Source organism: Bos indicus x Bos taurus, chromosome 7 (assembly GCF_003369695.1).
Source record: "Bos indicus x Bos taurus breed Angus x Brahman F1 hybrid chromosome 7, Bos_hybrid_MaternalHap_v2.0, whole genome shotgun sequence".
NCBI lineage: Eukaryota > Metazoa > Chordata > Mammalia > Artiodactyla > Bovidae > Bos > Bos indicus x Bos taurus.
Genome location: NC_040082.1, coordinates 99,668,466 through 99,740,554, shown reverse-complemented (window position 1 = coordinate 99,740,554; position 72,089 = coordinate 99,668,466). Strand labels below are relative to the sequence as shown.

Here is a 72,089-nt window from a genome sequence, read left to right as displayed (position 1 = left end):
TTTGGAGTTTTCTGAGAACTCTATATTTTAGCATTCTACAAAAAACCACCTCAATGCTTGACAAAGTTGGAGAGTTCTTGCAGCCTAGAGTTTGTAGAAAAGGATGCTTCATAAAATGTAAAAAATCAAAATTGTTTATTTATACTTTCAAATTACTTAGACTCTTAGCTTTTAACTAAAATCATTCTTTTAATTTGCTTTAAATATTCAAGCATCCATTCATTAAAAAATGTCAAAATAAATGTAGATATATATCTATGAATAGAAAAGGATAAAATGCATGTATGTGTAGCATAGCTTCTATAAAGATGAGAAAAGATTTTCAATATACATAGTTGAGTGTTAAAAAAAGCAACTTGAAATACAATGGACGTAGTATTATTGAGTTAATTCTTATAAAGAGTAAAATATTCTATTTTTACAGGTGCAAAGCAAAGAGCCTAAGTTTGGAGGAGTGATTAGAGGCATGATAACTTCTGTAATGTCCGAGATGTTTCAGCAAGATATATTTTACTAATGTGATTAACAGGTTATATGTTAAAAAGCAGAGACATTACTTTGCCAATAAATGTCTGTCTAGTCAAAGCTATGGTTTTTCCAGTAGTCATGTAGGAATGTGAGAATTGGGCCAAAAAGAAGGCTAAGTGCCAAAGAACCGATGCTTTCAAACTGTGGTTCTGGAGAAGACTCTTGAGAGTCCCTTGGACAGCAAGGAGATCAAACCAGTCAATCCTAAAGGAAATCAACCCTGAATATTCACTGAAAGATCTGATGCTGAAGCTTAAGCTTCAATACTTTTGCCACCTGATGTGAAGAGCGAAATCATTGAAAAAGACCCTGATACTGGGATAGATTGAAAGCAAGTGGAGAAGAGTGCAGCAGAGGATAAGGTGCTTAGATAGCATCACTGACTCAATGGACATGAATCTGAACAAACTCCAGGAGACAGTGAAGGACAGGGAAGCCTGGCATGAAGCAGTCCATGGGGTTGCAAAGAGTCAGACACAACTTAGCAACTGAATGACAACATCATTAAACTCAATGTCTTGAGTTTAAGATAGAATACACATCCTAGTCATAAAAAATAAGAATTCTGCTGAGGGCACTGTGATATGGACAGTGTTCAAGAAGCAATTTGACACAATTTCTCAGTTCTAGTAAGTTATTTAAAGTTGCAACATAAGCACTTAGTGCCTGTGTGAAGTAAAACTGTTAGTCATTCATCATATCCAATTCTTTGGGACCTCATGTATGTAGCCCACCAGGCTCCTCTGTCCAAGGGATTCTCCAGGCAAGAATACTGGAGTGGGTAGCCATTCCCTTCTCCAGGGATCTTCCCAACCCAAGAATCAAACCCATGTCTCCTTAATTTCAGGCAGATTTCTTACTGTCTGAGCACAAAGGCAGTGCCAGTGCTTGTGTACTTCACAATAAATACAGTATAAAAAATAAGAGACAACTTCTGAGTATTTGGATAAATAATTCAAGTGTTCTCAGTGACTACTGGTGTTTTAAAAGAAAGAGCAAAGAGAAATGCAAAAAAGAAGAAGAAGAAGAAGAATAGAGTACTAAAATTTATAAGAAAAAGCAGTAGACTGGGAACACAGACATCTCTGGGGTACCAGGTCTTATCTGTCTGGATGTAAGGAGCCACAATTCTTACCTCAGTGTGGGAGTCATGATGCTCTGGGTGGAGGGGAAACCATAAGATAATGTTACCAGAAGGAGGGTGTGGGGTTCGGCTGATCACCACTCAAAAGCCAATAAACAGTCCAGGATGGTAGAAAGGAAATTTTGCTTTATTTCAGATGCTGGCAACTGTGTCGGGGGAGGGTGGCAGAAACCTGTCCAAAGGCTGACACCCCTTCCTCAACAGCAGGAGGAAAGGCTTTTATAGACAGATTGTGGGGGTGGGGTGCTACATGCAGTCATCTCTAACAGTCATCTTCAGATTGGTTATCAGTGGTCTGACCAGCATCATCATGAATGTTTTTTTTTTTTAATTTTATTTTATTTTTAAACTTTACAATATTGTATTAGTTTTGCCAAATATCAAAATGAATCTGCCACAGGTATACCTGTGTTCCCCATCCTGAACCCTCCTCCCTCCTCCCTCCCCATACCCTTCCTCTGGGTTGTCCCAGTGCACCAGCCCCAAGCATCCAGTATCGTGCATCGAACCTGGACTGGCAACTCGTTTCATACATGATATTATACATGTTTCAGTGCCATTCTCCCAAATCTCCCCACCCTCTCCCTCTCCCACAGAGTCCATAATACTGATCTATACATCAGTGTCTCTTCTGCTGTCTCGTACACAGGGTTATTGTTACCATCTTTCTAAATTCCATATATATCATGAATGTTTTAGGTACAGTTCATCTTCAGCTCCAGGGTCCAATTGTTCCCATTTCTTTGTGGTAAATTCTCAGAATTGTGGCAGCTCAAGTCTTGGGTACAGTCTGGTCATCATGTAGTTAACTTCTCCATCTAGGGTTTTTGTATCTATAAGACAGCTCACAGGATATGGATCAGAATATCATCTATAGCCCTTGAGAAAGAACTAAAGGCCTTTGACTATGCTTAATGACTACATAATTATAATTTCATCTCTTTTGACTGCTTTCCATTGTTTTAGAATTTCTTGTTTCTCTGATTATTCTTTGACTAAAGTTTTCCACAGGCAAAAGAAAAGCAGAGGACATGGGGGTTGGGGGAGGTGGGGTGCGGGAAGGACCATATAACCCTGCTCCATTTCAATAAGACTGTCCATAGGATCACCCTCTCCCTGCTTCTTAAGAGGAATACTCTGCTGAGCCATTCAACTTTCCCCGCCTCCCAGTACTGAAGCCCTGTATTCTACAGTTGATCATGATCCTTATTTTTTGCATATCTTGGTAATGGCTCAAGGATTTCACAACCAGGTATGGGGTCTTGGCCCTCCTCCACTTTAAGTATCATGTCCATATACAAATCAAATAATAAATCTGCACCAACTTCAAATGTGCAATTCTCCTTTAAAACTAAAATATTTACTAACAAGGCAGAGTTAAATCAGAGTTCAATTATAATAAGAAAGTACATAGTGCTAGGAATAAAACCAGAAGGCATATATACTTAAAAGGAATATTTTAATGTGAAAAATACTAGTCACATAATCCTACATATAGTTTGAAACAAATTTTCAAAAATATATAGATACATAAATCCATGTAGATTAATATTTAGAACGATTAATGGGTTATTGCAAAGTTTAAATCATAAATGAGAAAGAAAATGCATGTCCACTTGTGTTTTGGACAGGACAGCTGTGGGTAAGGGAAATTTTTTTGAATTTTGCTGTATCAGTACATATATAACTTCTTTGAAGAGACTATTCATATATTGTGATACAACAAAAATTATAATTGCTATCAAAGAAAAAGAAACACATGTATGAATAAATTTCCACTTCTCAGTTTAATGTGTTCACGTCTAACTAACATGGTATTTCTTCTTTGGACTATGGGGGCAATTTACAATTTTTCTCTTGGTGTGCTTGTATTTTCCATACCAGTTGCTGCTTGCAATCTCTGTTCCTGGAATGTATTATTTTCCACAAGACATACATTCTTTGGATGTAGGATAAGGAGAAAGAGTAAATCAAACCCAATTGCCCCTAATATGCTACCTTCACCTCACTGCTTGAAAATTTCTAGCTGCTTCCTGAAGCAGACAGTACAAAGCACTTTTCTCAACAAGCAAACCCCATGGAAACAGGCCTTCACCACTCCTCCAAAAAAAAACCTACAAAACAATATCTCCCAGGAGTGATCCCAGATTCACCTCCTACCACACTCATAACTTTTCCTAGCTGGGGAATTCATTCTGTACTGAATACAGGTTAAGCAATGGCTCAGCCCTTTGCTGTGTGTTTCTCCTTGAATTATTTCATATCATATATCTTAGCTTCCTCAGCTCAATTCCCTCTCATTATCATCCCCCAGTCGTCTCTGCTGCCACTCCAGATTTTCCTATCTAACCCCTTCAGAACATGAACCTCTTTGCTCGATCAATCTTTCATATTCTTTCATCAAGACTCCTCAACCACAGACTGTCAATTTGGGTGATCAGTTTAGACCCACAACAGTCTCCTTCATTATGTGACACTCAGTTTGCCTTCAGGCTCTACAGTCGTCCAATTTTCACATCCACCAAGAGTAGATGGATTCTCAGCATCTCCAGTGTTCAAGTCTTAGATTCTTGAGTCATGCTCCTGGATTTCCACATATACAAAGTTTCAATTCCCCTTATTCTCGTGTTTCAATTGACAGGAATGGAATGTGGTTTCCAGTTTACCCTAGTCACAAACTTCTGGTTTCCAGATATCTGAGAATACCAACTTCCGGCAATCAGCAGAAAAGAGGTGACATCTTAGCAAAGGTCCTTTTTTATCTATCAGACAATAGGAAGTCTCTGCTCTAAACACTTCTAAAGTAGGGAGCTCAAGGAGAAGACATTCATTGCAGCACTGTAAGAAGAAAACACAAGCTACTCAAATGAACCATTAATAAACTATAGCAAAATGAAAAATCAAATCAATTTTAAGGAACTCTGGTCCACAGACCCAAAGACCGAATTACTTCTACCTATGTTGGCAAGGAAAAATTGCCTTGTACACTATAAAGAGTGGTCAAGTTTTGGGGTGATTTTCAGTAAGTGCTTCATATTTTCAAAAGTGTATATTTATTAACATTTGAATATTTAAGAAATCTTATATAACTGTCAAGATTAAAATATAGATTCTATGTATACCAGAAAAAACACAGTTTTATGATAGTTCAGTTCAGTTCAGTCGCTCAGTCGTGTCCGACTCTGTGACCTCATGAATTGCAGCATGCCAGGCCTCCTTGTCCATCACCAACTCCCGGAGGTCACTGAGACTCACGTCCATCGAGTCAGTGATGCCATCCAGCCATCTCATCCTCTGTCATCCCCTTCTTCTCCTGCCCCCAATCCCTCCCAGCATCAGAGTCTTTTCCAATGAGTCAACTCTTCACATGAGGTGGCCAAAGTATTGGAGTTTCAGCTTTAGTATCAGTCCTTCCAAAGGACACCCTGGGCTGATCTCCTTCAGAATGGACTGGTTGGATCTCCTTGCAGTCCAAGGGACTCTCAAGAGTCTTCTCCAACACCACAGTTCAAAAGCATCAATTCTTCGGCGCTCAGCCTTCTTCACAGTCCAACTCTCACATCCATATATGACCACTGGAAAAACCATAGCCTTGACTAGACTGACCTTTGTTGACAAAGTAATGTCTCTGCTTTTGAATATGCAGAGGTTGGTCATAACCTTCCTTCCAAGAAGTAAGCGTCTTTTAATTTCATGGATGCAGTCACCATCTGCAGTGATTTTGGAGCTCCCCAAAATAAAGTCTGACACTGTTTCCACTGTTTCCCCATCTATTTCCCATGAAGTGATGGGACCGGATGCCATGATCTTAGTTTTCTGAATGTTGAGCTTTAAGCCAACTTTTTCACTCTGCACTTTCAATTTCCTCAAGAGGCTTTTGAGTTCCTCTTCACTTTCTGCCATAAGGGTGGGGCCACCTGCATATCTGAAGTTATTGATATTTCTCCCTCCAATCTTGATTCCAGCTTGTGCTTCCTCCAGCCTAGTCTTTCTCATGATGTACTCTGCATATAAGTTAAATAAGCAGAGTGATAATATACAGCCTTGACGTACTCCTTTTCCTATTTGGAACCAGTCTGTTGTTCCATGTCCAGTTCTAACTGTTGCTTCCTGATCTGCATACAAGTTTCTCAAGAGGCAGGTCAGGTGGTCTGGTATGCCCATCTCTTGAAGAATTTTCCACAGTTTATTGTGATCCACACAGTCAAAGGCTTTGGCATATTCAATAAAGCAGAAGTAGATGTTTTCCTGGAACTCCCTTCCTTTTTCCATGATCCAGCAGATGTCGGCAACTTGATCTGTGGTTCCTCTGCCTTTTCTAAAACCAGCTTGAACATCAGGAAGTTCACGGTTCACGTATTGCTGAAGCCTGGCTTGGAGAATTTTGAGCATTACTTTACTAGCGTGTGAGATGAGTGCAATTGTGCAGTAGTTTGAGCATTCTTTGGCACTGCTTTTCTTTGGCATTGGAATGAAAACTGACCTTTTCCAGTCCTGTGGCCACTGCTGAGTTTTCCAAATTTGCCAGAATATTGAGTGCAGCACTTTCACAGCATCATCTTTCAGGATTTTAAATAACTCAACTGGAATTCCATCACCTCAACTAGCTTTGTTCATAGTGATGCTTTCTAAGGCCACTTGACTTCACATTCCAGGATGTCTGGCTCTAGGTGAGTGATCACACCATCGTGATTATCGTGGTCATGAAGCTCTTTTTTGTACAGTTCTGTGTATTTTTGCCACCTCTTCTTAATATCTTCTGCTTTGTGATAGTAGATAATAACTATTAAAGGGAGACTAGATCAGGGTAGGAATGGATCATATATGTCTTGTGTTTTGGGTTTATTTTTTCAACCAAAATTTATTCATGTTGTCCTTGCTATCAAAAATATTTTTTTCAATTTAAATAATGCAAGAATATAGCTACTGAAAAGCATCATTTAATGCATGACATACCTCAACTCTGTGTGTGCTCTGCCAAATTTCTTATGCATACAGAATATCTGATACCTTTTTCTTAAATTGCAATTTATAACTCAATAACCATTGAATTTTTACCAGTAAGGAAGCAAGACTTATTAGGGTGCAACCTCATGGACCATTGTTAAATGTTCAACTCAAAATATTTGAACACTGATACTTGAGTTGTCTCACAAATCTTTATCCCATCTCCAAACTCACACAAGTGCAATGAAAAAAGAAAGATACAAGTGCTTGAAATAAATACACAAAAGAGTCTTTATTTGCAGAGGGCAAGTTGTCTATCAAAGAAACTTCACATAGTTTATTGAAAAATATTGAGTTCTACATATATAGCAAGATCAACTTGCAAAGTGCAATGTTTTTTCTATCTAAAGAAAAAACAATTTTAAAATACTATAGGAAAATTGTTTGAAATTTAAGAATAATACTAGAAATAATCCTCCAACAATGCATGAAGTTCTTAAGCAGAAAACTGGAAAGTATAATTGAAAGAAATCATAAGGTACATAGGGTGTTATATTGGAGGGGTTGGGAAATCTCAGTTTTATAAGGAATCTATTACCTCCAAATTAATCTACTGAGCCAGTTCAATCAAAATCAAAGTCCCAAGACATTTTTTATGGAACTTACTAATGTTTATATAGTATAAAAAATGTTTATATAGTATAAAAAATATGAAAGAGGAAATAGCACAGTTGTAAAGAATGACATTTATCAATTGTTATTTCTTACCCTTTGCTTTGTCTTGGTCAAGCTTGAAACAAGTGTTTCTCTTTTTCCTACAGGTCTCTGAACTAAGTTTATCCACAAGTCTGAGTAAGAACCAAAATAAAGTAGAACATGCCTTCATTTTTAACTTCTCCTGGGAAATGGCTGATCACATTAAAATCAATTTCCTGTCACAAACTGAGGATAATTTCCCCTTACTTGTCCAACTTCCCCTTCCAAAAATTAAGTTTATCTCTGCCTGCTTTCTCCTTTACACTATAAAATAAAAACTTTTTTCAGTATGATTTTGAGATCCTCACAGATTTCTGAGATCAGAGCATTCTCCCTATTACAATAGACTTTCTGATGAAACTCTATTCTTATCCAACCAGATTCACACATTTAACAGGAAATACAGAAATTTGCTTCATAGCACTTATAAAAACAAAACTAAAGCATTTTAACTGTGTTACTGGTCTGGAAATGGGAAAATGGATTCATGAAACAAATAACAAATACACCATGTATAGAAATTTAATGTTCAGTAGACACGATATTTCAAATCAATGTATGAAAGATGGCATGTGACGTCCGGAAAGTCACAATAACTCCTGCAATAAATCATATCAAGATAGCAGGTTATTTATTCAGAAAAAATTATTGAATGAACAAATTCCAAGTATACTAACAATCTACCAAATAAACATTGGAAGATGAAGAACAATGCCCTAGGCAAGGCTAAAGCAAAATCCACATAGTAAATAATTGAAAACTAGACCAAAATAAAAGTTTGTAATGACATAGCTGTCAATTTCATCTTACTTCAATTGGAATGAGGATGATGTTTACCCTGTTTACTATCAACATGAGCACAGACATGTAGCATCATCAAGTGAGCCTGATGTTCACAGATAACTCCTATCCACAGAGGTCAGAAAATGTGCAGTGAACAGGGCGTGAAAGTCATCTTGGACCCATTGCACAGCATTCAACTTTTTGATGGGTGCATCCTTAGTATCTGGCTTTCCTGCCAACATAGTTACTGATTCCCATCACTGGAGGCAGCTGTGAGCTAGACAGGTCCATCAGCAATCAAATCCCAGTTTAGGAGTGACTTGACTGTATCTGGTTAATAATGCTTTTGTTCTGCATGTTCCTGGGGCTCCTACTATGGGTAGAAGACCAGCTTAATTCAGAAAGAATACAACTGTGACTTATACACATATTTTCATTTTAAAAATCTGCATTTGAAAGGAGTAACCTCACCTTAATTTCTTTGTTAAAACCCTATCTGGTGTTACTGAGCTTGCTTTTCTTCATTCTTTTATCCCAGTGAAAATGGATGATCTTGCTCTAGTCTCCTAAGTAAGATGATTCAGCATTCCCTTTACTGAGAATATTCTTAGGGGCTTAAAATTATTGACACTGTTGCTTCCAGCATAGCTGCCTCTCAAATTAAAGTGAATATCTTCTCTCTTTTGTTTACCCTTCTCCAGGAATAAAATAGGTAACAGGTTTTTGAGGGGTGGGGGGGGAGGTGGGGGTGGGGGAAATATGGTAACAAAAGACACCACAATCAGAGTTTAAAGGTGTGATACCATTAAAAATTTTGCATTTTGTTTTTTCAAAACAAAGATATATACACACATCATGCACACGTATATATTCTTAACAATTTTAGTAAATACAATGAATAAAATAGTTTGCAAAAGATCAGATCAGATCACATCAGTCGCTCAGTCGTGTCTGACTCTTTGCAACCCCATGAATCGCAGCATGCCAGGCCTCCCTGTCCATCACCAACTCCCGGAGTTCACCCAGACTCACGTCCATCGAGTCAGTGATGCCATCCAGCCATCTCATCCTCTGTCGTCCCCTTCTCCTCTTGCCCCCAATCCCTCCCAGCATCAGAGTCTTTTCCAATGAGTCAACTCTTCGCATGAGGCGGCCAAAGTACTGGAGTTTCAGCTTTAGCATCATTCCCTCCAAAGAAATCCCAGGGCTGATCTCCTTCAGAATGGACTAGTTGGATCTCCTTGCAGTCCAAGGGACTCTCAAGAGTCTTCTCCAACACCAGAGTTCAAAAGCATCAGTTCTTCGGTGCTCAGCCTTCTTCACAGTCCAACTCTCACATCCATACATGACCACTGGAAAAACCATAGCCTTGACTAGATGAACCTTTGTTGGCAAAGTAATGCCTCTGCTTTTGAATATGCTATCTAGGTTGGTCATAACTTTCCTTCCAAGGAGTAAGCGTCTTTTAATTTCATGGCTGCAGTCACCATCTGCAGTGATTTTGGAGTCCTCCAAAATAAAATCTGACACTATTTCCACTGTTTCCCCATCCATTTCCCATGAAGTGATGGGACCGGATGCCATGATCCTAGTTTTCTGAATGTTGAGCTTTAAGCCAACTTTTTCACTCTTCACTTTCACTTTCATCAAGAGGTTTTTGAGTTCCTCTTCACTTTCTGCCATAAGAGTGGTGTCATCTGCATATCTGAGGTTATTGATATTTCTCCCGGCAGAGTACCATGAAAATACAAAAATACATGAAAATTTCAACTACACTGATAATTAAAGAAATACAAATTTTTCTGAGATTAAAGTAAATTGTTTATCCATCAAATTGGGGAAGTTGAAAGCATTTGATAGTGTATAATTACAAGATTCTTAAGTCTCTTAATGTTTAAGTGCAAACCTTACAGAATCTTATAAATGTAAAGTTGAAAGTTCCTTTACAAGTTATCTAGACTGATTGTTTACAAATTATATACTGTCATTCTACTGAGGGGGGGGGCGGGGAACCTGTGCCTCCTCCAGAGACAGTGACTCATAAGCTTGAAGTTTTGACCTTTTTGTATCCACTGGAGAAGGGAAAGGCTACCTACTCCAGTATTCTGGCCTGGAGAATTCCACAAACTGCATAGTCCATGGGGTCACAAAGAGTGGGACACGACTGAGCGACTTTCACATAGTATTTGTACTGCAATACTCATTGAAGGTGGTTTTTGAATCTTTTTGGTTTCAGCTCAGCTCAGTTCAGTTCACTCACTCAGTCATGTCCGACTCTCTGCGACCTCATGAACTGCAGCACGCCAGGCCTAGCTGTCCATCACCAACTTCCAGAGTCCACCCAAACTCATTTCCATTGAGTCAGTGATGCCATCAGATCAGTTTATTTTTCTCCCTTAGTTCTCATCTCATCATAGCAAAGATTTGAAATGACAGAATAGTCACAGTTCAAGAAGGCAGGGTTTCTCACCTCTTGTATCGTCATAGCATGGATTTGAGATAATAGCCTAGTTATAGCTCAAGTAGGCAGGATTTATTAAGAAGACAGCAGATAGTGCACCCTCAAGGTTATCGTCTCATCAACAGACTAGTTACAGCTCAAGTAGGCTAGTTAGAGCTCAAGAAGGCTAGTTAGAGCTCAGGAAGGCAGCAGGCAGTAGACAGTACACCCTCAAGATGGGAGATAAGGCTGACCCCACAGGAGAGATTTGATCTCTCTTGTCTTATACTTTCTGTCTCATCCTCCTGGAGTCTGATTGTTTCACCTTTATGCAAAATAGAGCTTGTACCCACCACCAATCAAGAAAGGGAATGCAAAAAGGCATATGCTCAAGACCAATAAGGTAATGGAACGTGTTCTGGGCATGGTTTCTTACCAGAGGCTCTCACTCAAGTCTTTAGCTTTCTCTTTTGCAGGTTTTTTCTTTGTTTGCCCTCTGCATGGCTTTTGCTAGCCACCATCTTGGACTCCCCTTTCCATTCTAACGACCTAATATATAATGAATTAACTTCCTGACATTTTTAAGTTCCTATATCTTAGTCTTCTATTAATTTCATTCTAAGTTAGGTAATGGAGAAGGCAATAGCAACCCATTCCAGTACTCTTGCCTGGAAAATTCCATGGACAGAGGAGCCTGGTAGGCTGCAGTTCATGGGGTCACGCGAAGAGTCAGACATGACTGAACAACTTCCCTTTCACTTTTCACTTTCATGCACTGGAGAAGAGAATGGCAACCCACTCCAGTGTTCTTGCCTGGAGAATCGCAGGAATGGAGGAGCCTAGTAGGCTGCTGTCCATGGGGTCGCACAGAGTCAGACATGACTGAAGCAACTTAGCAACAAATGAGATAAATAATTGACTAATTCATATGTCACTTAAACCAACTGACAACAAAAATTTTTATATTAAAAATGAAAAAAGTATGGCAGCAAGAGTGTTAATTGAATATAGGAAGTTGACCCTATCCTATAGCACCAATGGCACTTTGAGTGCCATTAAATAGAAGAGTTGTAGAATTTATCATAATGTAAAATATATATACTCTACAACCCAAGATTAGAACCACATAATGCCTCTTGTAAGGAAAATATCAAATGTTCTCCTGATGGTACTTTTGAGGTATTCACTGCAGCATTATTGTATGGGCAAAAAAATAGAGAATGGAAAAATTAATTTCTTCATGTTGTAAAATCTGGATACATGCAACAGCAGCAGAAAAGAAAAATGTGGATTTACATGGAATGACATGAAAGAACTCCCCAAGAACTTCTGCTGCTGCTGCTAAGTTGCTTCAGTCGTGTCCGACTCTGTGCGACCCCACAGACGGGAGCCCGCCAGGCTCCCCTGTCCCTGGGATTCTCCAGGCAAGAACACTGGAGTGGGTTGCCATTTCCTTCTCCAATGCATGAAAGTGAAAAGTGAAAGTGAAGTTGCTCAGTCGTGTCAGACTCTTAGCGACCCCATGGACTGCAGCCTACCAGGCTCCTCCATCCATGGGATTTTCCAGGCAAGAGTACTGGAGTGGAGTGCCATTGACTTCTCCACCCCAAGAACTACTGCTGACTAAAGAAACTTTAAAGACAAAGTTCATAGCATGAAAAACCCTGCTTAAAACACAATGACATCCAAAATATGTATCAGTTCAGTTCAGTTCAGTCACTCAGTCGTGTCCGACTCTTTGCAACCTCATGAATCACAGCACGCCAGGCCTCCCTGTCCATCACCAACTCCCAGGGTTCATTCAGACTCATGTCCATCGAGTCAGTGATGCCATCCAGCCATCTCATCCTCTGTCGTCCTCTTCTCCTCCTGCCCCCAATCCCTCCCAGCATCAGAGTCTTTTCCAACGAGTCAACTCTTTGCATGAGGTGGCCAAAGTACTGGAGTTTCAGCTTTAGCATCATTCCTTCCAAAGAAATCCCAGGGCTGATCTCCTTCAGAATGGACTGGTTGGATCTCCTTGCAGTCCAAGGGACTCTCAAGAGTCTTCTCCAACACCACAGTTCAAAAGCATCAATTCTTCGGTGCTCAGACTTCTTCACAGTCCAATTCTCACATCCATACATGACCACTGGAAAAACCATAGCCTTGACTAGATGGACCTTTGTTGGCAAAGTAATGTCTCTGCTTTTCAATATGCTATCTAGTTTGGTCATAACTTTCCTTCCAAGGAGTAAGCATCTTTTAATTTCATGGCTGCAGTCACCATCTGCAGTGATTTTGGAGCCCTCCAAAATAAAGTCGGCCACTGTTTCCACTGTTTCCCCATCTATCTGTCATGAAGTGATGGGACCAGATGCCATGATCTTCGTTTTCTGAATGTTGAGCTTTAAGCCAACTTTTTCACTCTCCTCTTTCAATTTTATCAAAAGGCTTTTTAGTTCCTCTTCACTTTCTGCCATAAGGGTGGTGTCATCTGCATATCTGAGGTTATTGATATTTCTCCCAGCAATCTTGATTCCAGCTTGTGCTACTTCCAGTCCGGCGTTTCTCATGATGTACTCTGCATATAAGTTAAATAAGCAGGGTGACAATATACAGCCTTGATGGACTCCTTTTCCTATTTGGAATGAGTCTGTTGTTCCATGTCCAGTTCTAATTGTTGCTTCCTAACCTTCATACAGGTTTCTCAAGAGGCAGATCAGGTGGTCTGGTATTCCCATCTCTTTCAGAATTTTCCACAGTTTATTGTGATCCACATAGTCAAAGGCTTTGGCATAGTCAATAAAGCAGAAATAGATGTTTTTCTGGAGCTCTCTTGCTTTTTCCATGATCCAGCAGATGTTGGCAATTTGATCTTTGGTTCCTCTGCCTTTTCTAAAACCACCTTGAACATCTGGAAGTTCACGATTCACGTATTGCTAAAGCCTGGCTTGGAGAATTTTGAGCATTACTTTATTAGCATGTGTATAAACATCTTATATATCAGACAAACATAAGACTCTAAAAGATTTAGAGAAGCGAGATCGGACAAAAAACAAGTTTGTAAATATAGAGAACAGAGGACAGAGAGGGGGAGTGGGTGAAGGGGATCAAAAGGTACAAGCATCCAGTTATAAAATAAGTCATGTAGATAAAACGTGCAACAAAGCAACAATAGCTAATAATATTGTATTACAAAGTTTCTAACAAAGTAAAGCTTTTTTTTTTCAATATTCCATTCAGAATTTAATGATTTTTCAAAATCAGTCTTATCCATTGACAGTAATCACAGTGAGAGGCATTCTCTCTCTCTCTCTCTCTCTCTCTCTCTCTCTCTCTCTCTCTCTCTCTCTCTCTCTCTCTCTCTCTCTCCATACTCACCAGATTAAGCAATCAGGAAATTTATTGACTTACATATTGGGAAGTTCTGAGGTCAAACAAACTTCAGCATTGGGTGATTCAGCTGATCAACAATGTCATCAAGGTCCATTTTTCTGCTCTGCCTTTCTGACTGGACTGGTGCCCCTTTTCAGGCTGCTGGATGGAGCCATTCCAGCATTGCATCCAGAAATTGCAATGCTCAGAAAGAAAAGGGATATCAGGGGTTTTTTTCTTAGGAAGGAGGAATCTTACTAGAAGCCCCACAGCTTTTGGTCCTCATTGCAAGAATGGAGTCACCAATCCATTCTGAAACCAATCTCTGACTGGGGGTGGGGCACCATAGCTGTTTATGGTCAAATAGAATGTACCTTAGAAATGGGGCGGGGGCGGTGGTCATCGTTGTTCATAACTGGAGCTCTTGGACCTTGATGATTAAGAAAATAAATGTGAGGGGCATCAAAGAACACCTGCCTATGAGTTAACTTGCCTAATTCAGTTGAATTTTTTAATTGAGTTAATTTTGAATTGGCCAAAAAGTTGAAATTTCCTATCACAAGCAAAAACAATTTGTAACTGTGTGTTGTGATGGATGTTAATGACTTATTTTGGTAATCATTTGGCAATATATACAAATATCAAATAATCCCATTTCACATTTGGAACTATTATCGTGTTATGTGCCCATTACAACACAATTTTTAAATGTCCACTAATCAATAATAAATATATAATTCTGCTCACTCTGACCTAAAGGCCTCACAGGGGTAAAAAGTCCAATATGATTATTCATGTTGGGGAGGTTTTCTTATACATAGTATCACATCTTCGGAGAGTGAAAAAGTTTGCTTAAAGCTCAACATTCAGAAAACGAAGATCATGGCATCCGGTCCCATCACTTCATGGCAGATAGATGGGGAAACAGTGGTTGACTATTTTTCTGGGCTCCAAAATCACTGCAGATGGTGATTGCAGCCATGAAACTAAAAGACGCTTACTCCTTGGAAGGAAAGTTATGACCAACCTAGATAGCATATTCAAAAGCAGAAACATTACTTTGCCAACAAAGGTCTGTCTGGTCAAGGCTATGGTTTTTCCAGTGGTCATGTACGGATGTGAGAGTTGGACTGTGAAGAAAGCTGAGCACCGAAGAATTGATGCTTTTGAATTGTGGTGTTGGAGAAGACTCTTGAGAGTCCCTTGGACTGCAAGGAGATCTAATGAGTCAAGCCTAAAGGAGATCAGTCCTGGGTGTTCACTGGAAGGACTGATGTTGAAGCTGAAACTCCAGTACTTTGGCCACCTCATGCAAAGAGTTGACTCATTGGAAAAGACCCTGATGCTGGGAAAGATTGAGGGCAGGAAGAGAAGGGGACAACAGAGGATGAGATGGTTGGATGGCATCACCAACTCAATGGAAATGAGTTTGGGCGGACTCAACATTGGTGATGGACAGCGAGGCCTGGAGTGCTGCAGTTCATGAGGTCACAGAGAGTCAGACATGACTGAGTGAACTGAACTGAGCTGATACCAAAAAGATTAAAAAACCACCTTCAATGAGTATTTCAGTACAAATACTATGTGAAAGTCACTCAGTCGTGTCCCACTCTTTATGACCCCATGGACTATGAAGTTCATGGAATTCTCCAGGCCAGAATACTGGAGTAGGTAGCCTTTCCCTTCTCCAGTGGATCTTCCTGACCCAGGAATCGAATCAGGGTCTCCTACATTGCAGGCAGATTCTTTACCAGTTGAGCCATAAGGGAAGCCCAAACACTAATTCAGTATAAATACCATGCACATAGTTTAAAAACAGAACTGCAGTTTCTAAGAAGCTAATCATAGGGCAGATTAAAAGGGAAGAAAGAATCCAGATCAGCATTTTCCTCAGTTAACTTAATCAAAGTGCAAGTAACACTTAAAATAAGAAGTCTTTTCAACACGCACAGACCAAGATCAGATGTCTTCCGTGGCTGGACTTGCTGGTCTCTACATCATGAAAAACGGCTATCTAAGGTTGCTTCCAGGTGTGTAGAATTGTAACACGGGGTATAGACTAATAGAGCTGTTTGGGGACTCTATCCAGTCTGCAAATATTCTCTTCTTTCTTCCATCCTTGATATTTAACTTGCTTTCCTACTATCTCTATAAGGGATAGACAAGTAGAAATTTTAAGGATATTAGCACACTGATAGTAAGTTTCAAAGGAGAAAACTGGTCAAACTTACTTCTAGGCAAATTGGAGACTTAAAGATATCTCATTTTGCCACCTGTATTAGTCCAGGTTTTCCTGAGAAAGAGAATTCACTGGAATGTTTAGAGAGAAGGAAAGAGAAAGGGGTTTATTGAAGGAACTGGTTCATGGGACTGCAGAGGTTGGAAAGTTCAAAATCTACAGGACAGGGAGGCAGGCTGGAAACCCTGGGAAGACCTAATGCTTCTTCTCAAGTCCAAATGCAATCTGGAAGAATTCTCTCTTCCTCAGTGAGGTCAGTCTTTTTACTATAAGGTTTTCAACTGTTTGAAAAAGGATCACCTATATAATGGAGAGTAATCTGCTTTACTCAAAGTCTATGGATTTAAATGTGTGTGTGCGTGCATGTTTAATCTCAAAGTCGTCTCAGATTCTTTGGGACCCAATGGACTGTAATCCACCAGGCTTCTCTGTACATGGGATTTCCCAAACAAAAATACTGAAGCAAGTTGCTAATTTCTTCTCCAGGTGATCTTCCCAGCCCAGGGGCTGAACCCGCATCTCCTGCTAGGCAGGCAGATTCTTTACCACTGAGTGACCTGGGAAGCCCTGCTTTAAATGTTAATCTCATTTTTAAAAAGCAAAACAAAACTCCACAGCAGCATCTAGACTAGTGTTTGACAAAATATCTGGGTACTACGGCTGAGACAAGCCTGGTAAACTTTTTTTTTTTTTTTTTTTCCAGAAGAGCATAAAACCAACCTATGTGAAAATTCTAATGGCATAAGAAAAACACCATTACTTAATCTATAGGCTTTATGCAGGATGGAATGATTTGAGGGAAACCACTCTAGTATTCTTGCCTGGAAAATCCCATGGACAGAGGAGCCTAGTGGGCTGCAGCCTATGGGGAGGCAAAGAATTGGACACAACTGAGCAACCAACACTTTCAATAGTGAATTGGTGAAAAAACAGTATCAGAAAGGTCAGCTTAATTCTGATGAATCTTTATTTTCTTCACTGTTTAGAATAATACCTGTTACCTAGTAAGTCAAATGCTCCTTATATGTTGTCCTCATTGCTTGTAAATTGTTTTCTGGTTTTTATGAGAATGGCCATATTTCTTATCTTCTGATATGTGGAACATGACTTTCTTAATTCTGGGCACATTTGGGGAAAATTCTGTGCAGACTCACAGATCGTAAAAAATTTTCATTAAGGTTCACTGGCTCCCATGGATAAGATAACAGACTCTAATATGTGCTCCACATATTGCCTATAAGAGTAAATTTTATCTTTGCACCCATAGTTATTTTCTTTTTTATTCGTTTTTTTTTTTTTTTTTTTTAACTTTCATTTTGTATTGGAGTGTAGCCAATTAGGGGCTTTCTAGGTAGCACAGAAGGTAAAGAACCCGCCTACCAATGCAGGAGACATAATGAGATGTGGGTTTGATTGGAGAAGAGAATGGCAATCCACTCCAGTATCTTTGTCTGGAGAATTTCATGGACAAAGGAGCCTGGCGGGCTGCAGTCCATGGGATTGCAAAGAGTAAGACACGTCTGAATGATTAACACACACACACACATATGTCCAATTAATAATGTTGTGATAGCTTCAGGTGAACAGTGAAGGGACTTGACCATACATGTACATGTATCCATTCTCCCCCGAAATTCCTCCCATCCTGGTTGCCACATAATATTGAGCAGAGTTCCCTGTGCTATGCAGTAGGTCCTTGTTAGTTATCCATTTTAAATATAGCAGTGTGTACATGTCCATCCCCAACTCCCTAAATATCCCTTCCTCCATTCTTCCCACCCCACCCCTCACCCCCCAGCAACCATAAGTTCATTCTCTATGAGACTCTTTCTGTTTTGTAAGTTAATTTGTATTATTTCTGTTTAGATTCCACATATAAGGGTTATTTTCATAACAGAAAACTTGATCAGTAACTCATTTTCTCAGACCAAACTGGGAGATCAAGAAAAAAGGCTGTGATCTTGACACACTATAGCAGGACCAGGAGTTCACTTGGAATGAACCATAGAAGTCATTGGACTTCCCTGGTGGCCCAGATGGTAAAGAATCTGCTGAAATGCAGGAGACCCAGATTTGATCCCTGGGTGGGAAAGGTGCCCTGGAGAAAGGAATGGCTACCTACTCTAGTATTCTTGCCTGGAGAATTCCATGGACAGAGGAGTCACCTTGTGGGCTACAGTCCTTGGGGTCACAAAGAGTCAGACATGACTGAGCCACTAACTTTTTCAGTTTCATAGAAGTTATTGGTGCTATATGTGGAGAGGCCATTTAACAAGGTTATAGTGACTCTACCTTAGTTCTTCTACCTTAGAAGTTTCATTAGTTCTTACTTCTCACATGCTCTAAACTCCCTGTCTCCTGATTCCAGGGCTCCATGCCCTGCTGACATAATTGTGAGCTAGGGCTCCAACTCAGGGCTGTTCCATTTCTACTACCCATACCCATCTTTGTCATGTAAGTTAAACGTGAAGAGAGATCCTGAAAGAGAAACCTTCAGAGCAGATTTCTGCCACTCAGAGAACAAATAACCTAGGTACAACAATCTAAAGAACTTTCTCCTCCACAATTTAACACTTCCACTGGAAGAGGCTGGAATTTCAAAGATGTGTTACTAACATCAGCTGTTGGTCTATATATATTGCCTGTCCTTTACCTGTAGCACCTGATTTTTCCATGAGGACTGTGTCCGTTGCTGACTGACTCCTCAGGGAGACCCAAGACTCAGGTGAAAGGCTGAGTTCTTGATCCTGAGTACAGTACAGGAGAATATGACATGCCACTGGAAAGCTGAAGGATACAGGGCCCAGAAACACATCCCCAGGTGGCAATGGCTATGGGGACAGGAGATGAAATTGAGTGTGACTCTACTCTGTCATCTTTCTGTTTTTCTGCCCCCAGGATTCTTGATTCTGCTGTTTTTGCCATTGGAATCCACATCCTTGAACAAGAAACGTAAGTTTGTTCAGCCAGCCCCATTAGTGACATAAGCTGTGGAGCATATGCTGAGGTCTGTGTCCTCTTACCAACAAAGGATTAAGAAAGTAGGCTTATGCTGAATGTAAGGTCCAGACACAGTTTTATGAATGTAAGAGAAGCTATTCCTCCACACTCCAACATGCTCAGAAGTTTTTGTCTCTTCCTATTCCAAGAAAGGGCTTCCCAGCTGACTCAGTGGTAAAGAATGTGCCTGCCAATGCAAGAGACACAGGTTTAATTCCTGGATCATGAAGATCCCCTGGAGGAGGAAAATGGCAACTCACTCCAGCATTCTTGCCTGGAGAATCCCCTGGAGTCTGGTGGGCTAAAGTCCATGGGGTCACAAATAGTCAGACATGACTTAGTAACTAAACAAAAATAACTTCCAATGGAAGCCATCCCATCCATTCCTTCCCTTCCTCTATTATTAGATCACCAGTCTGAAGCAGGCTTTGTTCATTCCTTGACAATTCCTTGACCTCCATCCCCACTGCTTCTTCCCTCACAGCCTGTGCTTGGTGGTGCCCTCCAAACCCTCCATGTGTCAACACTGATGCCTGCCGCTGCATTCCAGGATTCAGTTCTGCATCTGAGGACAGCTTCACCAGCCCCTTGAAGAGTTGCCATGGTACAGAGCCTTGGGGTGGTGGAAATGCTCAGGCAGATTTGGGGAGAGGCTGTGGTACATCTAGAGCATTCAGCTCTGAGGGCAGCACAGAAGCACTTTGTTGAGAATAAGAAAGGAGACACTTTAAGAAAGCATGAAGGAAGTGAGCAGTCCCAGAGGAGCTGCAAATTTAATTGATACCAACAATGGAAAAAAGTCCTTTCCTCCACATCATCACTAACACTTGTTCTTTCTTGTCTTTTTGATAATAGTTATTCTAACAAGTGTGAGGTGATATCTGGTTTTTATTTCCATTTCATTGATTGGTGATATTGAACACCTTTCCATGTACCTGTTGGCCATTTGGTAGTCTTCTTTGGAAAAATGTCTATTCAGGTCATCTACCCATTTTTTACTCAATCACTTTATTTGGTTCTTTTTTTTTTTTTTTTTTTTGCTATTGAGTCATATGAGTTCTTTATATATTTTGGATATTAACCCCTTATGTATGTATGATTTGTAAATTATTACCTGATATTGTAGATTTTCTTTTCATTTTTTGGATAGATTCATTTGCTGTACAGTCTTCCCTGATAGCTCAGTTGATAAAGAATCTGCCTGCAATGCAAGAGACCCCGGTTCAATTCCTGGGTCGGAAAGATCCTCTGGAGAAGGGATAGGCTACCCACTCCAAAATTCTTGGACTTCCCTTGTGACTCAGCTGGTAAAGAATCTGCCTGCAATGTGGGAGACCTGGGTTCGATCCTTGGGTTGGGAAGATCCCCTGGAGAAGGGAACAGCTACCCACTCAAGTATTCTGGCCTGGAGAATTCCATGGGTTGTATAGTCCATGAGGTGGGACACGACTGAGTAATTTCACTTCATTTTGCTGTACAGAGCTGTGTAGTTTGATGGAGTCCCACCTTTCTAGTTTGCTTTTGTTGCTTTGCTTTTGCTGTCAAATCCAAAAAAAAAAAAAAAAAGTTATTACCATGACCAATGTCAAGGAGCTTATACAGTATGGTTATTTCTATGAATTTTATGATTTCAAGGTAGCCTGATTTTTGTAATTAGCAAATTCAGCCTCAAAGAGATTGAGTGATGTCCAAAGTTATATAACTAATAAGGTAGTAGAAACAGACTATGTCTAAAGCCAAGGAGTTTTTATTCTTTAAAAAAATAGAACGACAAAAGGAAATTATTAAACATAAAGTTAAGATGAAAACTTTTGTTATGGACATTTTACTGCAATTTTTTTTAATGAGGGAAAAGAAAATTATATGATTTTTCATCAAGAAATATTCTTCATCTGCTCAAAATAGTCTGAGTTATTGGTAATAAAATAAATTATTCCTAGCATATTTGAAACAATGAGTGAAAAAAAAGAAAAAAACCTACAATATTCTAGAATGCTAGAATTCTGGGTGATCCCCCCCCCCTTTTTTTTTAACTTTTTCCCTATTTTCTAAGTATTGATGTATTATTTAAAATTTGGGAGAAAGTAAATTTTATCAAAGAAAGGAAAAGATGTTGCAATTACTGCACAGCCCTTACTTGACCCTGGAAGTATCCAAAAGATTCCTTTGTGAACTTGCATGTGTGTGTCTCAGGGAGATATGCAGACTCTTGAACATGGAGAGGAAATCTGGCTGCTGCTATAACTGGATTCCAGCTCCTTCCTTGGACTACACTTGTCAGGCTGAGGAGTCTCCCATCCTCATGTCTTCTCCTTCCAGCACTCATTCCCATATGCCCCCACTCACTCCTCCCTATCCCTCAGCCTTTAATATGGGTCTCCATCTGAGAGGAGGAAATCTCAGTGATCAGATGGGGGCCAAACAACAATTCCTCAGGTGTGCATCCCTCCCCCTTCATTCATATCCTTATGTTAATACTACCCACAACCTGGATCTGGGGCCTTAGAAGGGAATGTCAAAAGTCTGGATAAAAAACTCTGACCTGGGAAAGACCAGTTGTCTACCCTGACTGATCATGGCCGTGTGAGTCCTTCCAGGCTTTAAACGTCTTTGACCCCCTGACTGGAAGGAGATCATATATGTACAAGAGCCAAACATTCTATTCCTGCATTTTTACTAAGTTGCTGTTGTTTTTAGCATTGGTGCCCAGCACTTGCTCTATGGTTCCCTGACCTATTCCAAGGGGACCTGGCTCATGGGCACCTTTCCTCCTAAGTTTAGGAACAGGGAGAGGTAAAATGCCAGAGAACACCTGCAGTGACTCAGCTGTGAGCTTCTTCCTCTTTCCCATGCATAACAGGTTCTGATAAAATGTGATTTCTACAGAAGTGGAGAGAACAAGTCTCCCCCAGAGACATCCTGGGGAATCTCAAGAAGTCTTAACATGAGAGCTGGGGGAGTGCTTGATGAAGATTGTGGGGTGTACTAGGACTGCTATGACTAAAATGGAGGTTGAGGGGATCAATGGGTAAGAGCCTGATCACCTACCCCTAACCTCAGCTGTAAATGATGGGTATCATTCTGGACAATTCCCCAGCCATGACTGCCTCCATTTCCTCAGCATCTTGGGAAGTCTTCAGTGTCACTGTCACTCACAGTTAGAAATGACTGGAGCTCAAATGCATGTCCCTGATAATGCAAACAGCAACCAAGAGGATGGTCTGGAACCAAGTAATTTTTTCTGTCTACCCCAAAAGGCCTGCAGAGGGGAGGCAGACCTCCTTCCAGTCCCCATATGACACAGCAGAGTGTTTGAATCAAGGTACATGCAGATAGTCAGAGAGCAGGGATGAGCAGAACAGTAAGCCAGCTTTCTGGAACAACTGATGCTAGTTCAGCCTAACCCTACAAGAGCTAATGAGGAGCTGAGTCAGTTCAGTCTTGTGTCAAGATCAGGACGGAGGTGAGTGCCATGTGAATTCACAATGGAATTCATATCTTTGAGAGGTGACATTTTGTCCTGTTGTGTTCCAGACATCAACAAGTGTGGACCATCATGGAATGTGTCCTATGGAATATATGCAGACTGCCAGAACTTTAACAACACACAGCTTCATTGCAGAGGAAAGAGAACTCTTTCTGAAGAAGAATTTGAGAATGAGTGTACTACGAAAATGTTTGGTAAGAAGGAACCCATTTCTTTCATTTCCTCATTCATTAAGTTTGGCCACTTACTCTAGGCCACAGAGGTCTGTTCTCAGCACCTACTGGTATCCCCTCTCTCTCCAAACCCCAAGGGTCAGAACCCCACATAGAGTGTCATTTCTGCAATATTGGATGCCCCCTTGACACTTGGCATCTTATTTTCTCAAATAAACAGAAGAGTGGTATTCAAGGCATTTCAGGAGTTGTTGTCCAGTGCAATGAGTCCCAGGGAATTATCTGTATTCTTCATCATTAATTGCCAAGATGAGACCTTTCTCACCTGGATCCCATACAGATTTGAGCAAGCTAGGGGTCTTTTCAGACTCTTCTAGAATGATGGACCTGAGAACTCTGTCTAGAAATGTTGGAAGGGGGATATTCAAGGGTGGTCCCATCTTCCCCAGCCAGCCCTGTCCCTGGGTAACCTTACCCAGTTCCTTGGCCACTCAGCCTTTGTCTATTTCACTATGCAAGTATCCACCATGCCCCTGACCAATAATTTCTATTAACAAGCCTATGGGAAACTCAAATGACTGGGACCGGGAGGATGTTATGTCAGAATGGGTAGATGGCATGAACCACACCACATATACTCAAAGTGGCTCCCATCTGGCATAGATGGAAAGAGAGAGTGTCACTGGGCTTCATTGTCCTGGCCCAACTGTCTACTTAGGAGGTCAACAAAGGCCCTACATTGACTCAGACCACTTGAGCCTTGCACAGAAGGAGCCCACAAGTTTGCATCCCTAGCTAGATGCCCAGGACAAAGAAGACAGAAACACCAGCCACTTCTCATCCATCAGCACCTGCTTCCTTCTTCAGGCACCCAGCCCTCCCACAAAGCTGGCCTCACTCAGATGATGAGTCTTACCATTTCATTTCAGTTTGGAAAACGCCTTCCAAGGGTACAGGAAATGGATCCTCACAACACCAAGTCTGCATGGATGGAAGTAGACCTCCATTGTATCCCCAGTCTGGTCCCCAGTGTTCAGGAGCCTCTGGCCTGTTCTGGCATCATCTTTACACACCTCACCCTTTCCTGAAAGCTTATTGATGGTCCTGGCTCAGCGATGGGTCTTGGACCAACTTCATGGAGCTAGAATCTGAGCTAGCACAGATGGGAACGCACTATTCTTTCTACAAACATGTAGCACATGAGGTCCCACAGGGGCTGTCTATCAGTGACTGATCCCTCAAGAGGCCTGAGAAATGGAGGGGAAGTGTTGATTTCTTGATTCCAAGTAAAGTACAGGAGCCTCAGGAATGTTGCTCAGAGTGATGGGCTATAGAGCCAGAGCCATCCAGTAAGAAGGCAAAGGCCATGGGTATAGTGGTTGCAATTAGAGCTCAACTCTCTCCTCTTTGTCATCTCTGTCTTTCTGCCACAGAACTGAAGCTACTACTGCTGGAGACAATGAACACTACAGTCCAGAACCTTAAAAGTGAGTCTCTGCACCCAGCTCCATTGGTGACATAAGCTTGAGAGTGTATGCCATGGTCTGGGTCCTCTCACCAATAAAATTGGGAAAGGAGGTTTATTCTGCAAGAGTATCCTCTAAGGATACTAACAGCTGTTACTCTTCCCCATTACGTCCAGAGTTTTCTGAGGCTTTTCACTTCTAGTGGCAGCCATTCAACTCTTTCCTCCCCTCCTCTACTATTGGGTCTCTAGCATGCAGCTGACTTCCTGAGTTTCTTGGGTCTTCTGACCATGATCTTCATTCACACAGCTTCTATCATAACTCGTTGTGCTCAGTGGTGCCCTCCAAACTCCAAATGTGTTGATGCCAACACCTGTCGCTGCATTCCAGGATTCACATCTTCAACTGGGAAAGTCATCACCAGCCGCTCAGAGACTTGTGATGGTACAGAGGCTTGGGAGTGGCATTAACTTGTGGGTGGCATATGCTTGGGGGTGGTATATAGAGATTGTGGGAGGACACAATGGGACCTCCAGAGCCCTCAGCCATTGGAGCAGCTCAAAAGTATTTTAACAAGCGTAACATAAAAGTGACAGCACAGGAAAGTATGAGGGGACTGGGTAATCTTGTTTTCATGATCAGTTGGAAGAGGGCTGAGAGCCAACACAGCAGAGCTGGGCTACGACATAGGCTCTTTGACAGTTAGGAAGTTGTCTTCCTCTCTGTGGATTATTTGCTAGTTTGTAAACCAGAGGTAGTCGTACCTACCCCATATGGATGAACTTAGATTTAATATTTACCTTAGTTAAGAAAAGCTAAAGTTTCAGTTCAGTTCAATTCAGTTGCTCAGTCATGTCCAACTCTTTGTGAACCCATGAACCACAGCATGCCAGGCCTCCTTGTCCATCACCAACTGCCAGAGTCCACCCAAATCTATGTCCATTGAGTCAGTGATGCCACCCAACCATCTCATCCTCTGCTGTCCCCTTCTCCTCCTGCCCTCAATCTTTCCCAGCATCAGGGTCTTTTCCAATGAGTCAGCTCTTCCCATCAGGTGGCCAAAGTATCAGAGTTTCAGCTTCAACATCAGTCCTTCCAATGAACACCCAGGACTGATTTCCTTTAGGATGGACTGGTTGGATCTCCTTGCAGTCCAAGGGACTCTCAAGAGTCTTCTCCAAAACCACAGTTCAAAAGCATCAATTCTTTGGTGCTCAGCTTTCTTTATAGTCCAACTTTCACATCCATACATGACCACTGGAAAAACCATAGTCTTGACTAGATGGACCTTAGTGCAGAGAAAATTGTCAACACATGAGAGCTATTATCGTCATTCATAGTGTTACACTATTATTATTATTATTATGGCAAAAAGAAAGGGGGGAATAAATGAACCAACAGAAGGAAAGAAACTCCCAGGAGGAAGCTCAGGCTCTCTCACTATCTCAAGCTCACCAGGAACTCCTCCTCACTGACCATTGTGGTTTCCCACATCAATCCTCACAGCAGACCCAGGATGCTAGCACACTTAGATTTTTTCCCCACCTTCTCCCAGTTTGCCCAACTGTCATATTTTATTCTAGGAGTTTTACATTTTCAAGGCAGAATCTTTTTTTCAATAATCATATTTGGGCCCAAAGAGCTTAAGTTATATATCCAAAGTCACACATTTAGTAGGGTCATAGAACCAAGATCCAGATCTAAAATTTAAAGGCTTTATTTTCAACAATATAGGATCATAAGGGAAATTGTATTGCTTGAAAAGTTAATAAGATGGTAAATTTTATGTTTTATCAATTTTACCACAATACTAAAAAGTAGGGGAGAATTATATAGTTTTTACAAGAAATAATCCTTGTCTACTGATAAAAGTTTTTGATGGACATTTATTGCTACTAAAGAAAAATATTCTTAATATGTGCAATATGATGAGAAAAAAATTTTGAAGAAATTTCCAGGGATCTGTGTAATGGACGTAAGAGTGATTTTCTTTCTTTCTTCTTTTTTTTTCATGTTTTAAATTATCTTTGTTTTCCAAGTATCCATGTGTTACTTAACATTTTTTATAAAAGTAGATTTTATCAGATTTTGTCATCAAAAAAGGTCTTTGACTGATGTTCAGTCTTTCTGTCACTCTAGAGGTATTCCCAGAGTTTCTTTGATGCATTTGTATGTGTATCTCATGGAGATTTGTAAACTGCTGAACATGGAGAAGAGATATGGCTGCTAGTCCCAGCTCATTCCTAGGAGCACAGTTGTCAGGTTGAGGAATTCCAGATCCTCATATCCTCCCCTCCTCACACCCCATTTCCACTATCCTGCACTCAATTCCATCTCATCTCATCAACCTTTAAGACAGGTCTCCAGCAACTGCCACTATCTAAGAAGACAGGAAGAAGTCTCAATGCCCAGTTAGAGGTTGAACTTGAATCCCTCAGTTGTGCATCCCTCCTATATCTTGTTCTGTCTTACTGCAGACCCTCCACCTGGGTCTGGGGCCTTAGAAGGGAAACCCTTAGGTCCAGAGATGAGGACTCTGATCTGGGGGGACCAGACAGCTGCCCTGACTCATCATGATGTCATGAGTCCTGTGAAGCCATAAAGTCTTTGGTTCCCTAACTGGAATATACAGGATCAAGCATTCTGTTCCTTCTTTTTGATTCATTCTTACATTCATGGTTCTTCTTAAACTGTTACTCTGAGGAACCAAATATTCAGGGATTAATGTCTGGGATGGTACCTGGCCTGACCTGACCCCAGATCCCACTCACAACATACACACACACAAATGCTCTCACCCCTAATGATCCACTGTACTGTTCCCTGCAGAGATCTCCATCCACACCTGGACCGCACCCTCAAGTATCAACAGCTCGGTGAGTGGCCCAGCAGACAACATGCAACAGGAAATCCCTCCATATAGCCCACCTATTTCCCCCAAGTTCTAACCTCCTCATATTCTTCCCCCCCAAGATGCTCTCCTGCTTCTTCGAAAGAGTCCAGAATCTTAGGGAAAATGTGAAGTCAGTCCCTGTCCAGGACACTATCCAGGTAAGGGTAGGACCCAGGGAGGCAGGTGGAGGCTTCCCACAGGTCCTGTGGGAAAATCTGATCCAGGAGGAGATATCTCAACATAATGGCACACTGCTCCGAGGCCCTGCCTCTCCCAGGGTGGGTGGGAAGTATGGACATGTGTAGTCACTCCCACAGGCACCTTTTAAAAACCTTTAATCTTGCAGCTCCTGAAAATTAGGTTTGCATCATCCTTGGCATTCATGTACAAGATTGACCTCTGAATGGCTGGATTCCAGATGCAAAGACCACCCAAAGAATCCTACCTGGCACTGCCTTTATCCCTCAAACAGTTTCCAATCTCTGTTTTCTGTGAGTGAGTGGGTAATGGCTTCATACAACCTCTCAAGTGTGTCATCTACTGGCTCTGTGTCCTTATCTCCACAGAACCTCATACAGGGGGTGGATGAAATGCTGGAGGCCCCCCGGGACCTAGAAACCTTGCCCAACTCAGAACAGCACCTTGTGGCCTCTAACCTGCTCACTGGCCTGGAAACTGTCTTGAGAGGACTGAGCAAGTCCCTGAACAATGAGTCACTGCACTTCAGTTCACCTTCAGGCACAGGTAATTACCTGGAACAGCCTCCAGGCTCCTGCTCTGCTCATTGCTGGTTCATTCCTTTCCCAACCTCACTAGAGCCCAGTGACCAGGGTTGTATTTCAAGTTGACCTCATAAACAAAAATAAATTTTAAAAAATAAATAAATTATTGTGCTAAGCAAAACAATAAGACAGAGGAAGACAAATACCCTGGTTTCTCTAATGGCTCAGATGGTAGAGTCAGCCTGCAATGCAGGAGACCTGAGCTTGATCGCTGAGTCAGGAAGATCCCCTGAAGAAGGGAATGGCAACCCACTCCAGTACTATTGTCTGGAGAATCCCATGGACAGAGGAGCCTTGCAGTCTACAGTCCATGGGTTGCAGAGTCAGACACAACTGAGCCACTAACACTTTCAAAAAACTATACAAACACCAAGGTCATCAACATAGAGAACAAATTGGTGATTGCCAGAGATGAGGATAGCAGTACAGGAAATGGTGCAAAGAAGTCAAAAGGTACAAGCTTCCAGTTAAAAATAAGTTACGGGAATGTACAACATGGTAACTATAGTTAATAGTACTGTACTGTGTATTTTAAATTGCTATGAAAGTACATCTTAAAAGGACTTACCACAGAAAAATTTGGAACTCTGTATGATGACAGATTTTAGCTAGTTTTTGTGGTGATTGTTTTGCAATATATTCAAGTATGGAGTCACTATACCTGTCAATTATACCTCAGTAAGAAAAACATAAATGAATAAAATTATATACAATATACACTTTCATTGTAAATAAATTATGAGCATAAAAATAATGATAATGAAAAGTTTAAGACAAAATAGAAATGGTTACAAAAGGGAAAATTTTTAATTTGGAATAACATAACTTTCTCATGTTATTTGTCATGTAGGTATAATTTGTTTCAATTGAGTATTTGTTTTGTTTAGCACAATTATTTATTTATTTTTTAAAAATTTATTTTTATTTATAGTAGTTTCAGGAGTACAGCATAGTAATTTGGTATTTTTACAGAATACACTCCATTACAAGTTCTTACAGGACAATGGCTATATTCCTTATCCTAAACAATATATCCCTGTTGCTTATCTATTTTAAACATAGCTGCTGCTGCTGATGCTAAGTCACTTCAGTCGTGTCCAACTCTGTGCAACCCCATAGACGGAAGCCCACCAGGCTCCCCCGTCCCCGGGATTCTACAGCCAAGAACACTGGAGTGGGTTGCCATAGCAGTTTGCACTTATTAATCCAATAACCCTAACTTGCCCTTCCACCCTACCATCTCCCTTTTGGTAACCACTAGTTTCCTTTCAATATCAATGAATCTGTTTCTGTTTTGCATATATTGGTTAATATTATTTTTATATTTCACATAGAAATGATATACAGTATTTGTCTTTCTCTATCTGGCTTATTTCACTAAGCATAATACTCTCTAGGTCCATCTACAGTGTTGCAAATGGCAGAATTTCATTCTTTGCTGTGGTAGATTAATATTCTATTCTACATAATCACCACATCTTTTTATCCCATTCCTCCACTGATGGACACTAAAGTTCACAATTTTAATCAAAGTGTAAAATCTAGTAGCATTTAGTACATCATAAGGTTGTAATCTGAGAAGGCAATGGCACCCCACTCCAGTACTCTTGCCTGGAGAGTCCCATGGATGGAGGAGCCTGGTGGGCTGCAGTCCATGGGGTCACTAAGAGTCAGACACGACCGAGCGACTTCACTTTCACTTTTCACTTTCATGCATTGGAGAAGGAAGTGGCAACCCACTCCAGTGTTCTTGCCTGGAGAATCCCAGGGACGGGGGAGCCTGGTGTGCTCCGTCTATGGGGTCCCACAGAGTCGGACACGACTGAAGCGACTTAGCAGCAGCAGCAAGGTTGTAATCATAACCTCTATTTACAAAACAACTTCAACTCTCCAAAAGTAAAAACTGTAGCCACTAAGCAAACACTCCTCAATCTTCTGTTCCCCTGGTACCTGCCAACCACTGATTTGTTTTCTGTCTCTATGAATTTGCCATGCTGGAAATTTTGTATAAGTAGAATTAAAGATATAGACCTGAATGTCTAGCTTCTTTCACCTAGCATAATGTTTTAAGGTTCATCCATGTTGTAGCATGTATCAGTATTTCATTCTTTTTTTTTTTTTTAATTTTATTTTATTTTTTTTAATTTTTTAAAATTTTTTAATTTTTTTTTTTAATTTCAGGTATACACGTGCTCCCCATCCTGAACCCTCCTCCCTCTCCCCTCCCCATACCATCCCCCTGAGCCATCCCAGCACACCAGCCCCAAGCATCCAGCATCGTGCACTGAACCTGGACTGGCATCTCGTTTCATACATGACATTTCACATGTTTCAATGCCATTCTCCCAAATCTTCCCACCCTCTCCCTCTCCCACAGAGTCCATAAGACTGTTCTATACATCAGTGTCTCTTTTGCTGTCTCGTATACAGGGTTATCATTACCATCTTTCTAAATTCCATATATATGCGTTAGTATACTGATTTATGTTTTTCCTTCTGGCTTACTTCACTCTGTATAATAGGCTCCAGTTTCATCCACCTCATCAGAACTGATTCAAATGTATTCTTTTTAATGGCTGAGTAATACTCCATTGTGTATATGTACCACTGCTTTCTTATCCATTCATCTGCTGATGGACATCTAGGTTGCTTCCATGTCCTGGCTATTATAAACAGTGCTGTGATGAACATTGGGGTACACGTGTCTCTTTCTCTTCTGGTTTCCTCAGTGTGTATGCCCAGCAGTGGGATTGCTGGATCATAAGGCAGTTCTATTTCCAGTTTTTTAAGGAATCTCCACACTGTTCTCCATAGTGGCTGTACTAGTTTACATTCCCACCAACAGTGTAAGAGGGTTCCCTTTTCTCCACACCCTCTCCAGCATTTATTCATTCTTTTATGGCTGAATAATAATGTATTGTACATGGATGTACCTCCTTTTGTTTATCCATTCATCCATTGATGGACTTTGGCTGACTGCCACCTTTTGACTGTTGTGACCAAAGCTACTATGAATGTGGTGTTTCTTTTCTGTGCACCTCACAGCATATGGGAAGTAGGATCTTAATTCCTTGACCAGAGACCAAAGCTGTGTCTCTTGCATTGGAAGCATGGAGTCTTGGAACTACTGTACCACCAGGGAAGTCCCTGTAGCATAAGTTTTGGTTTGAATAACTGTTGAATAAAGTTCTTTGGGGCACACAATAGGGTGTAAAATTGTTTGGTGATGTGGTAGTTCTATTTTCAGCTTTTTGAGGAACCACCAAACTAGTTTTCCACAGTGGCTATTTCTTCATTTTACATTATCAACAGCAATGTATGAGGGTTCCAATTTCCTCATCCTCAGCAACACATTACTTCCATTTTGCTTTCTTTTTCTTGTAGCCATTCTAGTGTGTGTCAGGTGATATCTCATCATGGTTCTATCTGCATTTCCCTAGTGACTAAGATGTTGAACCTCTTTTCATGTCATTGTTGAATTTGTCTATATTTTATTGGAGAAACATCTACTCGGGTATTTTTCTTTCTTTTCAATTTCAATTTTTTACATTTGGTTGTTAAGCTATAAGAGATCTTCATAGATCTTAATTTAGATCCTATCAGATATGTCTTTGCAAATATATTCTCCCATTCTGTAGATTAACTTTTCACTTTTTTGTGGTCTTTTCACTTTAATGAATAGATATTTCCATTTTGATGAAGTCCATATAATCTATTGGCACTTTTGTTGCTCCTGCATAATTACTCCATATCTAATAGTCCATTTCCAAATCCAAGGTCAGGAAGAGTTACTCATGTGTTTTTGTCCTACTTGTTTTAGTTTTAACTTTTAAATGTAGATCTTTGAGCCATTTTGACCCCAATGGGTCTTTGACCCATTTCTTTATTAAAATTTATTGTATGAAGTAGGTCACTGAATTCCTTTATTGCTTGTGGAAAGCTGGATGTCTCAGCATCATTGTTGAAGAGATTTTTCTTTGCCCATTGATGGTCTTGACACCCCTTTGTGAAAATCAACTGACCATAGATGCATGGATTTATTCCTGGATCCTCAGTTCTGTTCATATAGCAATTTCCCACCATTTTGAATACTGTAGGTTGGCAGTAAGTTTTGAAATCAGAAATTGTAATGCCTCCAAATTTGTTTTTCACCTTTAGGATTGCTTTGTTTATACAGGTCACTTGCAATCCATTATGGATTTTAGGATGAGCTTTCCATTTCTGCTGAAAATTAATTTAATGATGTCAGAATTTTGATACAGATTGCATTGAATTGATAAATCATTTTGGGGACTGTTGAGATCTTAATATGATGGTTCTGATCCATGACCACAGGATGTCTTATGATTTATTTAGAGTTTCTAGTTTCTTTCAACACTCTTTTGTAGTGTTCAATATACAAGTCTTGAGTTTCCTTGGATAAAAATTTTCCTTGTATTTTGTTGACTATTTGTGTATCTATGTTCAAATTGACATTGATTTATTGGGATTGCTGTGATGCATTATCTTGTTTTGTTCTTGTGATAATGATGGTCTCATAGAACTATTTAAGTAGAGCTATTTCTCTTCTATTCTATAGAAAAGTTTACAAAGGATTAGTATTAATTCTTCCAGAATGCCTGAGAGCATTCACTATAGAAGCCATATGTTCTGGTCTGTTCATTTTGTAAAGTTTTGGATACTGATTCAATCTACTTATCTGTTACTGGATTGCTCTGATTTTCCATTTTCTTAAATCAACTTTTTGTATTTTGTGTCTCTAGGAATTTCCCCATTTTATTTAGGTTGCATTTCATGTTGTTGAATAATTGCTCATATGTTCTCTTACAATCCTTTGTAAATTTAAATGATATATGTATATACCACTATTATTGTACCAAATGATATTGCTTAAAACAATAATATCATTATTTATGATATACATTATTTATAATATACATTATTATAAATATTATTTATATATCATTGAGAAAATGATACATAATCATTTATATGATTGCATAATCATATAAATGATTATACATAAATATCATATGATATGTCATATGATTTAGATATTTTGACATCATATTTAGATATCATGTAAATCAATGATAAAAATATATCATTTCCTGAGCTACCACAGAAGCCCATATAATATACATTATGTAATATATAAACTGTCTACATATTTATATAATATATTAAGGGGCTTCCCTGGTAGCTCAGCTGGTAAAGAATCTTCCTGCAATACAGGAGACCCTGATTTGATTCCTGCATCAGGAAGATCCCTTGGAGAAGGGATAGGCTACCAAGACTAATATTATTGAGCTTCCCTAGTGGATCAACAGTAAAAGTTCCAATATTAATCCAAAGTTTACAATGCAGGATACCTGGGCTCGATCCCTGGGTTAGGAAGATCTCCTAGAGGAGGGCATGGTATCCCACTCCAGTATTCTGCCTGGAGAATCCCCATGGACAGAGGAGCTTGGCAGGCTACCACCCATGGGGTTGCAAAGTTTTGGACATGATTGACCAAATAAGGACAGCACACAGCACATAATATATTAAAATACTTATTTTTATGTATGCAAATAATGGTAGTATGTGTACCATCATAGCCACAATTACTAATCTAACTCCCTTCTATAACCCTCACAACTCAGAAATGTCACTGAAGGCACTGGATAAAGAAGATAAGAATGTCACTTTGATTCAGAATAACATAAAGATGATACTGATCTGGGATGCAGTGCATGAATCTAATGACTCAGGTAATGGTTGTGGCAGGGTACAGATCCCTAGGAATTCAAAATGGAACATGATACTCAAAGAAGCAATAAACAGAAATGTATACTTTAAAGGGAACTATGGGTAATGGTGGGGCCACAGGGAAATAGTTCATTAAAGGAGGAGTCATGGATACCCCAAGATATCAACCTTGCCTTTGTCCTGCAGGTCCCATTGTGGTGGGCCTTGTCTCCATACCTGGGATTGAAAAGTTGCTGGATAAAGTCCCCCTGATTGTGGATGCTGAGGAACAGGCAGTTCCACATGAGACACATGGGGAATTGCTGCAGGAAGTTCCCCCTATCCTGCTGTCAGATGTCATATCTGTTTTTATCAGCAACAGTAACACACAGAACCTCAGTTCTCCAGTCAAATTTGTCTTCAGACATGTGAGTCCTGGGGGGATGAAGATGTGGGTGTGGGAGAGACCTGAGTCCTGGGCACAGCCTTTGTGCTTCAGGGATGTCCATCACAGGTGCATCATATCCCAAGGAAATTCCATCATGAGCTAGATTTGGGTCAGCATTTCTGAGCAACAGAACCACCAGCTCAAACCTACTTCCTGTTTCTACAGTCAAGGACCTCTGAAACAAAGGGGAAGGTGCACTGTGTCTTCTGGGAGCAGGGCCAGAATGGAAGTGGTCATTGGGCAACCAGAGGCTGCAGGATGATGGACAACAGAGACGACAGCACCACCTGCCAGTGCACACACTTCAGCAGCTTTGCTGTCCTCATGGCCTACTACAATATGCAGGTGACACCCCTCAGAGGGGCTGCATTCAATATCTTTATGTGGAACAAATTCTAACACATGTTAAACCTGAAAAAAATGCTGTCTCCCAGTTATCGCACGTCAGTGACCTGGCATGGTATAGCGGGGATGTCTGCTCAAGTTCTTCCAAGGCTGAAATCATTCTGTCAGCTTGGACTGAATTCTGATCTGAGGTTTGCAGTCCTCCTCTAACCCTCTAATTTTGGGCACAATTCAGTTCCTTGTGGTGGTAGGACTGAGGTCTTCTTGACTTCCTATCTGACAACAGGTGTCCGTGTTTAGCTCTTAGGGGCTGTGGATTTTCTCCCTGGGACTTGGAAACAACGAACCTGAAAGAACAACACTCGGACAGTCTCTTGAAAGGACTGACAAATTTATTTCTGCAGTCGAGCCTTTTTATAGAAGCAGGAACAAAGAGCTTAGAGTATACGGCCAGCAGAGCACATACAGGGTTAAGACATAATCAGTAAAAGATATTTCAAGGACAGCACATTCTAAATGACCCAGGTGTTTATCCCATGACCCATTTTCTCAAGCAACATCTTTAATATTATTAAATCTTGGCGCCGAGCATAGCTAAAAGCAGGAGATGTTTTTCAGCTATCGCAAAGCCTGAGTACTTCTGGCCCTCTGCCATTTTCCCAAGGACCTTCTCCTTCAAGGCTATTTTGCACTGCACTTCCCAACAGGGGCTACCTGCATTTCTTCGCATGTGGACCTCTCTTGGGAACTTTAATACAGTACAAAAATTAGTTTCATTCAATAAGCCAAACATTCTCAAAAGTTAAAGTGCATCAGAATCATCTGGAGGGCCAGTTATTTATTTATAAATATTTCATTCTTAAACAAAATTGAACATAGAGACATGCTGCAAAAATAAATTTGGTGCTACCATACTCAATTGCTTTTTACCCAGAAGCACCTAATTTGCAGGTTTTAACATTCATTTTCTTCATCCTTTTTGCACCTCCCTCTGTCTTTCTCCCTCTCTCTCTTCACCCAGACTTATACTAAAAGGAAATTGGGAGATATTTTTTCCTTGTGCTCAGGTATTTAGGATGATTTCCAAAAAGAAGCAAGCTTCCCAGGTGGCTCAGTAGTAAAGAATCCACTTGCCAACTCAGAAGATGCAGAAGACTCAGGTTCAATGCCTGGATTGGGAAGATCCCCTGGAGGAGGAAATGGCAACCCAGTCCTATATTTTTGCCTGGAAAATTCCATGGACAGAGGAGCTTGAGGGGCTACAGTCCTTGAGGTCACAAAAAGTCAGACATGCCTGAGTGACTGAGAACACATGCACACCAAAAAGAGGCAGACATTATCAATTTTAAGCTACAGCCAACATCCAAGCATAGCAGTTTTTCTCTTTTACCCAAGAGTTTAGCTCTAAATCTGTAAGGATTAGTGGCCAAACATGAAGAAATATTACAGGGATAAACTGTGCTGAATTAAGAGTTGGGAATTGATACCTGGACATCATGACAACAGGTAGAGACTTTGTCATAGATCATTACATTACGGGGATGGAGGATGGTGCTCAAAATGTAGCTTCTTGCCTCTGTGAACCTATTGAGGTAACTGAGAAGCTTAGTCATGCTCAAAAGTCTGGAGGGAAATAAACACTTGTGAGATCCAGGTCTTGGTCTTCATTAGGACTCTCTTATCCCTCAATCTTTCCAGGCACAGATTTTATCATTCAGATCCCATAAATTTCTATATTTTTGAACCAGGAGAAAGTTATCCATAAACATAACATATCTGTAAACCTATCCATAACATAATCTACTCAGCACCTCCATTCCTGATTTTTCTGTGTCTACAAATAAAAATGGTGGAAGGGTCATTACCCCACAGCAGGAAAGCATGACTGATCTTCTCTCTGCTGGGTCCCAGGAGGAGGATCCCGCACTGACTGTGATCACCTACATGGGACTGAGCCTCTCTCTGCTGTGTCTCTTCCTGGCGGCCCTCACCTTCCTGCTGTGCAAAGCCATCCAGAGCATCAGCACCTCACTCCATCTGCAGCTCTCACTCTGCCTCTTCCTGGCCCACTTGCTCTTCCTGACAGCCATCGACAGAACTGAGAGCAAGGTATGTATACTATCCCAGAATATCCCTGCCCCAGGGATGCTGAGTTCATGGGGCCATACTGCATTGGACTCCTTAATATAGTGGGATTCCAGGTAATATTAGATGGATAAGTAGCCAATTCACATGGACTGACAGAACTAGAAAGCAAACATTCAATTGATAATTCATTCATTTACATCAGAGTTATCCCCAGTGGCAAGTCATAGAAGAAGTCCTGGGGCCATGATCCATCCTGACAAACCATCCAGGTGACACCTTCCTCCTCCCCCAGGTGCTGTGTGCCATCATTGCAGGTGCCTTACACTATCTCTACCTGGCCTCCTTCACCTGGATGCTGCTGGAGGGTCTGCAACTCTTCCTCACTGCACGCAACCTGACGGTGGTCAACTACTCCAGTGCCAACAGATTCATGAAGAAGCTCACGTTCCCAGTGGGCTATGGAGTCCCAGCTGTGATTGTGGCCATTTCTTCTGCATCCAGGCCTCATCTTTATGGAACACCCAAACGGTAAAACCAAATTCCCGCCATCCTAACTTCTCATGCATGACTATGGCCATTATAGAACCAACATAGCACTTTAATTTTATCTTTCTTAATTTATTCATTTTAATTTAAGGACAATTACTTTACGATATTGTGGTGGCTTTGCCATACATCAACATGAATCAGCCACAGGTGTACATGTGTCCCCCCATCCTTAACCCCCCTGCTTCATCCTTCCCCACCCTATCCCATTGGGTTGTACAAGAGCACCGGCTTTGTGTGCCTTGCTGCTTGCATTGAACTTGCACTGGTCATCTGTTTTACACATAGTAATATATATGTTTAAGTGCTATTTTTTCAAGTCATCCCACTGTCCCCTTCTCCCACAGAGTCCAAAAAGTCTATTCTTTACATCTGTGCCTCTTTTGCTGCCCTGCTTATAGGATCTTCATTACCATCTTTCTAAATTTCACATTGTCTTTCTCTTTCTGACTTACTTCACTCTATATAATAGGCTCCAGTTTCATCCACCTCACTAGAATTGACTCAAATGAGTTTCTTTTTTACAGCTGAGTGATATTCCACTCTATATAAGTACCACATCTTCCTTATCTATTCGTCTGCTGATGGACATATAGGTTGCTTCCATGTCCTAGTAATTGTAAATAATGCTGTAGTGAACATTGGTGTATATGAGTCTCTTTCTGGTTTCCTTGGGAAGTATACCCACCAGTGGGACTGCTGGGTCATATGACAGGTTTATGACCCCTTTTTAAAGGAATCTCCACACTGTTCTCCATAATGGTTGTATCAGTTTGCATTCCCACCAACAGTGTAAAAGTGTTCGCTTTTCTCTACACACTCTCCAGCATTTATTGTTTGTAGACTTTTTGATAATGGCCATTCTGACCAGGGTGAAATGATACCTCATTGTGGTTTGATTTGCATTTCTCTAATAATGAGTGATGTTGTGCATCTTTTCATGTGTTTGTTAGCCATCTGTATGTCTTCTATGGAGAAATGTCTGTTTAGTTCTTTGGCCTACTTTTTGATTGAGTTATTCATTTTTCTGGTACTGAGCTGCATGAACTGCTTATATATTTTGCAGATTAATTCTTTGTCAGTTGTTTTATTTGCTATTATTTTCTCCCATTCTGAAAGCTGTCTTTTCACTTGTTTATACCTTCCTTCATAGGGCACAAGCTTTTAAGTTTAATTAGGTGCAATTTGTTTATTTCTGCTTTTATTTCCATTACTCTGGGAGGTAGGTCTTAGAGGATCTTGCTGTGACTTATGTCAGAGACTGTTCTGCCTATGTTTTCCTCTAAGTGTTTTATAGTTTCTGGTCTTAACATTTAGGTCTTTAATCTATTTTGAGTTTATTTTTGTGTATGGTGTTAGAAAGTGTTCTAATTTCACTGTTTTATAGGTGTTTGATCAGTTTTCTAAGCACCACTTGTTGAATAGACTGTCTTTTCTCCGTTGTATATTTTTGCTTCCTTTGTCAAAGATAAGGTGTCTATATGTGCATGGATTTATCTCCAGACTTTCTATTTTGTTCCATTGATCTGTATTTCTGTCTTTGCACCAGTACCATACTGTCTTGATGACTATAGCTTTGTAGTGTAGTCTGAAGTCAGGAAAGTTGTTTCCTCCAGTTCTATTCTTCTTTCTCAAGATTCCTCTGGCTACTTGACAGTTTTTGTGTTTCCATGCAAATTGTGAAATTATTTGTTCTAGTTCTGTGAAAAACAGCATTGGAGTTTCATAGGGATTGCATTGAATCTATAGATTGCTTTAGGTAGTACACTTATTTTCACTATATTGATTCTTTCATTCCAAGAACATGGCATATTTCTCCATCTAGTTGTGTCATCTTTGAGTTCTTTCATAAGTGTTTTATACCTTTCTATATATGGATCTTTTGTTTCTTTAGGTAGATTTATTCCTAAGTATTTTATTCTTAATGTTGCAATGGTATATAGGATTGTTTCCTTAATTTCTCTTTCTGATTTTTCATTGTTAGTATATAGGAATGCAAGGGATTTCTGTGCATTAATTTTATATCCTGCAACTTTGCTATATTCATTGATTAACTCTAGAAATTTTCTGGTGGAATCTTTATGGTTTTCTATGTAGAGGATCATGTCATCAGCAAACAGTGACCATTTTACTTCTTTTCCAATCTAGATTCCTTTTATTTCTTTTTCTTCTCTGATTGCTGTGGCTAGGACTTCCAAAGCTATGTTGAATAGTAGTGGTAACAGTGCGCACCCTTGCCTTGTTCCTGATTTAGAGGAAATGCTTTCAATTTTTTGCCATTGAGAATAATGTTTGCTGTGGGTTTGTCATATATAGTTTTTGTTATGTTGAGGTATATTCCTTCTATGCCTACTTTCTCAGGCAATGGCACCCCACTCCAGTACTTTTGCCTGGAAAAGCCCATGGACGGAGAAGCCTGGTAGGCTGCAGTCCATGGGGTTGCTAGAGTCGGACATGACTGAGCGACTTTACTTTCACTTTTCACTTTCATGCATTGGAGGAGGAAATGGCAACCCACTCCAGTGTTCTTGCCTGGAGAATCCCAGGGATGGGGAGGCCTGGTGGGCTGCCGTCTATGGGGTCACACAGAGTCGGACATGACTGAAGCAACTTAGCAGCAGCAGCAGCAGCCTACTTTCTCGAGTTTTTATCATAAACGGATGTTGAATTTTGTCAAAGGCTTTATCTGCATCTATTGAGATAATCATACCATTTTTACATTTCAATTTGTTAAGATGGTGTATCACATTGATTGATTTGAGAACACTGAAGAATCCTTGCATCCCTGGAGTAAAGCCCACTTGGTCATGATGTATGATCTTTTTAATATGTTGTTGGATTCTGTTTGCTAGAATTTTGTTCAGGATTTTTACATCTATGTTCATCAGTGATATTGGCCTGTAGTTTTCTTTTTTGTGGTTTTTGTCTGGTTTTGGTATCAGGATGATGGTGGCCTCCATAAGGCTCAGACCCAGGTGTACTGTGCATTTTGTGCCCTTCCCAGGTCCAAGCAACTCAGGCGACCAGGTGCTTGGTGAGAACACTGTCCTGGGTGGGCCATGCATCTTATGCACCTCCCCAGTCCAAGCTGTCCAATTTCTCTGTTGCATGAAAAGGTCACTATGCCAGGTGTGCTGTGTTTCTCCTCTGGGGAGCTGGTCTCAGACTGTGACACTCCCAGCCAATGTGAACTGTCCAGGATCCAAGGAAGATGTGGTTATTGACTGACAGCCTGCTCACAGTTTGGTGGGAAATGCAGTCTCTGTGGCCAAGATTGCAGCAGCCCCTTGCATTCCAGCTCTGGCTGTCACACTCTTACTTCTCTGACTCCAGGGAAGGAGGGTCATAAATGGCAGCAGCTTACTCTCCTTTGGTATTTGCTGCTGCTGCTGCTAAGTCACTTCAGTCATGTCCAACTCTGTGCGACCACATAGGTGGCAGCCCACCAGGCTCCCCCGTCCCTGGGATTCTCCAGGCAAGAACACTGGTGTGGGTTGCCATTTCCTTCTCTGGGCACAATACTTATTCTGTTAGCTCGCCAAGTGTCACCATGCAGCACTTGAGCCTTCCTGCAGGAAAGGTCCTTTGGTTTTCTTTTTCTCTCTGGTGTTCACATGGTTTGGGTTGCTGTGTTACATTAACCCCTTTTGATTGTCCACAGGGCATTCAAACCCAGTCCTTATCCTAAGAACCAGCCACACAGCCCAAACCTCTGCACCCAGCCCCCCACTAGCTGCAGTGGACTTGAGCATCTGAGCTGCTTCTCCGCTAGTAATTGAGGTTCAGCACGTATTGTGTGGTGAACTTTTTTCTTTTTTTTTTTTTTTTTGGTTATTTGCCCTCTGAGATTCCTGGGAAACCTGGCGTGCTGCAGTTCAGTTCCATTCAGTTCAGTCGCTCAGGTTTCCCAGTCTTTCACTATCTTCCTGAGTTTGCTCAAACTCATGTCACCTAGTTGGTGATGCTATCCAACCATTTCGTCCTTGTCACTGCCTTCTCCTGCCCTCAATCTTTCCCAGAAACAAGAGTCTTTTCTAACGAGTCAACTCTTCGCATCAGGTGGCCAAAGTATTGGAGCTTCACCTTCAGCATCGTCCTCCCAGTGAATGTTCAGGGTTGGTTTCCTTTAAGATTGACTGGTTTGATCTCCTTGCTAGCCAAGGCAGTCTTAAGAGTCTTCTACAGAACCACAATTTGAAAGCATCAATTTTTGGCATTCAGATTTCCTTATGGTCCATCATAGAAATTTGTTGTGAGTACCAGTTCATGGGGTCACAAATAGTTGGACACAACTTAGCAACTAAAGAACTCACAACAAATTCTTATGCTGGTAAAAATTGATGCCGACCTGCATCAAATGGTTTCTGGATCACTGGCCTTTCTAGATAGTTTAGCAAAAAAGTCAGAAAACTTTCCCTATAAAACACAAGGTAGTAGATATTTTGGTTTTGTGGGTCAGTCTCAGTTGCAATTTTTTACCTCTGCCCTTGTAGTTCAAAAGCAGCCACAGAAAAGATATAGGAAAATGAGTGTAACTCTGACCCAGTAAAACACATTTCCAAAATCAGACAATAGCCTAGTGTGGACCACAGGCTGCAGTATGCCAGCCCCTGTCTGTGTAGCTCTCTCTTTGGTTCTTCCTGGTGGATCCAACTAGCATGGCCCTAACACCTCCCACATCACACACAGTTCCTATTTGGGATCAAGCACCAATTCTATCATTTCTATCAGTGTGAACTTCAGTTACTGACTCTGTATCCTTATGCCTCAGATGCCTGATTTGCAATCATTTGATTACCTATATTGTCATGAGAAATAAATTGTATAATGCACATGAGCCTGACATAGCAGTGTCAGGCTTACTGTTATTCTCTCTCTCTCTCTCTCTCAATCACTTTCTCTCCCTCTCTCTCTTCTTGGCTGTCCCCAATTTTTTCCTATCTACATCTACTCATCCTTCACTTCTCATCATAAACACAACAGAATTCTCTCAGGGAACCCTTCCCAGTATCAGAACCTCCTACACGTTTGACTAGGTTATAGATCCATTTATGTGTTCCCACAGCTCCTCATATTTGATCTTAAGCTTGATCATTTTGATTGTTTATATTGTCTAACTATCAACAAGCCTACAGAGCTAGGAACTCCTTGAAGAAAGAGATCACTCTCTTAATCATAACTGGATCTTCAGAGCCAAGAACTGACCCTGATAGAGAAAGAGAGACTCAATATTTGTCTCATAAACCATAAATTAATTTTTATTGATTTTTTTCTTTAAAACATGTACATTTTTTTCTGCCAGCATATGAGGGCCAAGACTTAAATGGGCTTTTTAAAATAAGTTTATATTTATTTAAAACCACTTTTTTACATTGTGATTTACATGGAAAAAAGCTGCACATGATTAATGTGTATATCCTGACAATTGGGAATCAGTATACACCCATGGCCTTTACTAATATCAAGGACATACATAAGCTTTCAATTATGCAAAATAAGTTCAGGAAGTCTACTATAGAGCATAGTGCCTATGGCTAATATTGTGTTGTGTATTGAAATTTGCTAAGGGTGATCTTTTTTTTTAATTTTTTTTTAATTTTTTAACTCTACAATATTGTATTGGTTTTGCCATATATCAACATGAATCCACCACAGGTATACACGTGTTCCCCATCCTGAACACTCCTCCTTCCTCCCTCCCTGTACCAGGGTGATCTTATGCAAAATATTCTGATCAAAAAAAAAAAAAACAATAATAATTATTAATAATAATAATAATACAGAAGTCAGGAAAAACTTTGAGGAATGAGAGATATGTTCATCTATCAATTCTTTATCCACAAAGGCTAATATACTCTTGATTCTCAACCACCTCTCTTAGATGCTGGCTCAGCACAGAAAAAGGATTTGTATGGACATTTCTTGGCCCTGTCTGCACCATCTTCTCTGTGAGTAATGGATGACATCAGAGGATCTTTCCTCCCTGGGTGAGGGTGAATTAAAGCACAAGCAAGAAGAGGGCTATGGACAGGTTGACCAATTATTCCAGTTAGCTCAGGAATGAGAGGGTCCCAGGATGCAGAAATTTCCATTTTAAAACCAGGAAGGAGTATTTCCTTAGACATGGCATTCTTAGTGTTTAAACATGTAAATCCCCATGCAAAGTGAGTTACGGGTGTTCAGTCTGATTTTCTATCACTGTTATGAAATACAAACCCTTCCTACCTGCTGATTTAGATGTTGGGTGAGCCACAGGGAAGGATTAGCAGATCTGGATGCACTTAATATCCCTTGTGATGTTTCTGCAGATTAATTTAGTTTTCTTCCTGATAACATTCTGGATTGTGAAAAAGAAGCTCTCCTCACTCAACAGTGATGTGTCCACTCTCCGGAAGACTAGGTGAGATGGATCAGAGGTACACATCACCACCCTACCCCACCACACCCCCCCCAACCCCACACCATAAAAAGCATGGTCCAGGAGCAAGGACATAGAGTTCCAAGCTTCTAGTGTCCCTTCACAGGGTTTCAAGGGGACTTGAGAGGAGGAGTTCAGCCACCCTTCTTGGAAGTTCTAATACTGTTCTGTTGCTGATACCCAAGTCAAAAATATTCCATTCATCTCTAACCCAAGAATGGAACTAATTTAACTACAGAGGAAATTGATTTTGTTCTGATAAACAGGGATTACCACCATGACCCTATGAGAAAAGTCCTAAGAATATATATATCCTTATAAATCACTTACATACTTGACACAGGCCACAGCATGCCCTTTCATGCCCATGTCTTTATTCATGTTTGTCCCGCTACCCTCATCTGCCCTGCTCTACCTGGTGAAGTCAAGTTGATTATCCACATATCATATCTTCTAAGAAGCCAAGGATGTCCTTTGCTTTCTTTTCATTTACACATAATGAATCATCTGACAAAGCATGCTCTGGGTCAATTCATGGAGATGGAAAAGATAGGGACATCATTGGAGGGACCAGGCAGAGGGACCTTCAATTTCACAAGTATAACTGACCATTTGTATTTGTCTTCCCACTAGGTGGTAAAGTTTGTGAAATCAGAAATCTTGCCTTTGTTATTTTTAATGCACAGGGCCAGCACAAAGCCATGTGCACAGAACATCCACAGTAATATTAGTTGATTGAAACTGGGGATATTCATCCTATTACTGAAAGCCACATTATGAAGTTTCACTATCAACTTCAGTCTAAGACAATATGCCATTCTGGAAACAAAAAAACATTTCTTTTAGATAATCATTCACAGTAAAGATCAGAGTGGCCACAACTGAGTCAAAGACATTCTTTGAGTTGAAAAGAGATGGACTTGATTGCGTTGGTCAGGGTGCATCGTGAATCTTTTTTGTCCTCCTACTCAGGATGCTAACATTTAAAGCCACAGCTCAGCTCTTTATCTTGGGATGTACATGGTGTCTGGGAATCCTGCAGGTGGGACCAGCTCCCCACGTCATGGCCTACCTCTTCACCATCATCAACAGCCTGCAGGGTTTCTTCATCTTCCTGGTGTACTGCCTCCTCAGCCAGCAGGTACCACTGTCTGACTCCTGCTCAGGACTCTTCTCATCCTCATTTCTCTCTGTGAGCTGATGCAGAGCATGCTTTGTCTCTACAGGTGCAGGAGCAATACAAGATATGGTTCAAAGGGATCAAGAAAAATAAAACTGAGTCTGAAGAGTACACACTGTCCAGCAGGGCCATGTTGGAACCCTCTAAACACAGTGAGGTAAGATCATGCATTGCCCCAGAGCACTTCACTGATTGATTCATTGAGCAGCACATTCCTATCATACTGGACAACTGGGTATAAAGCAGGTGATACCCTATGATGACTCACACTGGTTTACGTCTAAACTCACTCAGGACATTCCTCTGTCATGAAAGAATGTCTTCCTCTTACTTCTGCTCATTGCATTTCTATTCTCATCTTGACTCTTGTACATAACTATCTTCTTATTCTCCACCTGGTTTGAGCACCCATTTTGTCCATGCAGCATGGACTTTTTCATGCACAAACACTTAAGGAAGAGAATAGTCCTGTGTTAAGTTCAATAAGCAGTAACTGTGGATCTGAAGCACAGACGCACAAGCTAACCAGAGTCACAGGACCATCATTTAACCCATGTCAACCCCAGTACCCCTCTATATGCATGTGTGTGTGCCAAATTGCTTCAGTCACGTTTGACTCTTTGAGACCCTATGAACCATAGCCTACCAGGCTTCTCTGTCCATGGGATTCTCCAAGCAAGAATACTGCAGTGGGTTGCTATGCCCTTCTCCAGGGGATCTTCTCAACCCAGGTGTTGAATGCTTGTCTCCCGAATCTTTCTGCATTGGCAGATGGGTTCTTTACCACTAGTGCCCCCTGGGAAGCCACCCCTGTATATAGAAAACAGTAAATACATGGTTTATGTAGTCATAAAAGTAAAGTATAAGGATTACATTAGATTTGAGAATTTCCTTTTTTTTTTTTTTTTTGGATTCTCTGTGACTTTTTTTTTTAATTTTATTTAATTTTAAACTTTACAATATTGTATTAGTTTTGCCAAACATCGAAATGAATCCACCACAGGTATACCTGTGTTCCCCATCCTGAACCCTCCTCCCTCCTCCCTCCCCATACCCTCCCTCTGGGTCATCCCAGTGCACCAGCCCCAAGCATCCAGTATTGTGCAACAAACCTGGACTGGCGACTCGTTTCATACATGATATTATACATGTTTCACTCTTATTCTCCCAAATCTCCCCACCCACTGGAAATAGAACTGCCTTATGATCCAGCAATCCCACTGCTGGGCATACACACTGAGGAAACCAGAAGGGAAAGAGACACGTGTACCCCAATGTTCATCGCAGCACTGTTTGTAATAGCCAGGACATGGAAGCAACCTAGATGCCCATCAGCAGATGAATGGATAAGAAAGCTGTGGTACATATACACAATGGAGTATTACTCAGCCATTAAAAAGAATACATTTAAATCAGTTCTAATGAGATGGATGAAACTGGAACCTATTATACAGAGTGAAGTAAGCCAGAAAAAAAAACACCAATACAGTATACTAACGCATTATATGAAATTTAGAAAGATGGTAACAATTACCCTGTGCACGAGACAGCAAAAGAGACACTGAGAATTTCCTTTAAAGTATCTAATCATTCCTGGGATTTGCAACACGCACAAATAATGCAATACATCAGAAAATCACAGAGGTCATAGAGAGATCCTGGCAGTATGAATCTTACCAAGAATTTGTATTTTTGAGTTTACAAAAACAGTTATCATGTTTTCTGTTCATATATTCTTCACATCACCACTTGAAGATAAGGTATTACTATGTTTCTATTCGACAGGTGAAAACACAAAGACCCATGGGGTCTATATGAATTGTGCAAGGACTTCAGCCCACCATTTCTCTCAATGTTTTCACTCTCTCATAGTGTCAACTGATACACAGAAGTTTTAATTTTTTTAACTAATTTATTTATTTTAATTGGAGGCTAATTACTTTACAATATTGTGGTGGTTTTTGCTGTACATTAACATGAATAAGCCACAGGTGTACATGTATCCACCCTCTCAAACTCCCTCCCATGTCCCTCCCCATCCCATCCCTCTGGGTTGTCCAGAGGGATGCAGCAGCTTTGAGTGCCCTGTTTCATGCATCAAATTCAGACAGGTGATCTGTTTCACAATGGTAATATACATGTTTCAATGTTATTCTCTCAAATCATCCCATCCTCGCCTTCTCCCACAGAGTCCAAAAGTCTGTTCTTTACATCTGTGTCTCTTTCACTGTCTCGCATATAAGGTCATTGTTACCATCTTTCTAAATTCCATGTATATGCATTAATATATATTAATATATGAATATACTGTATTGGTGTTTTTCTTTCTGACTTACTTCACTCTGTATAATAGGCTCCAGTTTCATCCACCTCATTAGAACTGATTCAAATGTATTCTTTTTAATGGCTGAGTAATACTCCATTGTGTATATGTACCACAGCTTTCTTATCCATTCATCTGCCAGTGGACATCTAGTTTGCTTCCACGTCCTCGCTATTGTAAACAGTGCTACAATGGACATTGAGGTACACGTGTCTCTTTCAATTCTGGTTTCCTACCTGTGTATGCCCACCGGTGGGATTACTGGGTTGTATGGCTGTTCTGTTTCTAGTTTTTTAAGGAATCTCCACACTGTTCTCCATAGTGGCTGTACTAGTTTGTATTCCCACCAACAGTGTAACAGGGTTCCTTTTTCTCCACACCCTCTCCGGCATTTACTGTTTGTAGACTTTTTGATAGCAGCCATTCTGACTGACGTGAAATGGTACCTCATTGTGGTTTTGATTTTAATTTCTCTGATAATGAGTGATGTAGAGCATTTTTTCATGTGTTTGTTAGCCATCTGTCTGTCTTCTTTGAATAAATGTCCATTTAGTTTTTTGGCCCATTTTTTGATTGGGTTGTTTATTTTTTGGAATTGAGCTGCATGAGCTGTTTGCATATTTCTGAGATAAATTCTTTGTCAGTTGCTTCGTTTGCTATTATTTTCTCCCATTCTGAACGCTCTCTTTTCACCTTCCTTATAGTTTCCTTCTTTGTGCAAAAGCTTCTAAGTTTAATTAGGTCCCATTTATTTTTGCTTTTATTTCCATTACTCTGGGAAGTCGGTCATACAGGATCTTGCTGTTATTTATGTCAGAGAGTGTTTTGCCTATGTTTTCCTCTAGGAGTTTTAAACTTTCTGATCTTACATTTAGGTCTTTAATCCATTTTGAGTTTATTTTTTTTGTATGGTGTTAGAAAGTGTTCTAGTTTCATTCTTTTACAGGTGGATGACCAGTTTCCCCAGCACTTGTTAAAGAGATTGTATTCTCTCCATTGTATATTTTTTACTCATTTGTCAAAGATGAGGTGTCCATAGGGGCATAGACTTATTTCTAGGCTTTCTATTTGTTCCATTAATCTATATTTCAGTTTTTGTGCCAGTACCATACTGTCTTGATGACTGTAGCTTTATCATAGAGCCTGAAGTCAGGCAGGTTGGTTCCTCCAGTTACATTCTTCTTTCTCAAGATTGCTCTGGCTATTTGAGGACTTTGTATTTCCATACAAATTGTGAAATTATTTGTTCTAGTTCTGTGAAAAATACCGCTGATAGCTTGGTAGGGATTGCATTGAATCTATAGATTGCTTTGTGTAGTATACTCATTTTCACTATGTTGATTCTTCTGATACATGAACACGGTATATTTCTCCATCTATTAGTCTCATCTTTGATTTTGTTATCAGTGCTTTATAGTTTTCTATGTATAGGTCTTTTGTTTCTTTAGGTAGATTTACTCCTAAGTATTTTATTCTTTTCATCACAATAGTGAATGGAGTTGTTTCCTTAATTTCTCCTTCTGTTTTTTCATGGTTAGTGTATAGGAATGCAAGGGATTTCTGTGTATTAATTCTATGTCCTGCAACTTTTCTATAATCATTGATTAGCTCTAGTAATTTTCTGGTGGAGTCTTTATGGTTTTCTATGTAAAAGATCATGTCATCTACAAACAGTGAGAGTTTTACTTCTTCTTTTCCAATCTAGATTCCTTTTATTTCTTTTTCTGCTCTGATTGCTGTGGCTAAAACTTCGAAAACTATGTTGAATAGTAGTGATGAGAGTGGTCACCCTTGTCTTGTTTCTGACTTTATGGGAAATCCTTTTGATTTTTTGCCATTGAGGATAATGTTTGCTGTGCGTTTATCATATATGGCTTTTATTATGTTGAGGTATGTTCTTTCTGTGCCTGCTTTCAGGAAGGATTTTATCATAAATGGATGTTGAATTTTGTTAAAGGTTTTCTTTGCATCTATTGAGATAATTATATGGTTTTTATCCTTCAATTTGTTAATATGGTGTATCATATTAATTGATTTGTGAATATTGAAGAATCCTTGCATTCCTGGGATAAAGCCCACTTGGTCATGATGTATGATCTTTTTAATATGTTACTGGGTTCTGTTTGCTAGAATTCTGTTGAGGATTACTGCATCTATGTTCATCAGTGATATTGGCCCATAGTTTTCTTTTTTATGGCATCTTTTTCTGGTTTTTGTATTAGGGTGATGGTGGTACAATAGAATGAGTTTGGGAGTTTACCTTCCTCTGAAATTTTCTTGAAGAGTTTGAATAGGATAGGTGCTAGCTCTTCTCTAAATTTTTGGTAGAATTCAGCTGTGAAGCCATCTGGTCCTGGGCTTTTATTTGTTGGAAGATTTTTTATTAGAGTTTTGATTCCATGCTTGTGATAGGTCTGTTAAGATTTTCTATTTCTTCCTGGTTCAGTTTTGGAAGGTTATACTTTTCTAAGAACTCGTCCATTTCTTCCAGGTTCCATTTTATTGGCATATAGCTGCCAATAGTAGTCTCTTATGATCCTTTGTATTTCTGTGTTGTCTGCTGTGATTTCTCCATTTTCATTTCTAATTTTGTTGATTTGATTCTCTCCCTTTTTTTCTTGATGAGTCTAGCTAATGGTTTGTCTATCTTACTTATCTTCTCAAACAACCAGCTTTTAGTTTTGTTGATTTTTGCTATAGTCACCTTTATTTCTTTTTCATTGATTTCTGCCTTAATTTTTATTATTTCTTTCCTTCTACTCACCCTGGGGTTCATCATTTCTTCTTTTTCTAGTTGCTTTAGGTGTAAAGTTAGGTTATTTATTTGGTTTTTCTCTTGTAAGCTTGTAATGCTATGAACCTTCCCCTTAGCAGTGCTTTTGCTAAGGGGATAGGTTTTTCAAAACCTATGAATCCCATAGGTTTTGTGTTGTCATGTTTTCGTTTTCATTGTTTCTGTGCATATTTTGATTTCCTTTTTTATTTCTTCCATGATTGGTTGGTTATTCAGAACTGTGTTGTTTAGCCTCCATATGTTTGTATTTTTAATAGTTTTTTCCCTATTCAGTTCAGTTCAGTTCAGTCCCTCAGTCGAGTCCGACTGTGTGACCCCATGAATTGCAGCATGCCAGGCCTCCCCATCCATCACCAACTCCCGGAGTTCACTCAGACTCATGTCCATCGAGTCACTGATGCCATCCAGCCATCTCATCCTCTGTCGTCCCCTTCTCCTCTTGCCCCCAATCCCTCCCAGAATCAGAGTCTTTTCTAATGAGTCAACTCTTCGCATGAGGTGGCCAAAGTACTGGAGTTTCAGCTTTAGCATCATTCCTTCCAAAGAAATCCCAGGGCTGATCTCCTTCAGAATGGACTGGTTGGATCTCCTTGCAGTCCAAGGAACTCTCAGGAGTCTTCTCCAACACCACAGTTCAAAAGCATTAATTCTTTGGTGCTCAGCCTTCTTCACAGTCCAACTCTCACATCCATACATGACCACTGGAAAAATCATAGCCTTGACTAGACGGACCTTTGTTGGCAAAGTAATGCCTCTGCTTTTGAATATTCTATCTAGTTTGGTCATAACTTTCCTCCCAAGGAGTAAGCATCTTTTAATTTCATGGCTACAATCACCATCTTCAGTGATTTTGGAGCAAAAAAAAAATAAAGTCCAACACTGTTTCCACTGTTTCCCCATCTATGTGCCATAAAGTGATGGGACCAGATGCCATGATCTTTGTTTTCTGAATGTTGAGCTTTAAGCCAACCTTTTCACTCTCCTCTTTCACCTTCATTAAGAGGCTTTTGAGTTCCTCTTCAGTTTCGGCCATAAGGGTGGTGTCATCTGCATATCTGAGGTTATTGATATTTCTCCCTGCAATCTTGATTCCAGCTTGTGCTTCCTCCAGCCTAGCATTTCTCATGATGTACTCTGCATATAAATTAAATAAGCGGAATAACAATATACAGCCTTAACGTACTCCTTTTCCTATTTGGAACCAGTCTGTTGTTCCATGTCCAGTTCTAACTGTTGCTTCCTGACCTGCATACAAGTTTCTCAAGAGGCAGATCAGGTGGTCTGGTATTCCCATCTCTTTCAGAATTTTCCACAGTTTATTGTGATCCATACAGTCAAAGGCTTTGGCATAGTCAATAAAGCAGAAATAGATGTTTTTCTGGAACTCTTTTGCTTTTTCCATGATCCAGCGGATGTTGGCAATTTGATCTCTGGTTCCTCTGCCTTTTCTAAATTCAGCTTGAACATCTGGAAGTTCACAGTTCACGTATTGCTGAACCTGGCTTGGAGAAATTTGAGCATTACTTTACTAGCGTATGAGATTAGTGCAATTGTGTGGTAGTTTGAGCATTCTTTGGCATTGCTTTTCTTTGAGTTGATATCTAATCTTACCGCATTATGATCAGAAAAGAGGCTTGAAATGATTTCAATTTTTTTTTAATTTACTAAGGTTAGACTTATGCCCAGAATGTGATAAATCCTGGAGAATGTTCCATGTGCACTTGTGAAAAAGGTGAAATTCATTGTTTGGGGGTGAAATGTCCTATAGATATCAATTAGGTCTAACTGGTCCATTGTGTCATTTAAATTTTTTGTTTCCTTGCTAATTTTCTGCTTAGTTTATCTATCCATAGGTGTGAGTGGGGTATTAAAGTCTCCTACTCTTATTGTGTTACTGTTAATTTCCCCTTTCATGCTTGTTAGCATTTGCTTTACGTATTGAGGTGCTCTTAGGTTGGGTGCATATATATTTATAATTGTTGTATCTTCTTCTTGGTTTGATCCTCTGATCATTGTATGGAGTCCTTCTTTGTCTCTTTTCATGGCCTTTATTTCAAAGTCTACTTTATCTGATATGAGTATTGCTACTCCTGCTTTCTTTTGCATGAAATATCTATTTCCAGCCCTTCACTTTCAATCTGTATGTGTCCCTTGGTTTGAGGTGGGTCTCTTGTAGACAGCACATATAGGGGGCTTGTTTTTGTATCCAGTCTTTGCCTTTTGGTTTCAGCATTCAACCCATTTACATTTAAAGTAATTATTGATAAGTATGGTCCTCTTACCATTTACTTTGTTGTTTGGGGTTCAAGTTTATACATCTTTTCTGTGTTTCATGTCTAAAGAAGATCACTTAGCACTTATTGAAGAGCTGCTTTGGTGGCACTGAATTCTCAGCTTTTGCTTCTCTGTAAAGCTTTTAATTTCTCCTTCGTATTTGAATGAGATCCTTGTTTGGTATAGTAATCTGGGTTGTAGGTTTTTCTCTTTCATCACTTTAAGCATGTCCTGCCATTCCCTCCTGACCTGAAGAGTTTCTATTGAAAGATCAGCTCTTATCCTTATGGGGATCCCCTTGTGTGTTATTTGTTGCTTTTCCCTTGCTACTTTTAATAGTTGCTCTTCATTAGTTTGAGTAGTATGTGTCTTGGGGTGTTTTGCCTTGGGTTTATTCTGTTTTGGATTCTCTGGGTTTCTTGAAATTGGATGGCTATTTCCTTCCCCATTCTAGGGAAGTTTTCAACTATTCTCTCCTCAAGTATTTTCTCATGCCTTTTCTTTTTGTCTTCTTCTTCTGGGGCTCCTATTATTTGAATGTAAGGGTGGAGGTCTCTGAGGTTGTCTTCATTTCTTTTAATTCTTTTTTTTTCTTTTTTCTTCTTTGCTTCATTTGTTTCCACTATTCTATCTTACCAGAACACCTGATCTGCCTCTTGAGAAATTTGTATGCAGGTCAGGAAGCAACAGTTAGAACTGGACATGGAACAACAGACTGGTTCCAAATAGGAAAAGGATTTCGTCAAGGCTGTATATTGTCACCCTGCTTATTTAACTTATATGCAGAGTACATCATGAGAAACGCTGGACTGGAAGAAACACAAGCTGGAATCAAGATTGCCAGGAGAAATATCAATAACTTCAGATATGCAGATGACATCACCCTTATAGCAGAAAGTGAAGAGGAACTAAAAAGCCTCTTGATGAAAGTGAAAGTGGAGAGTGAAAAAGTTGGCTTAAAGCTCAATATTCAGAAAACGAAGTTCATGGCATCTGGTCCCACCACTTCACGGGAAATAGATGGGGAAACAGTGGAAATAGTGTCAGACTTTATTTTTCTGGGCTCCAAACTCACTACAGATGGTGATTGCAGCCATGAAATTAAAAGACGCTTACTCCTTGGAAGGAAAGTTATGACCAACCTAGATAGCACATTCAAAAGCAGAGACATTACTTTGCCAACAAAGATTTGTCTAGTCAAGGCTATGGTTTTTCCTGTGGTCATGTATGGATGTGAGAGTTGGACTGTGAAGAAGGCTGAGTGCCGAAGAATTGATGCTTTTGAACTGTAGTGTTGGAGAAGACTCTTGAGATTCCCTTTGGACTGCAAGGAGATGCAACCAGTCCATTCTGAAGGAGATCAGGCCTGGGATTTCTTTGGAAGGAATGATGCTAAAGCTGAAACTCCAGTACTTTGGCTACCTCATGCGAAGAGTTGACTCATTGGAAAAGACTCTGATGCTGGGAGGGATTGAGGGCAGGAGGAGAAGGGGACGACAGAGGATGAGATGGCTGGATGGCATCAGTGACTCGATGGACATGAGTCTGAGTGAACTCCGGGAGTTGGTGATGGACAGGGAGGCCTGGCGTGCTGTGATTCATGGGGTCGCAAAGAGTCGGACACCAATGAGCGACTGATCTGATCTGATCTGATTCTATCTTCCACCTCACTTATGCTATCTTCTGCCTCAGTTATTCTACTGTTGGTTCCCTCCAGCGTGCTTTTGATCTCAGTTATTTCATTGTTCATAATTTATTGACTCTTCTTTATTCCTTCTAGATCCTTGTTAAACATTTCTTGCATCTTCTCAATCCTTGTCGCTAATTTATTTATCTGTAACTCCGTTTTGTTTTCAAGCTTTTGGATCCTCTTTACTATCATTATTCTGAATTCTTTTTCAGGTAGACTCCCTATCTCCTCCTCTTTTGTTTGATCTGGTGGGCATTTATCATGTTCCTTTACCTGCTGAATATTTCTCTGCCTTTTCATTTTGTTTAGATAGCTCTGTTTGGGGTGTCCATTCTGTATGCTGGAAATTTGTGGTTCCTCTTTATTGTAGACTAGTGGCTTATCAGCATTTCCTGGTTAGGGGAGCTTGCATCTGTGTTCTGGTGGGTGGAGCTGGGTCTCTTCTCTCTGGAGTTCAATGAAGTGTCCAGTAGAGAGTTGTGGTGTCTGTGGGCTTGGTATGGCTTTGAACGGCCTGTCTTTTAATTCTCAGGGCTGTGTTCCTGCTTTTCTGGAGAATTAGCATGGTGACCAGGAGGATAACAGGGAGAGTCAAAAGGGGAAGTAGCAGTCCAGCCAGTAATCAATTCCGTATGTACTCTCCACAGTCTGGAAAACCGAGAAAGGTTCAGAGTTACATAGAGAAGAGAAGAGGGATGAGGAAGATAGAGGTGACAAGGAGGAGAAGTGGGGGGAGTCAAAAGAGGAGAGACAAATCTAGCAAGTAATCAGTTCCCTAAGTGTTCTCCACAGCCCAGAACATCCAGAGAGATTCACAGAGTTAAGTAGAAAAGAGAAGAGGGAAGGAGGAGATAGAGGTGACCTGGAGATAAAAGGGAGAGTCCAAAGGGGAGAGAGCAATCAAGCCAGTAATCAACAGCCCTAAGTGAAAATGGATACTGAAGGTTAGGTTCTTAAAGGTACAAAATTGATAACAAATACCAAAAAGCAAAGATTAAAAATCTAGAGTAGAGGTTAGACTCTCAAAAATACAATATTAAAAATACAAAACAAAATTTATAAAATATATGTTTATGAAATATGCTTTAAAAATAGGTCTTTTTTTGCAAGGTAACAGTAGGTTGTAAAAATGAAAATTAAAGGAGTAATAAAGAACATAAATTTTTAAAAAATTAAAAAGTGATGATAGGAAAACTATGTCTAGGAATTTCTCTGGAGCTGTTGTAGGCAGTGTGGAGTCAGTTCAGTTTCAAATAGTTCCTTGTTCCAGCTTGTACTTGTTCTCAAGGTCTACAGGCCCCCTCCAATGCTTAGTTAATGTTAACTACAAGGTTTTAATCTGTTGTACCTGTTACTTCCAGTGGTTCCCTCTTTGTTCATTTTGGCTTCCTCTGTTTGCAGGTCTCTTTGGTGTCTAATTTCTGCCCTGACACAAGGGGGTGAAGGCGGTCACTTATTTAGGCTCACTTGTTCAGTTGGGTTGTGGGGAGGGAGGAACACTGCAAACAAACATCACTGGCATGTGTGGGGAGTGCTCACAGTGTATGGACCACACTGGGTTTGTCCCAGGTCACAGCAGCATGTGCTTTCCCGGTCTACACTGCTCAGGCTTCAGCGTGCTCTGCAGGGCACTGTCCAAAGTGGGCCCTGCATTTCGTGCACTTCCCAGGTCTAAATCACTCAGGTTCAGGTTCTCGGGTAGTCCACAAGGGCACACACTCGATTGGGCATGCGTTTTGTGCCCTTCCCAGGTCCGAGCAGATCAGGCAACCAGGTGCTTGGCAACTGCACTGTCCCAGATGTGCAATGCATCTTAATTACCTCTCAATCCTGACTTGGTTTCCTGGAGCATGAGAGCACTGTCTCATGTGTGCTATGTGTCTCCTCTGGGGAGCTGATGTCAGGCTGTGACCTTCCTGGCAGATGTCAACCTTCCAGGATCCCAGGAAGATGTGGTTAGAAACTGGGAGCCTGCTCACAGTTTGGTGGAGGATGCTGGTCTCTGAGGCCGAGACTGGAGCAGCCCCTTGCCTTCCAGCTCTGGCTGTCACATGCCTGCCTCTCTACCTCCAGCAGGGTGGCCTGTACACAGCAGGGGTGGTATATCTGGGCTTCTGGGCTACTTCTCCACTGGCAGTTGTAGTTAGGCGCCTACTCTGTGGGGTTTTTTTTCCCCTCCCAGTTAAGTTGCCCTCTGAGATTTCAAATCTCCCCATAGACCTGCCTTTGAGGGGGTTTCCTACTGTTTGGATACTTCCTCTCCTTCACGACTCCCTCCCCATGATGGGTCTCTGTCCCTAACTCTTTTGTCTCTCTTTTTGTCTTTTATATTTTGTCCTACCTCCTTTCAAAGAGAATGGGCTGCATTTCTGGGTGCCTGGTGTCCTCGCCAGCATTCAGAAGTTGTTTTGTGGAAGTTGCTCAGCATTAAAATGATCTTTAGATGAGTTTGTGGGGGAGAAAGTGGTCTCCCCATCCTATTCCTCTGCCATCTTGGGACCATCCCCCAGAAGTTTTAATTTTCGAAGAAATCCAATTTCTCCATTTTTTGTTCACTTGTCCTTTGGGAGTCTTATCTTAAAACAATGGCCTGCAACAAGGTCACAAAAATTTGCATGCATGTTTCTTCCAAGACTTCAGAACTTTTAGTAATTGCATATAGGCATTGTCTATAGTAATTATATATAGGTATTGGTTATGACCAACTTGGATAGCATATTCAAAAGCAGAGACATTACTCTGCCAACAAAGGTCCATCTAGTCAAAGCTGTGGTTTTTCCAGTGGTCATGTATGGATGTGATAGTTGGACTGTGAAGAAAGCTGAGCGCTGAATTGATGCTTTTGAACTGTGGTGTTGGAGAAGACTCTTGAGAGTCCCTTGGACTGCAAGGAGATCCAACCAGTCCATTCTGAAGGAGATCAGTCCTGAATGTTCTTTGGAAGGAATAATGCTAAAGCTGAAACTCCAGTACTTTGGCCACCTCATGCAAAGAGTTGACTCATTGGAAAAGACTCTGATGCTGGGAGGGATTGGGGGCAGGAGGAGAAGGAGACAACAGAGGATGAGATTGCTAGATGGCATCACTGACTCAATGGACGTGATTTTAAGTGAACTCCAGGAGTTGGTGATGGACAGGGAGGCCTGGCGTGCTGCAATTCATGGGGTTGCAAAGAGTCGGACACGACTGAGCGACTGAACTGAACTGATTGATTATAATAATATAGTTTTACATATAGTAATTGTTTCCCAGGTGGCGCTAGTGGTAAACAATCTACCTGCAATGCAGGAGACCCAGGTTCAATCCCTGGGTCAGGAAGATCCCCCAGAGGAGGAAATGGCAAACAACTCCAGAATTCTTGCCTGGGGAATACCATGGCCAGTGGAGCCTGACGACCTACAAACGATGGAATCACAAAGAATTGAACATGACTGAGCAACTAACACTTTGACTTCCACAGGTATATCAATTTGTAATTAACATTTTAATGATATGAATTTTATACTTTTTTTGTGAGGTGCACATTCTTTAGCATGTGGCTATGCAGTTGTCCCAGCACCATTTGTTTAAAAGGTTATCCTTTCCCCCAGTGAACTGTACTGAAAGCCTTGTCAAAATAAGTTACCTTAAATATAAGTGTTCATGTCGTACTCTAGGTTCTTTCATTCATATATCTTGATTCCAGTATTTTGTAGTAAATTTCACTTTGACTCTATCAATAAGTTTTTCTCAAGATTTTTTAACTATGTGGAACCCCATTAGTTAAGTGCAGTTCAGTCGCTCAGTTGTGTCCGACTCTTTGCGACCCCATGAATCGCAGCACGCCAGGCCTCCCTGTCCATCACCAATTCCTGGAGTTCACTCAAACTCATGTCCATTCAGTCGGTGATGCCATCCAGCCATCCTGTCCTCTGTCAACCCGTTCTCCTCCTGCCCCCAATCCCTCCCAGCATCAGAGTCTTTTCCAAAGAGTCAACTCTTCATGTGAGGTGGCCAAAGTACTGGAGTTTCAGCTTTAGCATCAGTCTTTCCAAAGAGCACCCAGGACTGATCTCCTTCAGAATGGACTGGTTGGATCTCCTTGCAGTCCAAAGGGAATCTCAAGAGTCTTCTCCAACATCACAGTTCAAAAGCATCAATTCTTTGGCACTCAGCCTTCTTCACAGTCCAACTCTCACATCCATATATGACTACTGGAAAAACCATAGCCTTGACTAGACAGACTTTTGTTGACAAAGTAATGTCTCTGCTTTTGAATATGCTATCTAGGTTGGTCATAACTTTCCTTCCAAGGAGTAGCATCTTTTAATTTCATGGCTGCCATCACCATCCGCAGTGATTTTGGAGCCCAAAAAAATAAAGTCTGACACTGTTTCCAGTGTTTCCCCATCTATTTCCCATGAAGTGATGGGACCAGATGCCATGATCTTAGTTTTCTGAATGTTGAGCTTTAAGCCAACTCTTTCACTCTCCTCTTTCAGTTTCATCAAGATGCCTTTTAGTTCCTCTTCACTTTCTGCCATAAGGGTGGAGTCCCATGTAAATTGTAAGAAGTGCTTGTCAATTTCTGAAAAAAGTTAGCTGAGATGTTGATAAGGATTGTGTTGAGTCTATAGATCAATTTGGGGGAATGCTGCCATATTAACTATATTGCCTTCTGACCCATGATCATGGAAAGTTTATTTATTTCTTTGGGTCTTCTTTGACTTCTTTTGACTATCTTTTATATTTTTTCGTGTAAAAGTCTAGCACTTTCTAACAAAATATTATTTTTCACACTTTTCTTCTCAGGATAATTGAATCAGTCAGTAAACCAGATGATCTGGTATCCTAGACAATGAGGAAAATTCTGAACTGTCACCTCTGTAATGGGAAAAAAAAAAAAACTTTTTCGTGTTTGTTACAAGTAACTCTTAATGGAACCATTGTGGAAGAAAGCATGAAGGGAACATGTGATATTCAGATTGCTGGAGAATTTGGGTTTTCTGTTCCATATGGGATGCCTGCTTCACTAACAGCATAATCAAGGAGCTATGACCCAATGCCCCAGTTGCCTTGGATTAAATCATCTGCCTCAACCTTTTTTTTTCTACAAAGTTCCTCTAATTGAAGATATATGACAAGGAGAATGAGCTTCAGAAGTCAAACTTAAAATACAGTAAGAGAGGAAATAGGTCAAACCCTACATAGAAGGTAAACAACTAATATGGTTTCCCAAGATTTTTCTGGATTATGTCCTAAAAACACATTTTCATTACAGGCAACCTAGGACAGATGGTCTCCATACATACATGCTTCAACTTCTTCACTCTCCATTTCTAAAGATTGCTAACTTATTCATTAGAAATATATATATTAGTATTCACCATATGCTCCACTAAATTAAGAGATTTTCAGTTTCTAATTTTACTTATATGATAAATAAAGTGCTTTATCAGGGTAAAATTAGAACCCTGTGAATAAAATCTCTTAATTTGTATATCTTGTAAACTGAGCTTGGCAAAATAAAAGTGTATATTGTTACTGCACAGTTTTGTTTTGTTTACGTATATAACAAATTATTTCTTTCTCAAACTGTGACCTATTCAAGATCTAAACCAGAGGATTACACCTACAATAAATGTCCTGCAAACACCCACTAATCTCTTTGTATCACCTGAAACAAAATGGAAAATTACTGTAAGTTATCATAATATATAAACTTTAAAATATCCATGAGTTCTTGTTGTTGTTTACTCACTGAGTAATGTCTGACTCTTTTGAAACCCTATGGAATGTAGCCCACCAGGTTCCTCTGTCCATGGGATTTCCCAGGCAAGAATACTGGAGTGGATTGCCATTTCCTTCTCCAGGGAACCCTCCCATCCCAGGGGTCAAACCCACATCTCCTGCATTGGCAGGTGGATTCTTTTCCACTGAGCCACCTGGGAAGCCCCATTAATGAGTACATGTTGTTCTTCAATCAGTAAGACATGTCCAACTCTGCATCCCCATGGACTGCAGCACACCAGGCTTCCCTGTCCCTCATCATCTCCCAGAGTTTGCTCAACTTCTTGTCCATTGAATCAATGGTGCCATCCAACCATCTCATCCTGTCTTCCTCTTCTCCTTCTGCCTTCAGTTTTTCCCAGCATCAGGGTCTTTTCCAATGAGTCAGCTGTTTGTATCAGGTGGCCAAGTATTGGAGTTTCATTTTCAGCATCAGTCCTTCCAAAGAGTATTCAGGGTTGATTTCATTTAAGGTTGATTGGTCATCAAGACAGTATGGTACTGGCACAAAGACAGAAATATAGAGCAACAGAACAAAATAGAAAGCCCATAGATAAATCCACACACCTATGGACACCTTATCTTTGACAAAGGGGGCAAGAATATACAACGGAGAAACAACAATCTTATTAACAAGTGACGCTGGGAAAACTGATCAACCACTTGTAAAAGAATGAAACTAGAACACTTTCTAACACCATACACAAAAATAAACTCAAAATGGATTAAAGATCTAAATGTAAGATCAAACACTATTAAACTACTAGAGGAAAACATAGGCAAAACACTCTCTGACATAAACCACAGCAGGATCCTCTATGACCCACCTCCCAGAATATTGGAAATAAAAGCAAAAATAAACAAGTGGGACCTAATTAAAATTAAAAGCTTCTGCACAACAAAGGAAACTATAAGCAAGATGAAAAGACAGCCTTCAGAATGGGAGAAAATAATAGCAAATGAACCAACGGACAAAGAATTAATCTCAAAAATATACAAACAACTCCTGCAGCTCGATTCCAGAAAAATAAAAGAACCACTCAAAAAGTGGGCCAAAGAACTAAACAGACATTTCTCCAAAGAAAACATACAGATGGCTAACAAACACATGAAAAGATGCTCAACATCACTCATTATCAGAGAAATGCAAATCAAAACCACAATGAGGTACCATTTCATGCCAGTCAGAATGGTTGCAATCCAAAAGTCTACAAGCAATAAATTCTGGAGAGGGAGTGGAGAAAAGGGAACCCTCTTATACTGTTGATGGAAATGCAAACTAGTACAGCCACTATGGAAAACAGTGTGGAGATTCCTTAAAAAAACTTGAAACAGAGCTCCATATGACCCAGCAATCCCACTGCTGGGAATACACACTGAAGAAACCAGAATCAAAAGAGACACGTGTACCCCAATGTTCATCGCAGCACTGTTTATAATAGCCAGGACATGGAAGCAACCTAGATGTCCATCAGCCAATGAATGGATAAGAAAGCTGTGGTACATATACACAATGGAATAATACTCAGCCATTAAAAACTACATTTGAATCAGTTCTAATGAGGTGGTTGAAACTGGAGCCTATTATACAGAGTGAAGTAAGCCAGAAAGAAAAACACCAATACAGTATATTAACGCATATATATGGAATTTAGAAAGAAGGTAACGATAACCCTGTATGTGAGACAGCAAAAGAGACACAGATGTATAGAACAGTCATTTGGACTCTGTGGGAGAGGGCGAGGGTGGGGTGGTTTGGGAGAATGGCACGGAAACGTGTAAAATATCATATGTTAAATGAATCGCCAGTCCAGGTTTGATGCATGATACAGCATGCTCGGGGCTGGTGCACTGGGGTGACCCAGAGGTCATCCCTAACCCTAACCCTAATTTTTGGTATGAGGAGGGAGGTGGGAGGGGGGTTCAGGATGGGGAACACATGTACACTCATGGCAGATTCAAGTCAATGTATGGCAAAACCAGTACAATATTGTAAAGTAAAATAAATTAATTAATTGGTTTAAAGAATTTAAATTAAAAAAAAAAAAAGATTGACCGTTTTGATCACCTTGCTTTCCAAGGGACTCCCAAGAACCTTCTCCAGCACCACAGTTCAAAAGCATCAATTCTTCAATGCTCTGACTTCTTTATTGTCCAGGCTTACATCCTTAGATGACTACTGAAAAGACCATAGCCTTGACTATACAGACCTTTGTCAGCAAAGTGGTATCTTTGCTTTTTAATACATTGTCTAGGTTTGTCATAGCTTTCCTGCCAAGAAATAATTGTCTTCTAATTTCGTGGCTGTAGTCACTAACTGCAATGATTTTAGAGCCCAAGAAGAGGAAATATGTCACAGCTTCCACCTTTTCCTCTTCTATTTGACTTGAAGTAATGGGACCTGATGCCACGATCTTAGTTTTGAATATTGAGTGGTTTTTTTTTTTCTTTATTTTTTTTTCGTTTTTATTTATTTATTTTTTTTTAATTAATTTTATTCTATTCTCAAACTTTACATAATTGTATTAGTTCTGCCAAACATCAAAATGAATCCACCACGGGTATACATGTGTTCCCCATCCTGAACCCCCCTCCCTCCTCCCTCCCCACACCATCCTAACTTTACAATATTGTATTGGCTTTTCCATATATCAAAATGAATCTGCCACATTTAAGATGTCATTTTCCCTCTCTTCCTTCACCCTCATCAAGAGGTTCTTTAGTTCCTATTCACTTTCTGCCATTAGAGTGGTATCATCCATGTATCTGAGGTCCTGGTAATCTTAATTCCAGCTTGTAACTCATCCAGCCCAGCTGACATATAGCATGAAGTGCTCTGTGCACAAGTTAAATAAGCAGGGTGACAATAAACAACCTCATCGTTATCCTTTCTCAATTCTGAACCAGTCGGTTGTCCATACAGGGTTTCAACAGTTGCTTCTTGACCCACATACAGGATTCTCAGGAGACAGTTAAGATGGTCTGGTATTCACAACTCTTTAAGTTTTCCCACTTTGTTATGACTGACACAGTCAAAGGCTTTAGCATAGTCGATGAAACAGAAGTTCTGGGGGGAGTTGCCTTGCTTTCTCTATGATCCAGTGAATGTTAGTAATTTTACCTCTGTTTACTCTGCATTTTCTAAACCCAGCTTGAACTTCTGGAAGTTCCCGGTTCGCATAATGCTGAAGCCTAGCTTGAGGATAGTGATAAGAAAAGTAACAACCAATAAATATGGAAGATCGGATAGAAATAGTTCGTGATAACTTTACAGTATTTAGTAAATCACCACTAAAAGCACAAGGGAAAATCTTGTTGAAAGACAAGACTATCCCACAGAATTTCCTAAGAGATAATTGATTAATTACAAGGAACAAAGTGTTATTTTACACTATTAGATTAGACAACCACCAGATGAATTAATAATCAATCTCAACATCAAAAGTATGTCTGACATTTTATATTTCCTGATAAAACATGAGTTTACAACATCTCACTTGTGAAATAAAAGATTGTGGCAAATCAGTCTAACCTAAAACCAATCCAGGCTTTATTTAGGTGTTTGAGAAGACTCTTGAGAGTCCCTTGGACAGCAAGGAGACCAAACCAGTCAATTGTAAAGGAAATCAGTCCTGAATATCCATTGGAAGGACTAATGCCATAGCTGCTTTCAAGCTACAATATCAAGTTGAGTGCTTGTGAAAGAGAATGCAAGACTACAAAGCCAAAAACACTTACCTTCTGGCCACTTCTAGAAAAAGCTTATAGGTACCTATTCTTTGTGACCAGACTTTCAGTACACATGATATACGGGAGAAAGGCACACAAGTTAAATGACATCATGAGGAAACAATTAGGCAAATGCAGACTCTTCTAATGTCAGTATCGTTATAAAAGTTGCATAAGGCTATCCTAGATCAAAGTGACAAAATAACACGACAGTCAAATCTTATGTCAATTTTTATGGTTTGGATATATATTATAAAAATATTTTGGAGACAACTGGGATAATTTTACTTTGAAATTATTTATTTTGGGGGGTGAAATACTAGTATTATCATTATGTTTAGCATATTCTATAAATTCTTCAATATTTGATGAAGACATTTTAAAGAATAAAGTTTTATAATATATCCACTGAAAATCAAGTATCAGCAGCAAAATAAACATATGTGTATACACATTATGAAAGATTTTATAATGTGGTGCTGTGTTAATAATTGTGGTCTCAAGGTGTAGTCTATATAAGATTTTAGTGTGTCATTGCACCAAATTCTATGTTTCAAATTATACATAAAATCTATCATAAAAGTAAATAAATGTATAATCAGTTATCAATTCCCTAAAAGCATATATACTCATAAATTTTTAGGTTTATGAAAGATGTCTTTTTTTATACAAAACTAACTTTGTAAATTGATATAAATATATGAATTTGGCTCTATGTTGATTTAAAGTATAAAACTTAAAATTAAAGCAAAATTTTTAAAATGTCAAAGAAAATAGAGGGTATTCACACATCTGGCTAAGCCATTAAAAAGAATACATTTGAATCAGTTCTAATGAGGTGGATGAAACTGGAGCCTATTATACAGAGTTGAAGTAAGCCAGAAAGAAAAACACCAATACAGTATACTAACACATATATATGGAATTTAGAAAGACAGTAATGATAAACATGTATGCGAGACAGCAGAAGAGACACAGATGTATAGAGCAGTCTCTTGGACTCTGTGGGAGAGGGAGAGGGTGGGATGATTTGGGAGAATGACATTGAAACATGTATAATATCATATATGAAACGAATCGCCAGTCCAGATTCAACGCATGATACTGGATGCCTAGGGCTCCTGCACTGAGACAACCCAGAGGGATGGTACGGGGAGGGAAGTAGGAGGGAGGTTCAGGATGGGGAACACGTGTATACCCGTGGAGGATTCATGTTGATGTATGGCAAAGCCAATGCAATATTGTAAAGTAGTTCACCTCCAATTAAAATTTAAAAAAAAAAAGTCTTAAGCCAAAAAAAAATAAAATATAATAATTGATAATGTAGCTTTCACTTTACAAAAGAGATATTGTGATAATTAATCAACCATTTTTATGCAAAATAAGGTAACACATTTTAACTAGTAAATAATTTTTATGTTTTATAAAAAAAAAGAAATAGAAAATGGAAAAAGGTAATATCAAGCTAGTAATGAGAAATAGTCTTAGAAACTACAAAGTCATACATTTCCTTGGATCCAGAGAGAGCTGATATACAACAAAGTAACCTAAACTCTAAGAAAAAATCATCCACAGAGATACCATCAGGAACACCAGTTGACATATGCAATGCACACACACACACAAAATGATGTGACTATTACAGAAATGGTTAAGAGGAATTTATCTAAATTTTTTAATTAAGGAAAATGCGTTCAGCTTTCCACTGTTGAGTATGATGCTAACTGTGGGTTGGTTTTATATGTTCTTTTTCACAAAACTAAAACAAAAAGTTCAATTTGTATGGAATAGCAAAAGCAATTTTGAGAAAGATAAACAGAACTAGATGAATCAGAGTCCCTGAAATCAGACTGTACTAAAATTCTGCAGTTATTAAAACAATATGGTACTGGCACAAAAATAGAAATCTACATCAATGGAACAGGATAGAAAGTAGAGACAAACCCACACGCACCTGTGGTTACATACTCTGACAAAGAAGGCAAAAATATACAGTGAAGAAGAGATAATCTCTTCAATAAATTATGCTGATAAAACTGGACAGCTGCATGCAAAAAAAAATTTTAAATACTTCATAACACCACACAAATAAATTCAAAATGGTTTAAACACCCAAATGTAAGGCCAAATACTCTAAGACTCTTAGAGGAAAACATAGGCAAAACACTCTTTGACATTGTAGTGATATCTTTTTAATCCCTTGTGGTCCAGTGGGTAAGAATCCACCTTGCAATGCTGGAGATGTGAGTCTGATCCCTGGTCAGGGAACTATGATTACACATGCTTGGGGCGACTGAGCCCACATGCAACTACTGAGCCCACACTGCAACAAAATATCCCACATGATGCAATGAAGATCCCACATTCCACAACTATTAATAAGATCTGACATAGCCAAATAAACAGATACATAAAATTTCTTTCTAAATGACAACTTCAGAACGGGAGAAAATATTTTCTGAAGCAGCAACTAACAAGGCATTAATCTCAAAAATATTCAAACAGTTCATGCAGCTTAATATTAAAATAAAATAAAAACAAAAGTGGGCAGAAGATCTATATAGACATTTCTCCAAAGAAGACATTTGTGGGTGCATGAGTCATGTCTGACTCTTTGTAACCCCATGAACTGTAGCCTACCAGGCTCCTCTATCCATGGAATTCTCCAGGCAAGAATACTGGAGAACTATGGCTAATTCATGTTGAGGTTTGACAGAAAACAGCAAAAGTCTGTAAGGCAATTATCCTTCAATAAGAAATAAATTAGTTTTTTTTAAAAAAAGAATACTGGAGTGGGTTGCCACGCCCTCCTCCAGGGGATTTTCCCAACCCAGGTATCAATCCTGTATCTCCTGCATTGCAGGTATATTCTTTACCCATTGGGCCACCTAGGAAGCCTATGGAGCTACATAGAGATGGCCGTAAAGGACATGAATGATGCTCAACATCACTAATTATTAGAGACATGCAAATCAAAACTGTAAAGAAGTATCACCTCACACTGGTCAGGATGGCCATAACCAAAAATTCTACAAACAACAAGTGCTGGAGAGGATGTGGGGAAAAGGGACCCCTCCTACATGTTGGTGGGAATGTAAACTGGTACAGCCACAATGGACAACAGTATGGAGACTTTGGGGTGTCAGTGGCACTAAGGAGCAGCACAGAAGCACTTCATCAGGGGAATGGAGGCCAAGGGAAGAGTGAGGGAACAGGACACCGGTGTTGTCATGTCTAAGAGATGTAGCACGAAGAGCTCAAGCTTTAGAACTGGAGGACACCAGTGATCACTGCCTTTCCACATAGATGGGAAAGGGTCATATGAGGACACAGTGAGAACAGGGCCAGGTACAAGCCCAGAGAGGGCTTTCATCAGAAACCAACCCTTCCAGGACTTGATCTTGGACATCCAGCCCCAGAACTGTGACAAAATAAATTTCTGCTGTTTAAGCCACTCAGTCTATATTTTATTGTGGCAGCTTTAGCAGACCTAATAAACATGCCACATAGAAAGAAAAAAAAAAAGTTAAAAACTGCAAACAAAGAAAATTATCATAATTCCATCACATAGACTACTGGAAAGTTTGAGGGGTATGCTTTTCTCATCTTTAAATGCATATCAGGAATATTTTCTTTCATCAACAAATATGAATCTCAGACTATGTTGGGTCATGTTGAAGAATAAAATCCTTAGTTTTAGACCTGCCAAGGTTAGGGATGCTGCAGTGGCATGAGGGAGATCTTTGTGGTGATGGAATATTGATGTGTCTTGATTGCAGTGACAGTTACAGGAATCTAAATGTGATAAAATGGCATGGAATTATACACACATTGTACCAATGTCAATTTCTTGATTTAGATATCAGACCTTTTGTTGTTGAATCACTCAGTCTGTGTCCAACTCTTCACGACCTGATGGACTATAGCCTGCTAGACTCCTATACCCATGGGATTTTCCAGGCAAAAATATTGGAGTGGGTTGCCATTTCCTTCTCCAGGGTATATTCCCAACCCAAGGATCAAACCCATTTCTCCTCCATTGCAGATGGATTCTTTACCACTGAGCCACCTAGGAAACCCGGATATTGGACTATAATTACATAAAAACACAATCTTTGTGAGAAAATGAGTAAAGATTACACAGTATTTTTGGTAGTGTTTTGCAACTTCCTCTGAATCTATATTTCAAAATAAATTTAAAAATAAAAAAATTTGTTAATAAGTAATAAATAGATATTTCTATTCACTCTGAACAAAAGTCCTTATAGGAGCAAAGACCAATATAATGATTCTTCATGTCATAGATTATCCTATGTCAAAAAGATATAAACACTGACCTTTAGGAGGCTTGCAGTGCAAATAGTAGTAATGCAATATAAATACTCTGAAATTTCAGAGATGTAATGAGGGGAAAGAAATCATCCAGACCTGTAGTTTCCTGCCAGGTCATGAAAAGCATAAGTCATACTGAAAATACCAAGATAAAAGGTCCTCTATGGCTGGGTTTGCTGGTCTCCACAGCTTGAGAAATGGACATCTAAGTATGCTGCCAGGTAAGTAGACATATGGGCTTCTCAGGTAAAGAACCTGCCTGCCAATGCAGAAGACATAAGAGAAATGGGTTTGATCCCTGGGTTGGGAAGATCCCTTGAAGGAGAGCACGGCAACTCACTCCAGTATTCTTGCCTGGAGAATCCCATGGACAAAGGAGCCTGGCTGGCTACAGTCCATAAGATCGCAAAGAGTTGGACATGACTGCAGTGACTTAGGACACTCAAAGGCTAGCAGGTAGAACCATAACAGTGGAGACAGACAACTAAAGCTGTCTGGGACTATTTATCCGATTTCAGAATGTCCTCTCTTCTTTTATTTACATCCAGCTTTTGCTTTATTTCTAGCTCTCCCACTATTTATATAAGGGAGAGGAGGGAGGGATTTTAAGAAGGGTATTAACTCAATTATATTAAGTTCTCAAAAAAGAAAGTTGGTGAAACTTATTCCTAGGGAAGTGTGGGGACCTAACAGAGATTTCTCATTTTGCCATCTGTGTTAGTCCAGGTTCTCAAGAGAAATAAAACCAATATGATGAATCTATAGAACAGAGAATGGAGAAGGCAATGGCACCCCACTCCAGTACTCTTGCCTGGAAAATCCCATGGACAGAGGAGCCTGGTAGGCTGCAGTCCACGGGGTCGCTAAGAGTCGGACACGACTGAGCAACTTCACTTTCACTTTTCGCTTTCATGCATTGGAGAAGGAAATGGCAAGCCACTCCAGTGTTCTTGCCTGGAGAACCCCAGGGACGGAGGAGCCTAGTGGGCTGCTGTCTATGGGGTCGCATAGAGTCGGACACGACTGAAGTGACTTAGCAGCAGCATAGAACAGAGAAAGAACTTTATTTAAGGAGCTGCTTCATGAGATTGTGGAATCATGAGGAAAGGGGTTGAAATTGAAGCTCCATTTTCCTATCTTTCTCATCTCTGTCTTACTAGCCCAGGACTCTTGGTGCTGCTGTTGTTGCCAGTGGTACCTGCAACTTCAAATATTAGAGGTGAGCATTGGGAAGACAGAGACTACATGCCAGGGCCTGGGTTCTCTCACCAACAAAGGAGAGAAGGAGGCATATTTTTCAAATGAAGTTCAGCAGTGGTTCTCTGGGAATAAGAGCAGTTGTTTTTTCCTGCCCAGAGTGTTCTGAATTCTTCCTCTTTTGATTGTGTCATGTCTCTCCCTTCTTCCCTCTCTCCCCTCTCCCTCCCTTCCCCCCATTCATCCTTCCCTCCCTCCTTCTGCCCTTGGACCACTAGCTGATAGCTGGTTTCCTTCATTCCTTGAACCTCTGAAAAAAGTCTCCATCCCCACAGCCTGTGTTCCATGGTGCCGTCCGAACTCCTTATGCATCAGTGACACCGTCTGCCGCTGTGCTCCAGCATTCAGTTCTTCATCTGGGGAGATCTTCACCAACCCCTTTGACAGTTGTGATGGTACAGAGGTTTGGGGTGGTGGCGGGGCATGCAGAGATTGTGGAGTATACTCCAGCGCTTGTGGAAGACATGGATGTTGGTTGGGGGCCCCAGCCTTCCTCCTCAGAACTGTCATCAAGGACTGAAAAAAGAGAAAAGAAAAGATATGAAGGTGGAGAGATAAGAAGTGAGTAAACTTAGCTTCCTGGGAAGGAGAGTGTCTCCAGGAGTCTGGAGTTTGGGCCTCAGTTTATCCTTTCAGGAATGAGGAGGGGGATGCAGAGCTTCCACCCACTCCCCACATCAGTACTTCCCACTGTGTCCCATCTGGGGTGCCAGCCAGAGGACCAAGAAAAACAGAGCTGGACTGCACAAGCTTCAGGAATGGTTTGCTCCTGCTGCAGCCTAGACTCAGCAGTATTGCCCAAGAGTCTAATTCTTTCCAAAAAGACATGGAGTAAGCATTAGGCCCAGAGCTGGGGAGTCAGGTACAGTGTGGGGATCTCAGCCTTGAGAGATCACAGACTTTAGCGAAGTGACCATTTTTCTTGCTGTGTTCAGACATCAGTGAGTGTGGACCCTTAACAGTGTCCTGTGGGAAATTAGCAGACTGCTGGAACATGGCAGAAGGCTTCTACTACATGTTCATCCAAGCATATGAGATTATTTCTGGGGTAACAATGTTCAGGAATGAGAGTGGTAACACATGTTGAGGTAAGAATGACCCTGTGTCCTCCACCTCTCCATCCATGAGGTTTGGGGTCAGCCAAATGCTGAGTCATTCCTGCAGTATCCAGGGGGCATGGCCTGGTTACAAGTGCAGCACTCAGATCTCAGTTGGGACAATTGTAACTGTTCCTATCTCACCTTCACAGAGAGGCAGGGTGGCATAATGAGCCAGGGACCCAAATCCTGGCTTTGCTACCTGATAGCTGTGAGTTTGACACTGGCCAGGATACTGATTCAGAAATATTTCTTAACTTTTGAGATGTGATAATATTATTGTGATTTAGTGTTTTCTTTTTTAAGAGTCCCTATCCATTACAGATAAAAACAAAAGCAACTTTTCCTTTTGTTAACTGTGTGATCTTGGACAAATTACTTCACCTCTCTGTGCCCCAGCTTACCTAACTATAAAAAAGGGATGCATAAAGAGGGAGTAACCATGGTGCTTACTGCAGAGAATTGCTGGGAAGGTATATGAGATCACAAAGCACAAAACAGTGATGGCTATTGGGCTTTTAAATTATGGTCATGATGACCTAACACACCCTCTCCTGGATGGTCATCCTTGGGGGCTGTGTCCAGTGTGGGTGTTCAAGAGCAGTTGTGTTTGTCCAGCCCCTCACCATGGACATAGGAGGAGCCTAGCCTCCACATATCAGCAAGCTTTGCCCCCTTTCCATGGGGAACATGCAGGGGATGGGGCAGAGGTAGCCAGCAGTGGGGCAGACAGAACTCCAAGATGTGCCCATGAAGAGGGTTAGACTTGAATACCAAGGATAGGGAGGGGAGGAGAGTGAAGGTGGGAGATGAGGAAGTGGCTAAGTCCAGGGTCCAGAGGACTCTGAAGAGGGTCCTTTGACCCACCGTGCTGCAGAGAGAAGAGTCCACAACCTTGGTCTCAGCCCCTTCCCTCCTTCCCTGCAGATGGAGGATGGCATAGCCTCCCTGGTGGGAGAAATGAGGGGACCTGCATCTGTGTGAAGGCTCTGCTGGTTCACAAGGTCCCCTGTGGGTGGATGTTGCACTTTAAACATGTAGCCTTGGCAGAATTCAAAACCTTCATGTGAATTAGATAAAGGCCCCTCATCTCCAGGTGAATGCTGCATGTTTGGGAAATGGAGATTGAGCTGATTTTCCTCTTCCCATTTGACTCCTTGGCTGGACACTCTTGTGCAGTGAATAACCTGCATAATTGCACATGGTGGTCATGAATTCCACTCACTGTTTCTGGACTGTGAGTATCTCCCACCCACTGCTGCCAACCCCTACAGAGACACGCATGAACAAGACTGGGGTGAGACAGGACCCTAACAGACCTCAAGGTGGTTGACTGAAAGAGCAACCTGTGGCTTTGGAGCAAAGCCTGTTACCTGAAGACTTAGCCCTGTGACAGGCTCAGCTGGACTGTCTGTGCACTACCACTTCAGCATTCCAGCCTTTGCTGCACCTGAGGATGTGTCTACCCATGACCTGCTGTGGGGTCTGCTATGGGCAGGAGAACTGGGCTGCTCTTTGGGCTTCTTGTCCCCCTTCCCTAGGCATTAGACGACCATTCTGTGCACCTACCTGGTCTCCCAACCCTCTCTGAACCCTAAGGCTCAGAACCTCTGCAGAGGGTGTCTTCTGGATGTTCAGAACATCCCCCCACCACCTGGCATCTTATTTGTGTAAAACAAAGGAGAGCATGACATTCAAGATATTCAATGAGGTCACAGCACTGTGGTTTCCAGAACAATATCTGTCCTCTTCACCATCGATAGTGACTGCTGGGAGGACCCCTGCCCTCACTGGGGACTTCTCAGACCCCCTGTGTCATGGTGGACACGGGTGACCTGTTCAGAAATGTGGGAGCAGAAAGTATCAAGGAAAGGCCCACTATTTCCAACTGGCCCTGCCCCCAGTAAAAAGCCCACCCAGGAAATACAACACCTGTCATCCTGACCCCACATCTCAGTTGCTCAGCCCATCTATTTCCCCACCCAAGGCTTCACCCTGACCCTCCCCAGTAATTTCAGTTAATGGACCTGAGGCAGCTCTGATGACTGGGGCCTGAGAGGATGTTGTGTCAGGG

General features: G+C 40.5%; 1 protein-coding gene across 1 annotated transcript; it reads left to right on the top strand.

Moving 5' to 3' along the window:
- Nucleotides 1–15,906: 15,906 nt before the first annotated feature.
- LOC113896383 (adhesion G protein-coupled receptor E2-like) lies at nt 15,907–44,946 on the top strand. The gene is made up of 18 exons (XM_027548586.1): nt 15,907–15,985; nt 19,093–19,146; nt 19,679–19,798; nt 22,729–22,875; nt 24,630–24,764; nt 26,798–26,905; nt 27,150–27,196; nt 27,294–27,371; nt 27,780–27,957; nt 33,641–33,748; nt 33,933–34,153; nt 34,339–34,518; nt 36,430–36,627; nt 36,899–37,134; nt 43,034–43,100; nt 43,461–43,552; nt 44,543–44,711; nt 44,797–44,946. Exons 1-18 carry the CDS (start codon nt 15,919–15,921, stop codon nt 44,944–44,946), a joined length of 2,355 nt encoding a protein of 784 aa, XP_027404387.1. The 5' UTR covers nt 15,907–15,918.
- The last annotated feature ends 27,143 nt before the right edge of the window (nt 44,947–72,089 follow it).

Coding starts and splice junctions, on each gene's coding strand:
- LOC113896383 (XM_027548586.1), top strand. CDS start 15,919: ATGTCTTCCGTGGCTGGACTTGCTGGTCTCTACATCATGAAAAACGGC. Junction 22,876..24,629: donor GTGTACTACGAAAATGTTTG/GTAAGAAGGAAC, acceptor TCATTCACACAG/CTTCTATCATAACTCGTTGT. Junction 26,906..27,149: donor GACTCATCATGATGTCATGA/GTCCTGTGAAGC, acceptor TGTTCCCTGCAG/AGATCTCCATCCACACCTGG.